Below are 61,392 nucleotides of genomic sequence, written 5' to 3' on the forward strand. Positions count from 1 at the left end.
TGACCTTGAAATTTGGGTATCACCCACTTCCGTCCAACATAGTGGTGATCTACATTTTTGCCCGTATAGAGCTTCATAAGGTGCTTCTTGTATACTACTGTGATAACTGTTATTGTAAGAGAATTCAATGAGCGGGAGGTGTTGATCCCAATTCCCTTTGAAGTCCAGTACACAAGCACGAAGTAAATCTTCTAAGGTTTGGATGGTTCGTTCGGATTAACCATCGGTTTGGGGATGGTAAGCCGTACTTAGGTCGATTCGGGTTCCCAAGGCTTCTTGTACTGCTTGCCAGAAATGTGAAGTAAAGTGACTGTCTCGATCTGAAATAATCGAAAGAGGTACTCAGTGTCGGGATACAATTTCATCGATGTAAATTTGAGCGAGTTTTTCGGTGGTGTAGTTCTTACGGATGGGGATAAAGTGTGCGGATTTGGTTAATCGGTCAACAATTACCCAGATAGCATTGTGTCCTCGGGAGGTTTTAGGAAGGTGCGTCACAAAGTACATGGTAATTTGTTCCCATTTCCATTGTGGTATTTCAGGTTGTTGTAACATTCCCGAAGGTTTTTGATATTCCGCCTTCACCCTTGCACATGTTGCACATTTACTTACATACACGGCTATATCCTTTTTCATGCCAGGCCACCAGTAAAATTCTTTAACATCTTTATACATCTTATCAGTACCTGGATGAATAGAATATTTGGATTTGTGTGCTTCATCAAGAATAAGCTCGCAGAGTTTATGAAGTGTAGGAATCCACACCCGGTTTTTATAATAGAATATTTCATCAATTTTCTTCTCAAAATTCTTTTCGTTCCCATGTAGTTCTTCCTTCTCTAACTGATCTGCTTTTAAGGCTTCGTCTTATGCAACACGAACTTGTTCGGTTAGGCTACTTTGAACAATCATTCCGAGTGCTCGTACCCTTAATGGTTTGACTCTGTCTTTTCGGCTTAAAGCATCAGCTACTACGTTGGCCTTACCCGGATGGTATTTAATCTCACAATCATAATCATTTAACAGTTCTACCCATCTCCTTTGTCTCATGTTTAGCTCTTTCTGATCAAATATGTGTTGTAGGCTTTTGTGATCCGTATAGATGGTACATTTGGTGCCATACAAGTAATGTCTCCAAATCTTCAATGCAAAAATAACTGCTCCCAATTCCAAATCATGGGTCGTATAATTCTTTTCATGTACTTTTAATTGTCGGGAAGCATATGCTATTACTTTCTTTCTTTGCATCCGTACGCATCCTAAACCTTTACGAGATGCGTCACAATATACCACCAATTCATCAGTTCCATCTGGAAGGCTTAATATTGGAGCCTCACATAACTTCTGTTTTAACGTTTGGAAGGCCATTTCTTGTTCTTCTCCCCATTCATACGCTCGATCTTTTTGAGTTAGGAGGTTTAGAGGTTGGGCAATACTTGAAAAGTTTTCAATGAATCTTCTATAATACCCGGCTAGTCCTAAGAATTGGCGAATTTCTCTTGGTGACTTAGGCACTTGCCAATTCTTAATGGCCTCAATTTTACCGGGGTCGACTTTGATTCCTTGTTGATTCACAATGTGTCCCAAAAACTGTACTTCTTGTAGCCAAAATTCACGTTTGGACAACTTTGCGTATAACTTCTCTTGCCTCAATAATTCTAAGATTTCCCGCAAATGTTGTTCGTGTTCCTCCTTACTTCTCGAATATATCAAAATGTCATCGATAAACACTATCACAAACTTGTCAAGGTAAGGTTTGCAAACTCGGTTCATGAGGTCCATAAACACTGCAGGTACATTTGTCAACCCAAACGGCATAACCAAAAATTCATAGTGACCATACCGAGTTCGGAAAGCTGTTTTTGGTACGTCTTCTTCCTGAATTCTTACTTGATGATAACCAGATCTAAAATCAATTTTTGAAAAATACTTCACACCCTGGAGCTGATCAAACAAGTCATCAATTCGAGGTAAGGGGTATCTATTCTTTGTAGTCACTTTATTCAATTCCCGGTAATCAATACACATTCGAAAACTCCCATCTTTCTTCTTTACAAATAATAATAGTGCTCCCCACGGTGAGTAACTAGGTCGGATAAAACCCCTGTCCAGTAATTCTTGTAACTGGTTGGACAGTTCTTGCATTTCAGAAGGTGCAAGTCGATAAGGTGCCTTAGCAATGGGTGCAGCTCCCGGTATCAAGTCAATACAGAATTCAACTTGTCGGGTCGGTGGTAAACCAGACAACTCATCGGGGAATATATCTAAATACTCGTGTACCACTGGGATGTCTTCCATTCGTTTTTCCTCGGGTTCCTTAATTGTTACGCTCGCCAAGTATAATGTACAACCTTGGCGCAAATACTTTAATGCCCTAAGTTGGGATACGAGAGGCAGTACCGTACCAGATTTCTCACCTTGAACAATCATCGCCTCATCATTCGGAAGAGGTATCCTAACGGTCTTATCCTTACAGACAATTTCAGCTTTATACTTAGATAGCCAGTCCATACCGACTATAACATCGAAACTTCCCAATTCCACTGGAAGTAAATCAATAAGGAATGGGTGGTCGTTTAGGATAAGGGAACAGTTTCGGACTATTCGGTTAACAAGTATAGACTTACCGTTAGCGAGTTCTATAGTATATGGTTTTGTTAGTTCACTAACCGGCATATTTTCTAAAGGTAAGAAGTTAACAGATACGAAACTTCTATCGGCGCCCGTATCAAACAAAACTGAAGCATACTGACCCGAAACTAAGAATGTACCTGTCACCACATTCGGATCATGACGCGCTTCACCCGGTCCTAATACAAACGCGCGTCCCCTAGCTGCGTTGGAGGTTGATGCTTGTGCTTGGTTTTGCCTTCTCGCTACACCCTGGTTCAGATTGGGGCAATATCTCCCAAAGTGTTCCGTACTGCCACATTCATAGCAGGCACGGAGGTTCGTGGTAGGTGGGGTTTGTTGGTTGAGTTGTGGGCGGGTTGGTTGAGGTCTAGATAGTTGAGTTGATTGCGGTGAACGGTTAACAGTATTGATGAGGGTTCTATAGTTGGGGGCATAGTGTCCCGTTCTTCCACACCTTTGACAAATGATCGGTTTGCAATCACCCACATGATGAAAGTTATATCTTCTGCACTTCGGTAACGTCCCTTTATAGGTCTCTTGTTTTACATTAGAACTGGTCATGGCATAACTTCGGGTATTCGGACGGGCCCGTTTGGTTTGAGGGTTTCCTTGCATTCTTGTCCCATAAACAGTTCGTTTTAAACTTGTTGTTTCACCTGGCATCCTTATCACTCCACTTCTCATCAGATCAAAAGTAACGACACCCGTTTGAGATACAACACTTTCTAATGTTGGGTGGGCTACTGAATTCACTATACTTCTCACAGCAGGGGTCAGTCCCCAGATATAAAGTTCAATTCGCTTCGCTTCCGGTGTAACTAACCACGGAACTAAGCGGGACAGTTCCTTAAAATGATTCGTGTATCCCACATGGTCCGCTCCTTTCATTTCCAGATTCCATAACTCGTGTTCCAACCTCTGAATCTCACTTTTAGGACAAAAATGCTCTAGCATGAGGGTTTTTAATTCAGTCCATGACATACGATTAATAGCATCTTGTCCCCTTATTTGGACTACCGTATTCCACCACATCAGCGCTTGGTCTAGAAACATACTGGTAGCAAATTTGACCACACGGTTCGGTGGACACTCACTGATATTAATTACTGATTCGGTCTTTTCTATCCATTTGACCAGCCCGCTAGGTCCTTCAATACCCTTAAACTCAATCGGTTTACATGATGTAAATTGTTTGTATGAGTACTCCTGACGTGGGGGTTCTCGGTTATTATTATTGTTATTATCGGTATTGGGCCGAGTATTATCATTATTAGTTGTGTTAACAACCGGTACAGGGTTTGGGTTCGGGATATTATCAGGGTGCACAACAGGTTCTGGGTTCCCAGTGACATTCATAGTTGGGCGAGTGTTATTATTATTTATGACATTATCAGTATTCACCGGGGTAGTAACACCCCGGGCTACATTAGTGTCCGACGGAGGTGTATTAACAGTGGTCGTGGTGGTGCTCGTAGGTTGATTAACATTATTGTTAACACGTATGCCTGCAGTGACTTGTGCTACAATTGTTGGTATCACTGCTTGTAGTTGACGAGCAATCATTGCGGCCACTTCCGCCTCAGACAAAGGGTTTGCTTTCTTCGGGGCCATTCTATAAAATAATCAATTATATAATAATCAATATCGTTTCACTGTGACCAGCACAACTTTACGATATTACAATTTCACAACACACAACTATGCCAAAGAAAACACATTTGTATTAATTATAATCATTACTGTACATATGCATCCAAAATTAGCGCATAGGCTTAACCAGGTATAGGCCAGCGCTTGTATATATGTATCAAAATTTGTCACTAAGTGACATGTATACTTAACCCGACAAGGGCCAGTGCTTGAAATAGTACTAAACCACAAACAACTCCCAAGTCAGCCCAACACGCTGTAACAAAATGCTGATTGGGATATCAAAAGACTATATACATAAGGTTATACTACTATATCCTATCCATTCTTTGTAACATGAAGCCACAACCAAACAACAACAGCCACTAGGGCTGCATTAACCGCTAAACATACTCCTAGTAGTATCATTGCCCGATCCTGACGCCTGTGGCTGTGAGCAATGGATCTTTGCACAATTTTGATTTCTTGCTGCATGTACCACATGTGATATTGCATATCATGTCTATGCTGGTTTAGGTTATTTATCGAATGTGATTGTCCTAAAAGCTGATCAGTCGCTAAACCCAACCATGCTGAATCAGAATGACGAGGTGGCTCGGGTACCGGGGCGGGTAAACCCCAAGTAGAAATAGGTATCTCAGTGACCTGGACACGTGATGTTTCTCCCCTATGATACGTAGATCGAGGTGGGGGAGAGGTGTGCTCAGGTGGGCGCACTGAAATACGAGCGGTCTGACGGTTTCTAATAGTGGGTGGGGGTACTGGTGTATGCTGTACGGGTGGAGTAGGGGATCTGGGTGCTTGTGTTTGTGGGGACTTGTCACCGGCACGAAGTTAATCACTTGTGTTTGTGGGGACTTGTCAAGTGTTAGTACTTAGATAATCCAGATCATCACACGTTTTCAAGTATATAAGTATATGTAAACATGTTTTTCACCCCAAAAGTTCGTAAAACAGTTTAGAAAGTGGGGTCGTGAAACTCACCTTAATGTTGTTCAAGCTGGAGGTACGTATCGGTAACTAGAATGTCTCGATTATAGCTTGACTCCTATAATCGGTATCGTACGGTTAATACTAGTACAGTGTTTAAACCAAATCGGGCTGTATAACTAGTCTGGGTATAGCTGTTAGGCCCAGAACATGATTATAGTCTTAGATTGTGACGTTGTATATTATGAAAAGATGAAAACTGGATTTGGCTCAGTTTCACCGTTTCCCGAGCCTAACCAAGTTGATCGTTTTGAGTTTCGGGATTAGGTAAGATCACATAAACATGAGTAAATATATTGATTGATAAAATGATTTGATTTATGAAAGAATTTTAAGGTTTCGGTATCTGGTTTGATCGCAGGGTTCGTTTCCGTTTTCACACGGGGTTGATTATACAAAACGCGTACAATCCACCCGAATTGTCCGGAATTCTCGTAAAAAGTTCGTTTTTATCAATTTCATTCAAAAATATGATATTTGACTACTTTTGACATACCAGTCAGTCCGTTAAACACAAAACTGCCGGTTTCGTTAAAACAATTATAATTTAAATCTTTGATTAATCATAACTAAATATGTACTTATATATACATTATGTAAATTTTTTTAAAAATACATTAAAATATGGAGAACTTTAAAAAAATATTTTGAGAAATTTTATGATTAATTACTTATTTATAAAAATTCATTTAATAGGTTATAATGGCCTGTTTATATCAAACGACCTCCAAAAAATCCGATAATTTTTACAAATGGCCTAAATGTTATTACATAGCCCCTGCAAAATCTCCAGAACCTAACTCTTTTGAAAAAATGCCTTTTTGTGCGTTTTTCGGCTGTTAAGATTCGGTTAAATCATAATTGCACAAACCATACTTAGGAATTTCCAATGATCCCAAAACTTTACCAGTGATCTTACCATCACATATTAATCTCCAAAACCAAATTTCAGAATTTTCCAATATGTTTAGTTATTTTTCCCAAATAAACGCTCATAAACGGAAATAAATTCACCAAATATTCTCCGTTTACCGAAAAATTACCAAATTTGAACAGGGACTCATTTATATGATCCCTAATGTCCCTGAAAATTTTCACAAGGTAAAAACAAGCACGTCACAACCTAATACTAAACAGCCCCTAAACGAGTGTTACGGGTTTACCTTGTCGGTTTTCGATGAGTTTTGCTAGCTTAAACGACTCTCCGGGTCTCGGGTTGCAAACTCAGTGTATCTACATATCATATAACATCAAACCAAGCATAAATAATCCATGTGACAGCCTTGATAATTAGGGTTTCGGTTTTGGGTTCAAACCGAACTTTCAAACCGTAAAAACGTTGTATTCATGTTCTAATCCGCGTTTTTGACCAAAAAAGTGTATGTTCCTGGTTTTTAAACATGTTTAACATCAAAACATGATTTTACTTTATTTTTATGATTTTTTATTGGTTAAACATGTTTAAAACTAATCAAGGATTAATTTTTTATGGTTAAACTATGTTAATCATGGTTAAAAATCAAGGAAAATCACTATTTACCTTAGGGTTTTGATGAAGCTTGATGAAGAAGAACAGCAAAGGTGTATTCTCTGGAAATTTTGGTACAAAATATCTCCAAATATATTTTTTATATAAAAGATACTAGAAGGGGGTGGGCTGTCCCCTTTTGCGGCCGCAAGGATATAAGGGCCCATTGGGCCTCTCTTTGGCCCAATGGTGCCTAGGTTTTCATGCCACGCGTAAAAGTCGGTCCAAAATTTAGTTCGGGTTCGGTTTTTCGCAAGAAAACTAGTTCGAGTGCGAACACCAGCGCGAAAACGAGTGTTTTTCAGCCTAGTTTTGTAAAATAAGAAAAACGTACTGACTCGTTGTAAAATTCCAAAATATTTTCACGGATTGCTTAGAACATGTCATATAAGTGTTTTATAAATTTTTTTCGGCTTAACGGATGCTACAATGCTCGTTTTGATATTAACGATTGCGTTTAAGCTTATAGCGTATCGATAAACGAAACCTTTTTCGTTTAAAGAGTTTTAAACGTACTGAGGCCTAAATATCAATATGTTAGCCTCTATAACATATATATATAACTCGTATATGACCCCTCAGTATGTATACAGGTCATAATTAGTATCGGTCGGTTACTCGTTTAAGCACTACGAATTAACCGATTTATCGTTTACTTGTTACGTAATGAATATAGCGTACCTCGTTTTGTCACGAATGTCACAATAACTCATATGTTTGATAACACATACTAAACTTATTCTAACAATATGATGGTACAACCGTATATGGCCAAAACTAAAGGACGTATCTAATCCTCAAATCATCGGATATCAAGCATGTCGTAATAACCTCATGACGTAACCAAGAATAGCAATATTTAAGTCGCCGCAATAACTTTATGACGTAACAAAGAATAACAATAATCAAGCCACGTTATACCGAACTATCCAGAGCCAATAACAATTAACATATAAAGAAACTCAAAGATACACGTGTAGCTACCTTTTACGTCAAATATTAGATTAATAGGATCAATCCACATGCCTGACGTAGTCAAACATACCCTCAAGCAGTAACCGCAAACATCGTGATCTCAACTCATTCCTTTAAACTAAGAAGTCTATCTTCATAAGCTGGTTACCAGATGGCCGACCCCTCTTCTCACGAGTGTCCACTCTCTCTTCTAGAGTACACGCCCGTCAAACCTTCTATTATCTCTGTTAAAACATAAGAAACATTAAAACAGTATAAAAACATCAATTCCAAACAAGCACATTTCATAAAACATCATTCTTTTCACAAGTCAATGCCGCCCTGTTTCTAGAAATAATGGTCTGAATTTGTGACTTAAAGTAGTAGTAGGTTAATTACTTGACAAAACACACATAAAGACACTACCCCTTTAAAACGCGTTTGTTACACATTTATTATTATGATATGATAGTCAAGTCAAACTCACCACCACCATACCATAATTCAACCACACACCGTCAAAGTCCAACACACAAACACCAATAATTTCAAACCTTTGCTGCTCGAATCTCTTCATTCCAATTTGTTCTTCTTCACCTAATCCATCACCATCGTAATTATCGAACCCATCTGTAATGATAGATTACCATCATTCTTCAATGGAAGACAAAACCAACGCTTTGACCACAACGCTCAAGAACTCTATTCAAGCACTCGGTCGTGGCTTTGAGTGACGTCACATCTGACATCAGGCTTCTCTACTGTAAAGGCGCACCTGGGTTTCGCTTGATTCACTTGGACGATCAACACACCAAGGACCTTGTGTTTTCCGACGATGTTACGATCCCTAATGTTTCGGTGGATATTGATTATTCTACTGGCGAAAGAAACACTGAAGCTACGCCGATTTTTAACTTCCATGAGGTCTGATTGAATGATTCTGTGTTAATTTGTTTGAATTTGGGTATTTGTTTGTTGTGGGTTTGGGTTATTTGAATTGGGTTTTTGGTAATTGAGGTGGGCAATTCGTCGAACAGCTTGTGGGCGTGTTACAAGTTGTTGAAATTTGGGGTTTTTTTAAAAAGTTTTGGTTTTTGGTGGATTAACTCATTAAATGTTGGTGTGTTGACAATGGTGGATGATCAGTTGAGCATTATGCTCCATTTGTCGGGTTTAGACTTTAGATTTTATAAAGAAATCGGTTTTTTTTATGTCGGTTAATTGTGTAACGTTTTCATAAGAAAGATTTAAGCCATGATCCTGGTTGAGGGATTGGTGTCATAACTTCATGAGCATCAAATCATTATCATTATTATTGTTTCCAAGCAAATTAATGAATAATTTGTTTAGAAAATGGCGTGTATGTGTTACCGTTTTGTTAATTCGGAAAGCGTAATATTGAATCACGTAAACGCAGTCTGTGTATACAATGCTACTTATTGATCATTTTTATTATTATTTTTGGGAAAGAAAAGATTTTTTCTTTAATGCTGATGAGTGGTTTATGTAACTGTAGATGTCAAAGTACTTCAATACGAAATCGAATCTAAGCGGTGACATTCCTCTTGGAAGCTTTAATGCCATGTTTAATTTTACCGGATCGAGGCAAGTTGATGCAGCGTCAACAAAATCCCTTGCAATGATTGGATACATAGTTCCGTTATACGAGGTTCATTTAGAACCTTCAGATTTTGTTTTGCTTGATGAAGTCAAACGTGCGGTTCCGTATTCCTGGGATCCTGCATCCTTAGCCAGGTAAGTTGTATGCACCGTATGGTTCAAACGTGTTGGGTTGAGTCGCAACACCTCGTGTCCGTATTTTCTTATTGTTGATAAATTAGTAGCTTGTTGAATATGATTATAAAGAGTATTTTATTTCAATGCTTATCCTTAATTTTGTTAGTCAAGTGCTCTCTTAAGCTTGTGTCAAAAAATGTCAAGTTGCTTTTGGCTATCTTTTTATAAAAAACACAAAAGAACCAATATTTGATACGGTTACGATAATTGATATCAAAACAGCAACCAAATCTTTTCTTAAAAGCAATTTTTAATTTGGTGGCTTTTTTAGGATTACCGATTTGACCAGTTATTATAAACATATATTATTATTGATGTAACATACATATAAATACACAGTTTAACTGATTCTATTACTTTGTATTTTAATTTTAATGAACATGCATTGCAAATTCAATTTTACGATTTTCTGAGTGTATTAGAAGCTGAAAACTTTATACAAGATTGTGTCAAAACTCCAATCCTATGACAGTATCGTATATTCTTATGATTATTATAATTTATAATAATAATTTTTGCAGCTTTATTGAAAATTATGGCACCCATATTGTCACCTCTATGACAGTCGGAGGGAGAGATGTAGTTTATATAAAGCAACATCAATCATCTCCTTTGTCAATATCAGAAATTGAAAATTATGTGAGAGACATTGGAGAACACAGATTTGTCGATTCAAAAAGCCAATCAAGTTCGGGTTCGTTAAAGTACAAGGACAAGGTTTGTTTGAATTTGCAATCTAAAAGTCATTACGTGATATTGAATAATAATCTAATTTTGTTCTTTGTTATTGTAGGATGTAACGGTTATTTTTAGGCGAAGAGGAGGGGACAATCTTGAGCAAAGTCATGCAAAATGGGCGGAAACTGCACCCGATGTGATCAATATGACTTTTACTCCCATTGTTTCTTTGCTTGACCAAAGCGTACCCGGAATAAAACATTTGACCCGTGCCATTGACCTATATTTGGAATGTAAGACCTTATCTCAAAAGTTATTTATTTGTATTAAAATTAAAAATGTATCACACATTCAATTAGTATTGAGATTTTTATACATTTGCTCTTTTTACCAGACAAGCCTCCTATAGAGGATTTACAATATTTTTTGGAGTTCCAAATATCTCGAGTCTGGGCTCCCGAACAAAGTACCATTCAAAGAAAGGAACCCGTTTGTCCATCACTTCAGTTTAGTTTGATGGGCCCGAAGCTTTACATAAGTCTGGAGCAGGTATTTTTAAAAATTTTATGATCCTGTTTACTGAGTGATTTCTTGAGGAAGCAATGTCTTCCCATTAACTTAATATTAGGCCGAATCAGATTAACATGTCAGGTCAAAAGGTTAAAGTAAAGAAAAATGGCAAAGTGTATATGTAATGCATACAAAGACCTACATTTCATTATGAACAAATACATACCAAAATGATTAGCATCCTTTACGTGTTTCCCTACAAAACTCCCTCAACAATTTTTTGCATATTAATGTCCCTCTACATGTTAAACTAGGTTATAAACCTATGCATTGCATGGGTTGAATAAAGGAAATATTAAATATTAGTAATGAAATTAGGAGTTATAAATGATATTTTGAGATAAGGTATATTGAAAATTGAAATTATGTATAAGTCAAATATCTCACATAGGTTACTAACTAATAAGTTAGTATATTGTGTTTTATCACTATTGCTTCTTTTTTAATTAACGTTTTGAAATTAATACTAAGATGTGAAATAAGAGACTTGGGCTCACAGAATTGTGACACGTGGCACAACCAGTTACTTATTTATTAGGTATAGATTTGAACGCAATTGTGAAAATAAATAAATATATAAATAAGTAAATAAAATATTTAAAAAAATACTTGAAACTGGTACATCCAGATTTTAAGATTTAACATGTACACGACTTTAATGTGCAAAAATTTGTTGAGTAGCTTTTGTAAGAAAAAACAGAGTGTGTTGGTTTTTAATGGTATTTTCTCTTTTGTTATTCAGAAAGTTAGATGTGTTTTAAATTAATATAAATTTTGTAAATTTGACACACTAATTATGTTTCAAAATATGAAATTTTTGGATAAAAGGTGTGTGTTGAGTGTTAAATAAACAAAATATTACCCGTTTTGACCTCCGCTCCACATGCCCTTTTGCAACCTTTGCTGATTTCAAATTATGACAATAGAAAGGAAACGCACATTCTTAACGTGCAGCGGACTGAGTGATTGTTCTGCTGGAATCCATTCTAAATGGCATAGATAGTTGGTATAATAATATGGCTGTAAAAACTGTTTATATCTAATTTTGTTAACTACAACAATTTAGGTAAACACTTGAATTATATTTTGTACTTTCGAACTGTTTCCTTGTATATATAAACAGGTTGAGATTGTTTCTCATAGTAGTCTTTTATTTTCATCCGTTAAATTTACAGGTGACAGTTGGGCGCAAGCCCGTCACGGGCCTAAGACTCAACTTAGAAGGAAGCAAGCAAAACAGGCTAGCAGTCCATTTACAACACTTGGTATCCCTTCCCAAAATCCTGCAACCGCATTGGGACGTACACATGGCCATTGGTGCACCCAAGTGGCAAGGACCCGAAGAGCAGGACAGTCGATGGTTCGAGCCCATCAAGTGGAAAAACTTCTCACATGTAAGCACCGCTCCCATAGAACACACCGAGACATACATTGGCGATCTATCTGGGGTCCACATTGTAACCGGGGCCCAGTTTGGGGTATGGGACTTTGGTGCTAGAAGTGTCCTACATCTCAAACTTCTCTTCTCCAAAGTACCAGGGTGTACCATACGTCGGTCTGTATGGGATCACAGCCCGTATAATCTTCAAAAGCTCAGCGATGATAAGGGAGGAGACGGGCCGAGTCAATCTGGGAAGCTTGCGAAGATTGTGGACATGACGGAAATGTCGAAGGGCCCGCAAGATGTGCCGGGCCATTGGTTGGTTACGGGGGCTAAACTTGGTGTAGATAAAGGGAAGATCGGGCTGCGGGTTAAATACTCGTTGCTGAACTACTAATGATGGCGGTTTTTTTGCACATGCAAATGAAGTATTATGTTTATGGATTTAGTGAAGGTAGAGGTTATTGTTTTGTTGGTTTATGTTCTAAATTTGTTTGTAGTTATGAAACAAAGGTAAAGTTACTTGTTTGAGTTCATACATGTATATGATATGATCTACACCAAAGTAGAAGTCTTGTAGGAATGTTGAACTGTTGATGTGGATGATTGACTATATGCATTAAACCCACAGCTAGCATCTGTCCCATCAAAGGCGCCTCTCTCTCCCATCTCAATTTAACAGTAATAAAATACAGAAACCCTAAAACTCAAAACTCACTTAAACCTCTGCAGCAATGGCGGAATCGAAAGCAGAGGTATCGTTAAAAGACCAAGGGAACCAGTTCTTCAAGGCTGGAAATTACCTAAAGGCAGCTGCTTTATACACTCAAGCCATCAAGAAAGATCCTTCCAATCCTACCCTTTACAGGTACTTACACACGCATCTCTTCCTTATTTATCTCCTAATTGATGTGGGATTATATGAATGGCTAGTGTTGTTGTGAGTTAGAAACTGTCTGATTCACTTCAAAATGGATATGATGGGAATATCCAATCTGTTATCATTTTTATATTATATACGAAGGGTGAGGATCAAGATAAAAAAAAGAGTCTATTTTGCCTAAAAAAGGATTTAGTTTGGCCTAGCTTTTTTAGTAAAGCTTATAGCTGTTTTAGCTTTTTTTTTATAAAATAAGCTTAACTTGGTGTTTGGTTTAGCTTTTTTAACTTATGCTTATAAGCTTATATAAGCTAATTTTGATAAGCTTATTTGAAGAAGCTTATTTGTTTAAGGGGGTAAATTACCATTTGCCTTCAAATGGTGATGGATTAATAATATTGAAGCAACTTATGACTAAAACAAATTAAAGAATAATGGATTTAACAACTTATTAAGACGTATAATCAACTTGTGGAATATAAGCTAATCCAAACACTTAAAAGAGCTTATCAAATAATAGAAAATAAGCTATAAGCAAGTTTAAAATATAAGCATAAGCTAGAAAATAAAAGCTAGGCCAAACACCCCCTTATATTTTGTTTGTAACCGGCTCAAACGAAACCCGATTGAGCTCATTGCTACGGTTCCAACTCTACCATCATAACTTTAGGGTTTAGTTTTAGAGTATATGGTTTAGCTTTTAGGGTTCGACAAGCCGGTTCCAATGCTGCAGAAATGAGTTCAATTGGAGTTCCTTTGAGTCGGTTTCGATCCAAAACAGAAATCTTTTTTAGACTGCTTAGGCAAAATAGACTTTCTTTTTATAGGAGATCCATTCCCTATATACAAAACCCTAAATCTATACGATGATCAGAAAAACAAGTAGAAATGGTTGACATGCTCTGTCTGAGTGCCCTTTGACCCGTTCCATGATGTTAATTGGTTTAATTGATGGTTTGAGAATTAACATAACTCAAATCTGTCTATTCTGTTTTTTTCCAGTAATCGCGCTGCAGCTTTTCTAAATCTTGTTAAGCTACAAAAAGCACTCAGTGATGCGGAAACAACCATATCTTTGAATCCCAGCTGGGATAAGGTAATAAAAGAAAACCTATAATCTGTTACATATTATTCAATGTGGATGTTAATTTGTTTCTGAAAAAAGTGTTAACTTTTTTTACACAGGGTTATTTCAGGAAAGGGTGTGTATTAGAGGCCATGGAGCGATACGATGATGTATGATAGCGGTTTTTCTAGATGTATTTTGTATATTTACTATTATTATTAGAATATTAATGTTTATGTTTATGTGTAATGTAGGCATTGGAAGCCTTTAGATTAGCCTCACAGTATAATCCACAAAGTACAGAGGTGACGAAAAAGATCAAGAGGATTACACAGTTGTCAAAGGATAAAAAACGGTCAGAAGAAGTGGATAATATGAGATCCAATGTTGACCTGGCAAAACACTTGGATGATTTGAAATCTGAACTGGTAATTTAGTTCTGTTTATTTTGTTTTCTTAATGTGAAAAATAAAGCGAGTAGATTTTAAAGTTGTTATATTTCAGGCACAAAAGTATGTAAGTGAGGAATCTTGGAAGGAGATTTTCTCGTTTGTGGTTGAAACAATGGAGACTGCGGTTAAATCATGGCATCAAACATCAAAAGTTGATGCGCGCGTTTATTTCCTGCTCGATAAGGAAAAAACCGACACTGAAAAATATGCACCTGTTGTCAACGTTGACAAGGTATGCTTTTTAGTCAACCTATTTGAGATAAAATTAAACATAACCTGATTGACCCGCTTCTAAAGATGTTGACTTTTTATTAAACAGGCATTTGAGTCACCACATACACATGGTGATTGTGTGTCCTTTTTAAGGCAATATGCAGTGGACTCGTTTTCTCATGCAGCATGCTTAATTGTACCCAAGAGTGCCATTTCATACCCACAGGTAATGTGGATATCTTTTATGTGTATTTTTATTTATTTATTGTGAATGTGTATTTTTGATTTGAATCATTTGACGTGTTTCTTGATTTGCAGGTGTGGAAAGGACAGGGACCGAGGAAATGGAAGCATGGACAAAGTGACGGGTTTTTTGTGGAGTTCGAATCGCCTCTCGTTAGAAAAGAATGGTTTGTTCCTAGTTCTTCAGAAAAAGGCCAAGTACTATGCAGGTTTGTACACTTCAATACATTATTACCATTCCTTTAAAATTTGCATTAGTTTGGAGTGTAACAAGATATAAAAGGGTATAATGGTCCATATTATAATATTTATTTGCAGGGACCCAGTGGCATTAGATATCAGTGCGCATGAAGTGATTCCGAAGATATTTAAAGATGCATAAATGGATGATATCTGCATTTGGATACACTTGTGATAGCAAACTTAAGTTTTTGTTCATTTTTTGGCTATCAAGATTTTGGTTTGATTTGGTGTTGGTTTGATTGGCATCCCGATTACTCGTTGCATATGTACTTAGTAAACAGTTTATTAAATCCTGAGTTTGTAGCTTTGAACCTTTTTCTTCGATAGCAGAAGCTTTATTGAATCCTGAGTTTGTAGCTTTGAACCTTTCTTCGATAGCAGGAGCTTTACTCTTCTTACAGTAGACATGCAAGCACTACATAATTGATACACAATCACATGTCCTTGTCTCCTGTTAACCACACAAACCTTTTAAGGTTACACGCGAAGAGTAGGTGGTAGATGTTTTCGACCTGCTATGGCTTTTCTTTAATCTATACGGATCTTATTATGAAAAACGTGTGCTCTAAATGATTTTTGCAAGCGGCATTGTATTGCAGTTAGTTATGCACAGTCGATATTGAGTTTAAAACACAAGACAAATATTTCACACACGACCGTGATGTTCAAATTTTCTAAATTCTTTTTGTTGCTTGCCATCAACGGTCATTGTTATGCCCATGAGAATGATGTCATGAGACTGTATCATCTCATATTTGATTATTGTGTATACATAGTGCATGTTCTAATAACCCTAGTATCATATATTTTTAATCATTATTTTATTCATATGGTATGTGATAATAATAATAATAATAATAATAATAATAATAATAATAATAATAATAATAATAATAATAATAATAATAATAATAATAATAATAATAATTGTGTTATATTTCATTTTGTTGTATAATAATATAACTTGTTTGTACTCAGTTGGTCAAGGAGATTAGGATTACCAGTTGACTATGTTCATTGCTTGTTTTATTATTAAAGGAGTGGTTGATATATTGATGTAGATGCTTTTGTAAAAGGGCTTCTATATATACATCAAAGTTGGGATGTCTCCCTTGTGGGCACTCACTCTCCGTCACATCAGTAGTTTTACCTTTTAAACCGTTGTTTAGGTTTTGGTTTTGACGATCCTATGTAAATAGCTCGTAAATATGGCTTACGACTCATAAACAAGTGTTTTATCACGGGGATTACTTGTCAATGGGCGTTTAACCATGACAGTTTATTTTTAAAAAGTGGTGTGTAGAAAACATAAAACATAGATTTTTTAAATACTCAAACCTCAGTTACACAAAAACCTAGCCAACATTTTATGATAACTTCACAATTTTATTTTATTTTATTTTATTTGATCGACTAATGCCATCAATAATTCTTAACTACTCTCTTGCCCAGGTTTGAACCCACAACCTTTCTTTTTAAGAAATCAAATGGTCTAGTGCTACAAGGTCAAGCCCCACATTGGCCTTCAATGATACTATTAACCATGCGACATCATATTCATCTTTTACTAAACTAAACTTCAAAACTTAAGAAAAAGCAAAAATTAGAATCTATTGGTACTAACTTTTTTAATTAGAAGAGCGAAATTTGATTAAGTTAAATACTTCATATAAAACATTGGGTAACCAATTTAATAAATATTTCATATCAAACTTTAATAACTTCCTTTTAAACCAACAAAGTATGCCCCTAAGAGAAATAACTAGAAAACAAAAAACAAAATTTGTAGGATAGAACATTGCCAAAAACCAATGAACATTGAACAAGAAGAAAGCCGTGCCTGGATGGCAACAAACAAAACCTACAAGTCTTGAATCGACTTCTTGAAACACAACCATCCAATGTATGCCACAATGTGAATATAGCGCAGAGTGTTAAACCCCATGTTTGCCTTTCTTCTTGGCTTCTCTCATAGCTTGTCTTTTCTCCTCCCTACAAATTACAAAGAAACATCATTGTGTTAATACGGTAAATTACAATCGTAAACTAAAAATGACCGGAACCCTGAACATGATGGTACCAACTACCAACCTGGCTTTTGAGATCTCTTCTCTTGGAGGAGGTTTGTATTTCTTCCTCTTCTCATGAGGCTTTTCTTCTTTCTTTCTCTTGAGAGAAACATTTTCATTATTTTTATCATTATCATTATTATCATTTCGTGGGCGCTTATTCTCCCCCTTTTTAGACACAACTTTATTTTGCTTCACAGAGACCTCTATGACGCTAGGTTCAATCTCCGCATCACCATCTTCCGCCACTTGTGCTGTTGCTGGAGCTGCCTTGGCATTACTCATTTTCTTCAACTGAAAAAATTGAATTAAAAGTAATATTAACACAACTAATTAGTTTTGACCACATAATATACCACCTGTAATAAACTTGCAATTTCATATTGAAACACACGCATACCTTTGCCACAAAAAAGCCATCCATGTTATGAACATGAGGATAAAAACGTCTAGTTGTTTCCAATGAAGGATGAAATCGGCCTTCTCTAAAACGTACAAACCTACATACATAAACAAAACATGCCTTTAATACATTTACAAAAATATTTTTTTTAAGTGTGAGAAAAGAATACTAGTTATGTACCCTGGGCGACCGAAGTCTAATCCGCATGGCACAAGTTTCACATCCCTCTTCTTGAGTGCATAGTCTATAACATCTTCATTCTGCAAAAGAAATTATTATAAATGATAATAAAAATAGTAGTAACAACAACAAAATAAACAATAATAATAACAATAATAACAATAATAATAATAATAATAATAATAATAATAAGCATCCTTACCTCAATAACCATCATAGAACAAGTAGAGTAAACCACATAACCACCTGATTTGGAGTTTGCATCCACCATGTCAATTGCTGCAAGTATTAGCTCCTGCAAATTAAAAGAAAATCCAAAACGGAGCCCGATTATAACTACTTCTATAACTCTATAATACAAGTCTAACCTGAAAACTAATAAATTTATTAAATAAAAAGATTGTAAGTACCTTTTGTAGACGTGAACAGTTCTGTACATCGACAGCACTTTTTGAGGTTTTCACAGACTCATCTTTAGATATAACCTGCAACATCAAAAACCTTTTTATCCAAGTGAAAATTAAAAACCAGGCACGAAATTAAAACAAAAAACAAAAAAATTCTCACCCCGGTACCACTGCAAGGAGCATCTAACAAAACCCTATCTACTGTGTTGTGTCCCAAAACTTTCGGCAGCTAAAGTAAAATTCCAGACAAATAAATCAGACCACCTAGAAGTTAAGGCTTTATAAATAAAGATCATATAACAATTATAAAGACTAACCTCTCTACCATCATAGCTGCATACTACAGTGTTTGTAACACCCAACCGTTGTAGATTCGATGTTAGTTTACTAAGCCTCTGCTCTTTCATCTCATTAGCATATATTATACCTAATAATAATATGTGCGTTACAATGTGTCAAATAAAGGAAAACGCTTAACTTGATAAAGCTGTATAGCAAGAACTTACCAGTGTTTTTCATAAGAGCGGCAATGTAAGTCGTTTTACCACCGGGTGACGCCCTACAAGTGAATAACAATCATTTAAAATTGGATATAGAGAAAATAGAATAATATTATAAAGTTCAAGACAGATATGAAGATGCAAATAAAAAGAGAGAGTAGATACATACGCCATGTCAACAATGCGTTCCTTCTCCTGAGGAGCAAGTGCCATGACAGGTAGAAAAGAGCTTGCACTTTGCACCTGTAAACAAAAACAGAAAGATAGAATGAATTAACAAAAACTTTAAAATAAAAAAGAAACAAAAAATAAAAATAACCTACCATGTAATGACCAGCCATATACTCTGGGGTTGCACCGTATGGAACTTGATGATCATAAACAACTAAACCAACCTGTGTTACATTGAAACAAACACAATTAATAAAACATCAAAGAACAATAGGTAAACTTAAATGAGTAGTCCTTACCTTTGACCACTTGCTTAACGGGTCCAAATTGATACCTCTGTTCAACAAAACACCAGCCAAGTCACGTCTTCGTGTCTACATCATCAGAGAAAGGTGATCCCGTGAGTACAATAACTCAAAAATCCAAAAAAAAAGGAAGCTAAAATAATACCAATAGTTATATCACCTTTAATGTGTTGGTACGAAGGGTAATTGGTCGAGGCTTTTCAAAAGCTTCAATTAATTCCATAAGTTCAACAGGCGGAAACATCTACACAAAACATATAATTAAAACCACAAAGATTCATAAATACGTACATACTCACATAGTACAACAATTTACCTCAACAAATGCAGAAATAAGAAACTCATTGTATCCATAATATGATCCCAAGTCCATCTTAAGTTGCTCTATGTATTGCTTTCGTGTTGCTCCCTCTTGCCTCAAAGATGTAAAATTCGAAAGAATCCGAACAACTGAACATTGTAATTTATAATTTTTTTAAAAAACATGAAAAATGAATACTGTATACATAACATGTGCACAAAATAAAACTCACTTTCTTTTATTCTTTGTTGGAGACCGGAAAGATCAGGGGGGCCACGAGCTTCCACCTCAAGTTCCTGAGTAATCGCAAACGCGAAAATACAAAACGTCAACACGCCAAGTCAACAATTATTAAACATGAATAGCTAATACAGCTAGCATCAATACCTCCTGTGTCGGCAATCTAAACTCATCGGGTGCTTCTTTAATATTAAGTTGCAGTTCATCTAAAGCCTCTTTCTGTTCTCTCTCTTTCGCTTCATCAATCTTCTTAGCTTTCCCCTCGATATCAGAATCATCCGAATCCAAATCCGATTGCGAACCGGACCCCATTTCTGTTAACAAACACAGCCAACCAAAAAACAGCTTTAAACTACAATACCAATATAATTATAATAATTCAATAATACAACAGTCAATGCAATATGCAGAACTACCTTCATCATCATCACTGCCTTGTAAAAAATCGCCTGCAAACGCATCGTCTCCATCGGACAACAAATCGGACCCGGACCCGGAATCTCCTCCTTCATCACCATCAACACTCTGCTGTTGTTCCAATTGTTCATCTTCTGAATCAGATTCACTCAAGACTTCAACTTTCTTCTTCTTGTTAACAGTAGGAAGCTCTTTGACTTTGACTTGCTCCTTTTTGGTTACTTTCTTCTGTGACTTCTTGCCTTTAATAGCCATTGAAGCTACAACAAAACAGAACCCTAATTAACGATAAAGGCAACCGAAAATTGAACATAAACAAAGTCATAAGTTCGAATTTAGTAATTAACATCATAAAACGAAAATAACTCGAAAGAATGAGGAATACACAAACCCTAATTTAGGGTTAGGGTACACATAGAGGAACAGTAACAGATTAGCACAAAACCTAAATATGAAATAAAAGAAGCAACCTGAGCTGCCGGAAAACGGCGGTGGCTGCGGTAACGAAATACGGGACAAGAAGAAGTGATGCTGCAAGAGGTTCAAGGGTTGGTTATATTAGGGTTTAAGGATCGTTTTATATTTTTCTTTTTTATAGATAAACATATATTTTTGTTTCAAACCAAAGTATTTTATTTTTATAAAAAGTTTCTTAGTTCTTACATGGGTTTACTTCTTTGAGAAAAAAGGTTTAATTTCTAATAAATATAGTATTAAAGTTTTCCATTTTAAAAATTACACTAAAAATAAATTATATTATTACTTTTTTACCATTTTTTTTTACAAAAACTTACAAAATTACATGGTTATACAGGGATTAATAAAGATTAAGGTGTTGTTTATTTTTTCAAAAGTACAGTCTGCGGACCACATCTGCAGACATATGTAGTTTAAGAGTTGGACCAAACCTCTGTAGTCTGCAAGAAGAAGACTGTTTGTTTTTTAAGGTTTGTAAATTGTTAAAATAAACTGGTGGTGGTATACGAAATTTGGTATTGAATGATGGTGGTGCTTAATGGTGATAATGGTAGTGGTGGCGGCGGTGGTGATAGAAGGCGATGGTGGGTGGTACGATGGTGGTAGACGGTGGTGGCAAACGGTTAAGTGGTTGACGATGGTGGTGGGTGGTGGACGGTGGTGGCAGCAGACGGTGGCGGACAGTGGGTGGTGGGGGTAGACAATGGTGGTGGTGATGGACGATGGTGGTGAAGGGTGGGTGGTGGTGGTGGTTTGTGGTGGATGGTGATGGTGGTGAACAGTGGGGCAGTGGTGGTGGTGGTGGTTGGGTGTGGTGTTTTAAACCTGTGAATACCTTATAAGATCTCATAAGTGAATGAGTCAAGTCTGCACCAACATTTTTTAATGAAACGTTTTCGAGAAAACAAACAGTTTGCAGATGGCAATGTCTGCGTGTGGTACGTGCGACGCAAAAAAAGAGGTTGCGCATGCATTTTTCAAAAAAAAAACAAACAACACCTAACTGATTGTTTTACGTTGTGGTAGGGACACGGGTCGGTATCGGTTCTTACCATGTTAAAAAATTTATAGAGTTGCCTATGTAACTTAATGGAACATGAGAGTTACCATATTAAAAAGGTTGAGTTAATTTTGTTAATAACCAAACTTGAGGGTTGCAAACTAACAAATTAATGTTGTAAGTAAATAAAAGTTGTGATGTATCATATGTAAATGTATGGATTAATATTGTAAATATTGAAACTAAAAGATGATCATATACAGATTTTGTATAGATAAATCGTATAAATAAATAGGGACACAGGATACAATATATAAAAAATGTAACATGTAAATATGTTTGCATTGATTTTAATATAATGCTTTTAACATATCATAGAAGCCATTCTAAAACATATTTCAAATTCAAAAGCCATTCTAAAACTTTTTGATTTCAATACTAAGTTTTTAATAGAAACTCAAGGTGTCAACATGGATTTTTATAAAGGCATCCATATATTTATAAAATATTTTTCTTGTTTGTTTAGTTAATTGATTTTAGATATTATTAAAACATAAGACTTTTATGCTGTAATCTTTAACCATGATCTCATAGCTTCATCTTTGGATGTGATCATTTGAGTGTAGTTTGTAAGAATTGTAACTTGTTAGGCTTAAGATAATCAGTATTGGATCATGTATCTGGTATATACTCATATATAATAAACAACTAACCATACAAGTTAAACAATCTTGATCATTATCAAAACAAGGAATTAATCAAACTTCTAATCATTGTTTATCCCAACAATTTATTTGATTGATTCATAAGTATTCTTGCATTAAAGAATAAAGATTAGTTTGTAGCCATAACAATGTTCGATTTATGATATCATTATGCTTTTCTTTTGTTATTGTCTTGTATATTAATTATAAACGATTAAATGTTCCATACATGAATCTGCTGCACCACTTGATGGTTTTCAAGCATACAAATATGAATATCTCGTGCCAAACAACATAAAAGAGTACGGATATGCCACACCTTGGCGCAAGAAAATGTTTATGGCCGAGCTAGGCATGACAAATGACGCATTCTCATTGAAATTGTGTTTTTTGTAACGCTTTTAGTAAGTTAATATGTTCAAATTGTCACTAAAGAGCCATTGATTTAGTGGTTTCAAGGTGTTGGTGGGGTCTTATCATTTTAAACGATTCAAGTCCCGTCGTTGTAAAAAAAATACGTGATAACTTAGAAGTATTGTTAGATATGTTGTTAAAAGAAAAATAAAACAAAACTCAATTACTAGAAAAATGCACTCTGAAGATAAATTTTACTGTTTGTGGTTTTAATGGGTAAACGAAACTTAAATTGTTTTAACATTTGCAAAGATTGGTCAACGAGTGTTCTAAAGTGGAGACTCATGGCATCTCCGAATTGAATATTGAATACATCCGGTAGTGTAGGACATCATAATACAAAATCAACTCACAAGAGAGTGTACGAGAATAGAATAACATCGACGAAGCCCATGTTGATTACGTGATAAAAAAACAAGAGATTATAGAGAGAAAACTAAGGTGTTGCTCCACCACTATTATTCTATTCTTTTACACTCTATTGTTGTTACAATGAAGTCGATCAAGCCTCTATATGAAATGCATTGGCGGTGACATCGCTAGTCCTACCGCCTCCCAAATTTACCCCCACCATCTATTTCGGCTTCTCTCGATGCTTTACGTTAGTCCACTCTACCGACGTTTGGTATGTCTTAACACATAGCATGTTTAAATTGTATATTTTCTTCTTACTTCATATAGTAACTTAATACAGTTAAGCTCGTGCTTCTTAACGAGTATTATTAAATATATTTATCTGTTTCAAGGCAAGATGCTAAATCATACTAGGTTGAATGCGATATCTATTTGATCATTGAATCTAATCTTTAAGTCTAGTTTTACTAAATCCATCCATAAAATTTGACAAATCACCATTTTTTTAATACAAAAAATATACTTTTTTATTATTGAAAAAATAATAAAAAACTGAACAACGTCCACTTGCAAACTGAACAACGTGATTGAAATTATGGCGGCATCTCACTCGCCGGATACAACTATCCATCAACCTCACATGTTGACTTTTTGTCGTCTAATCTTCATTTTCAATCAAATACGAACAACTGGCTAATTCTCAAAAGTCAAACTTCAATTCTTTTTGTTCACGAAGATGACCAAAGCAGAGTTATTGCTGTGTGTTTTAGGGTTGAACTTGTTCACGTTGTTAACATCTTCTCAATCTCTGGTGCCTCAACAGGAAGGTATATTTGTTCGTTTTGTAGTCATCAGTTTATGAGGTGCATATAAGGTGTTCGATGAAATGCCAATATGGGAATTTGGGAGTGTTATCTGCATGCAGTTATTTTAAATCAGCTTATCTAATGATGGATCAGTTTAAGTCATCATTAACGGGTCGAAAACCGGTCTTAAGTGTATTCAAATACTTACAACTTACAAGTTAAAACCTTGTAAGCATTTGTTTAGAAATTTAGTTTATTGTTTCTAGAGTATAGTTTACGGAATAATTTCTAATAGATTTTGATAGCTATTAATAATATTCTTAACTGTTTGGAACAAACAACCACTGTATGATGCAAACTTTGTACCATACGATTTTGTAGAACTCGCTAGGCGCTAGTCGGACGGTGAGGTTCTGACTAGCAATTAAAAGGGGTTTATCAGATTGGAATTTTATGTATGTTTTCTCAAAGTTACACACACACACATGTCCAATATTTTGTATATGTATTTTTAAACTTATTAATCTGATTCGAGTAATAAATATAAATTTTCAAACACTTCAAAGATTTTGACCAATTTTGACCAAAATCTGAGACATTTTGAACGATCTGGGTTGACTTTGACCGACTACCGGTTTGTTGGTCCGACTAGGTGAAATCGAATTGACCATGTACCAGTTAGCGATTAATCCCCGATTAATCGGTGACTAATCACGATTTTTTACAACACTGAACAATACTTACAAAATTATTCTTCATTTGATTTGATCCAGTGGTAACTGTTAATAATATTCTTACCACAATGGGTGCAACCAGTTGGAGGTTCAATGGTGACACTTGCAATCTTGATCTTATTTCTGAAGTACCAAAGTTAACTCAAGAAGTTAATGCCAGTACTGGATGTGATTGCAACATCAACAACAATACTGACTGTCATGTCGTAAGGATGTATAATACTTCTTTCCTGGTCTGTGTTACATATATATTGTTAATTATAGTTATTAATATTTTAAATCTATGCAGCACAATGAAGTTTTACAGTCTTCCTGGTGTTCTTTCACCTGAATTGGTGAAGCTTCCTTATCTCAAATCAATGTAAGCTCATAGTTTGTAATGATAATGCTGCATTATTAAAATCAAATTACTCTTAGCTCTTAAAATGTTTGATTTACAGTGACTTTGCTTACAATTACTTAAATGGCACAATTCCACCAGAACGGGGCATGACACAATTACAAGAAATGTGAGATTTTTATTATTATTTTTTTTCATAATTTTTTTCTGTATGAGTAACAATGCACTGACCATGATGCAGTTCTGTTCTTGGCAATCGATTAACCGGAAAAATCCCACCTGAATTAGGGAATATTACCACCCTCACAAAGCTGTATGTCATCTTGATTATATTGTATTTTTTAATGTGAAGCTATTTAGACAAATAAACAGTGGTTTACAGCAAACTTAATAATCAGGGATCTAGAAGCAAACTATCTTTCAGGAACCATTCCTTCTCAACTTGGGAGATTATTTAATTTGAAATCATTGTAAGATTTATTAATCTTTTGATGACATGTTTTCTCCATTATGTTTTCTTTTTCTTTCTAAATTCCTAACTAAGTTTGTTTATTCCAGGATCTTGTCATCAAACCAGTTCACGGGGACATTGCCTGCAGAGCTTGGTGAACTAAGAAACTTAACAAATTTGTAAATTGTTTACATTATAGCTTATATATTATTTTCTTATTTCAAGAAAGGATTCATTGTCTTTCTTTTGCAATACAGTAGGATAAATGATAACAACTTCAGTGGGCCCATACCCGATTTCATACAGAACTGGAGACAACTTTCTCGACTGTAATATTATTTTTCATTTATATTATCTAATTATGTTACAACCCTAATATAAACATTACGGCAGGCATTCAATCCATTGAGTTTATTCTTTGTTTTTTCTTTTTGAAGTGAAATGGTTGCAAGTGGACTTGAGGGCCCGATCCCTTCAAATATATCCCTTCTCGAGGGTCTAACTGACTTGTGAGTGAAGAATCTCTTTTAATATTCATAGCTAGTTAACCTTTACTTTTAATCTGTTTGTTTTATGGTCAAACTGATTCTGTAATCTGTTCATGTTTTGCAGGAGGATTAGTGACATGCCGGGACCAGCACAAAGATTTCCTCCACACAACAATGCTAGTGGATTAATAAGACTGTATGTACAAAGTTCATGTTATTATGAGTTTTATTTTTAGACATGCAAAATGATAAAATTTTGTTCTTTAATTTAGGGTTTTGAGAAATTGCAACATAACAGGTGAATTACCTGCTTACGTTTGGATGATCCGAGAACTGGAAACATTGTAAGTAACTAAGTATACAAACACCAGTTTTCTGTTTGTTGGAATATGCGATGACATCACTTTAACTGTAATTGGACAGGGATGTAAGTTTTAACAGATTAGTTGGTGGAATATCCCCAGACATTATCGGGAGGAGTTTGAAATTTGTGTAAGTGTGATTATTGATCCATTTTAATTGCTATTGGTTAGTTATGGATTGACTATATTGTGATGTTTCTTTAAATAGGTTTTTAACTAGTAACATGCTAAGTGGAGACATACCTGACTCACTTTTGCTAAATGGAGCTAGTATGTAAGTTTATTCATGAATCTTATATTTAAAGTTATGTAGTCATCGATAAAGTTTGTAGAAAATGGATAACAAATGCTGGTGGTTAACCAAATGTGACCCGTTTTGATACAGTGACCTGTCGTACAGCAACTTTACTTGGCAAGGACCTGACGACCCGCGTGCAAACAAAACACGTATGTATATTTTTCTTGTAACTTATATAATAATCAATACTAATACTAATTCTTTTTTCTAATATACTCAGGAATACATACATTAACTTGTTTAAAAGTTCATCAACAGGGAATCCATTGTAAGATAGTGTTTGTTTATTTTAAAATGTTAACGTCTCTAGTTTTAATTTTAGCTCTTATAAGGAAGATAATATCTATTTTAAATGTCGACTGCTTATAAATTAATGTTGTTAACAGACAGGACATACTGGCCTGCACCGAGCATATCAAGTGTCCAAGATGTAAGTATTTACATCTTTAAACGTACACTGATGTTATTTTTAAGTATTTACTTCTTTTTTTTTTGATACTTATGCTATGTATATATTGATTGTCCCAATTTCTTTTAAATGAACACGAACATGCTCTGTTCGTGTTCGTTCGGTTCGTTTGGGCCTACCCTGGTATTAGAGGAGGGAATTTAGACCCGTATACATATGAACAGGTATCTCAAAAGGGTCAAACGAATTTTTAACTAAAGACTGACCTGGTCAATAGATCAAATTAGTAGAAAGTCACCAAACTAATTTTAACGCATACAACTTCCTATGTTCCTATGTCTTCTTTATTAAAAGACTTAGACTATTAAAGTAAACTATTTTTAATGCATATTTTGATGTGCATGACAGATGGGTGTTCCATGCATATTAATAGTGGTGGAGATGACGTGAGCGTTAAAGAAAATAATAAGAATATTGTTTATGAAGGAGATGCACATGTCGATGGTGGTACATCTCGTTTATACATAAACAATAATAATAATTGGGGATTAAGTAGCACTGGGGACTTCATAGATGACAATATTTTCCAAAACACGCGATACATTACAACATCAACAAACTTACCATCTTCTATTTATGCAACCGCACGCTTATCTCCTCTTTCACTTGTTTACTTTGCCCATTGTTTGGAAAATGGTGAATATGCTGTTAAACTACACTTTGCTGAATTACAGTTCACTAATGATACTACTTATAGAAGTCTTGGCAGACGAATTTTTGATATAGTTATTCAGGTGATAAAGATATTTAAATAAAGGGTTAGTTGCATAAAATGTTGAATAAGCGTGTACATTGAATGCTAACTGATTTTGTATGTAACAGGGACGACTTGTTAAGAAGAATTTTAACATTGAAGATGAGTCTGGTGGAATGGGAAATTCAGTGGTAATTTCATTTAATGCAAGTGTGGCGAATAATATTTTAGAGATACGGTTTTATTGGGCTGGTAAAGGGACAACTCGGTTTCCTAAACGAGGAGTTTATGGGCCTCTCGTGTCTGCTGTTTCTGTCGAGCCTTGTAAGTATCTCATATTTTTATTTTAATATTTTTATGAAGTATTATTATATTTGACAAACTCTTCGTGGGCAGATTTCAAAACTTGTTCCGCTAGTGGAAAGAAGAAGAAATTTGGTTATATTGGCATTGCAGTTGGAGTATCATGTTTGGTTTTGTTAGTGTTGACGGTTATTTCGTGGAAACGCTCTTTGAAACATAATAAAAGAAAAGACAAAGGTATGAAAGGCTCCATTAATTTCTGTGCAACATTTGTGGGTGCTTTTACTGTTTTCGTCTTTGAAGCATAATAAATGGGTCATTGTTGGGCGCGGGTTGAAAAATGACAGGTCAGGTTGACCCGAAAACACTTATATAGAATAGCAAAGGTATAATATCTTGACTTTTGACCAGAGAGAGTTTGCATTTGACTTTTGCCCATTAAATATGTTCCTTTTTAACAAAACAGTTGATAAACAATTGTTTGATAGAAGATCAATTACTTTAGATCTATGTGATGGTGCATGCATTAATTGTATGTTTTATTTTGCACATGCTTTATGCTTTTGTCGAATAAATTTTCAAGGATTGGAGTTGAGAACAATCTCATTTTCGTTAAAGCAATTAAAATCTGCCACACGCAACTTCAGTGCTGCAAATAAAATAGGACAAGGAGGTTTCGGTCCTGTATACAAGGTAACATCTGTCAACAAATGATACTCATAAGACACAAGGAGACCCGTTTACTTATGAACGGATCAATTGGGGTTATATTTTGTAAAAGCCTAAAAGGTAATGGACTACATTGGGACCAAAATTGTGTTTTTGCAAAGGAGGGGGAACTCTCAATACATATTTAATATATTATATAAAATTTATAAACATAATAGGCTCGTTTAGGCTCGCGAGTCGCGAGCCAGCTTGGGCTCGTTTATTTAACAAGTGTAGCATTAGGATTGAACTCATTCAAGCTAGGTTCGAATCGAGCTTTTAGCGAGCCAATCTCGAGTAGTTCACGAGCGACTTGACTCATTTACACCCCTGCATGTATGGATTGTGAAGTTGTGTGATATTTGCTGCAGGGTACATTGAGTGATGGAACGGTTGTTGCAGTGAAGCAGCTTTCATCAGAGTCAAGACAAGGGAATCGTGAATTCTTGAATGAAGTTGGTGTAATATCTTGTTTACAACACCCAAATCTTGTGAAGCTTCATGGATGTTGCATCGAAGGAAACCAACTAATGCTCGTATACGAGTACCTAGAAAACAATAGCCTTTCCAATGCTTTGTTTGGTGAGTGTTTCAGTAACATGCTTGTATGCACCTTTTTATAAGGTTGTTACAATAAAGTTACATTATGTAGGTTCAAATAAAAGTGAAATGACGTTGGATTGGCCAACACGATTTAAGATATGTCTTGGCATTGCTAGAGGCTTAGCTTTTCTTCATGAAGAATCAAGGCTCAAAATTGTGCATAGAGACATCAAAGCTACTAATGTTCTTCTTGACAAAGACTTAAACCCGAAAATAGCAGATTTTGGATTGGCGAGGCTGAATGAGGATGACCAAACTCATATTAGCACTCGTGTTGCTGGCACAATGTAATATTTAATCTCTATAACATTTCAATCTGTTAGAATATATATTCAGGTTAGCTGCCAGGCCCATTAGCTCCTGATGGCTAACCCGAATATATATTCTAAGACAATCCATTTATATATAAATGAATTTTTTTATGCTCTAAATGTCATGTTGACAAAAGTTTATTGATTTGCAGTGGATATATGGCACCTGAGTACGCGCTATGGGGTTTCTTAAGTGATAAAGCGGATGTTTATAGCTTCGGGGTGTTGGCTTTGGAGATTGTGAGCGGAAAGAACAACATGAGTTACATTCCTTGGGACGATTGCACATGTCTTCTAGATTGGGTATCTGATAACTCTTTCTTATAAGCTAACTTAAGAAAGCAAGTATAATGATTTATATGCTCCCCTACATTAACTAAATGGATTCAGATATTTATTAAAACCTCACTAAATTTGAAATGAGCCTGGCGGGTTGACTTTGCGGTAGATTTAATAATATTCTTTTTTTAGTAAAGATGACTCTGGCCGGTTTTCTTTGAACTGATATAATTTAAATATACTCGTTTGAACTGATTTTCTTTCAACTGTTTTTATTAAATAAAGTTTACCCATTTGTCCCATCAGAATTTACATATAACTCGGATGAATATGCACATTTTGCAGGCTTGCCATTTGCAAAAAAGTAAAAACTACACCGAGCTATTCGATGAGAAATTGGGGTCAAATATCAACAAAGAAGAAGCAGAAATCATGGTCAAAGTAGCACTTTTGTGCACTAACGGTTCACCGTCTATACGACCAATCATGTCTGAGGTGGTGAGTATGCTTGAAGGTCGAATATGTGTCCCGGATATAGACCCAGAAGCAGGTGGCTACACGGATGATTTGAGATTTAAAGCCATGAGAGACTTACGTGAGGTCAAAGACCATAAAAATAGTCAAAGTCAATGCTCTACATCGGTTCAAACTGACCCGATGTTTTCATTTTCTTCTTATGATCATTCTGAGATCGAGCCTGTTGAGACAAGATGATGATTATTCAAAAGACGAGTTTAAACCGAACAAAAAGCACAAAGTGAGTTTTAGAGTTATTTTGTCACATTCGTTTTTTTTTTAACAGCACATTAGCTGTATACTGTTGTAGAGTTATGTAAATATATATGTTTGTTCCATGATAACAAAATAAACTGTTCTTCATACTTTTCCTAACTGTACATGTTTGAATAAAATGAGATTAAAACATGTTATTATATTCTCACGGCATGCAACCTTTACGTGGTGTTCTCGAGTTCACTTAAATAAGAAGAGAAAAGAAATGGAAAATTTTCATTTCTTTCTATTTATTTTCAAGGTGGATAATAATAATAGTAATAATAATAATTTGAGAGTTCAACTCAAGAAACATGACCTTCATTTACTGACAACCATAACAGACTTCCTTCTTCATCTTTCTCTGCTTGCTTCTTATTCTCCATCATTCAACTAACAAACCCTAACTTAACTCCACTTCTCATTTCAATTTCACAATGTCACAACACTCCGACTCCGAATTCACCGACGCCTTTCACCATCTCACCTTCTCCGACGACTCCGACCACCCGCCGGACCCACACTTCTCCACCGGCCTCCGCCGCCGCCGCCGGAGCTCAAAAAAACCCGACTCTAGGCCTCGTGTTACAGCAACCAGCTCGTTGACCGATCAGTCCGTCACAGTAAACTCCCCTAATTTAATATCCACTGTCAGTAGATTATTACACACGTGTGTCACATTTCCAATATGGTTCTTTACCGACCCCATTGGCATTACCACTCGTGCTGAACATTACATAATCATAACTATCATAAAGTTCTTGTTATTCTGTTGGCATAAGTTCAAATACATTATGATCACTTGCTTCTTAAGAAAGAAAGCAATATTATTATTCCTTTTGCATATTATTAAACAAGTTCTTTGCGACTGCATCGAACGAAAGAAGGCGATACTGAAATGCTGTTTGCATATTATTAAAAAGATCATGTGTGACTGCATTAAAACAGAGAAGTCTTTATTTAAGTTATGTTTACAACTAGGATGGGGGCTGCTGTGTTCGGCTTTTGTCGGTTTTATTTTGGTTGGTTTGTTGGTTTCTTCGTTTGTTGTTGGCGGTGTGGTAATGAAGTGTGTTGTCGAGGCGCCTGTGAGTAAGATGACAAGATTGAGTTTTGATTATACGAGAGAGAGTCCGGTCGCTTTTGTGCCTGTGATGTCTTGTTTCGAGCCCGTTTGTTTGGATTGTGTTGACAGGATTGGGTTTGGTAATGTTGGTCCGTCGCGGGTGTTTCCGCCTGATCATAAGTTGCAGGCTACTGTCGAGTTGACGTTGCCCGAATCGGATTATAATAGAAATCTTGGAAATTTTCAGGTATTTAATAGGGCCATTTTTATGACTATTATTTGTCTTAACTAGAGGTGCACAAAATGGGTTCCGGGCCCAGACCGGTTTGGGTTGGGTCAACAAAAGTCAACGACGTTTTATGGTCAAAGTTGGAACCGGTTTGGGTTGGGTCAACAAAAGTCAACCACGTTTTCTGGTCAAAGTTTGAACCAGTTTGGGTTGGGTCAAAAAAGTCAACGACTTTGTCTGGTTTGGGTCGGGTCAACAAAAGTCAACGGCGTTTTATGGTCAAAGTTGGAACCGGTTTGGGTTGGGTCAACAAAAGTCAACGACTTTGTCTGGTCAAAGTTGGAACTGGTTTTTGAAAGCAAAGGATTGGGTTTTAGGCGGTTTTAACTTGTTCGGTTTGGGTTTGACGTGGTTCAAACCGGTTATCATGACCAGTGTTAAGGCCCGAATTTCAATCCTACGGGTCAGGTCGGTTTGAAACCAGTTTTAATAACAGCTCAAGTTACATGTCCTGAACTGGGATTTTCGGGCACCTTTGGTCTCCACCGCCGCCACCAAATTGATACTCTTTTAAAATGGCCCATCTGACGACTATCCATTTTTCTTAGAACCAGTTAGACTTGAACCTGACCCGTTTTGCCAGGCTTAGATGCCACCAAACGTTAAGATTAGAGTGGGTCAATGTGTCATGCCAATTATAACTTTTTCTAATAAACTTAATGCGTATATTAATCTAAACTAAGCAGATTCGACCCGATCATGAAGAATCGGGTCAACTTTTCAACTTCAACTATATACTAGAATAACGGTTTGAATGAATGTTTTCCTGAAGGTTAGGGTAGACTTCCTCTCAAGCAATGGCAAATTCCTTGCAAGTGCAACTCAACCATGTACCATCCGATTCAAAAGAGGGCCTATCCGCCTTTTGATGATGGTTTTGAAGCTGGCCCCGCTAATCACCGACTACTCATCAGAATCCCAAACCTTGCACATCAAGTTCAACCAATACACTGAACGGGAAACTCCAACTAGTTGTGTGAGAGTGGCACTAGAACCACGGGCAGAGTTTGCAAAGGGTCGCGGTGTTCCTCAAATTTACACGGCTTATTTAATACTCGAGTCACAACTTCCATTTTTGAAGCGGACTCTATGGTCGTGGAAAGCTACTGTGTTTGTTTGGACTGGTCTTGTTATATTTATGTTGGGTTCGATTGTTATGATATTCTGTTGTGGTTCGTGGCTAGGTCTAAGAGGTAGCGCTCTTTTAAATAATATTGGTGATACTGATCTGACCAGTGAACTAGTAGAATAACCGGTCCGGTTTACATAAAATTGGTTTTCAAATAAAACAATATTTTTTTATAATAACTCACAACATGTGAATATGGTATGGACATGCTTGTCACTTGTCAATTTACCTATGATAACATTATCTTTATAATCACATTTACCGCATAAAAAGTAGTATAAAACTATAAATAAGTCATATGCAAGTACAAAGTACATACGCACAAAAGTTTTGTTAATCATTCGCGTTGGAGATAATCATTTGGATGCATTACGGCTGCTAGCAGACTTAAGGAAAGATGTGCTCTTGGTGATTTCACGCAAAGGCTTATCGGTGAACCTTATGATGTTGTAGACCCATGCACCAGATATAGCGCCTGCGGTTGGACCCAGCATGTAAATCCATATGCCCCGGTAGTGGTTCGACACAATGGCTGGACCCAAACTCCTTGCTGGATTCATTGATGCCCCTGATATTGGCCTGTGATCACCAAACACTTACACCCAAAATTAAAAAGGAAAAATAAAAATATGCATAGATGATTATTATATTGTCATAAGATGAGAAAACATACCCTGCAAACATAACATTGAGTAAGATTGTGGCTCCCACTGCAAGTCCAGCTAACTCTCCGATCTTAAAAAAAATGGTCATATTTTTTTAGCATTTGATTATTTTTAATATATTATTATAAATTGTTATCATATTTTACCAATGTTATTATTTAAACAAAACAAAATAAAATAAAGGACAGGATAGTAACTGCTCGGTTATCGGTTGCAACTCCTGAAATGACAAACATGAGGTAGAATGTGATAATAAACTCTAAAACCAAAGATTGGAGATGAGATCCAACTGGCAGTGTTCCAGCAAAATGATCTTCATGACCGTTAAATATTAGACGGAGAGTCCCACTCGCTAAGGTTGACCCAAGTACTTGAGCACCCACGTATGCCGGTACCTTACACGCATATAATATGCATTGTGTTAATATTTATATAAATATAAATTACAATAATAATATATATAATAATATTATCCGTATATATATAAGTAAAGTAATAAACTAATTAATAAAAACCAAACGAGTAAAACTTAAAGTTTAGAGATGTTAAGCTAAACAAGCCAAGTTCAAGCTTAGACTTAGACGTTCTCAAGCTTGGCTCGTCATGTTAACACTTTGTTTGATGATGGATTAGTATTTGGTCTCTAACATTAAGAGATCTTAAAATGGGAGTTCATGTGAAATGACTATGCCATTATTAATTGTCATAAATATAGTGAAATTATTTATGGATTTGGTTCTAACTATCTAATTAAGACAAACCGGCTTCTCATGCAATCATGCTTATTCTTACAAGTCTGATTGCATCGTTGAAGATGAGAAATCATGTAATAAGATGATATGAAAGTAGTGTCATAAATGAATCAGTTGTGTACTTAATTTATTTATTACTCCATTTAGATAGTTTGAACCAAATCCATAATTGATTTCACTGTATTTAAGCAGTTAACAAAAATTTATTTAAAAAAAAATCACTATAGTTATGACAAATTAATAATAGTATCACAAATGAATCATTGTGTACTTAATTATTTGTATAAACTTTAATACAGAAAAACTTATAACTAAAAACATAAAAAACCAATACTTTTTTGTAAATCCAAAAGATTATACATATTTTTAATTTCTTTTCTTCATTAAACAATTGAACATTTAAAAAAAAAATCAAAGAATATTTTATAAAATTTACCTGTTTCAAGGGAAACCTTCTACAAGAGGCAAAAGCAATGGTGACAGCAGGGTTAAAATGAGCACCGGAGATATGTCCAACAGAGTAAACCATGACCATCACCACCAACCCCCACACAATGGATATTCCGGGAAGACCTATCACCTTGTCCTGCCCGGAGTTCACCACCACCGCTGCACAGCCGGCGAATATCACGAAGTACGTTCCCAGAACCTCAGCTATCAACTGCATGTACATCATAATCAAATAAATATTATTATTATTGTTTTTCTAAACAATATGTTTTAACAAAATAATAATATATAGTTAGGAAAATGAGAACCTTTTGAAGGAAAGGAACAGTTGGAAAACATGAAGTTGGATGTGTTTGATCTTCAACATTAGCACCGCCGTCTATCTCCGCCATTGGACTTATCGGAAGTGGTTGTGGGTTGCCGGAATGTGGCTTGGCTTTATTTATGGTGACCTTGTTCACCTTTCTATATATTTTATAAACGGTTGGGAACTTATTATTATTGTTGTCATATGTTGGTATTTACTTTTCAAACGTAGATAACAACAAGTAGTTTGGATATATTATCTACTAGGAATTTTATATTTATTAATAAAATAGAAATACGTATGACTTGTGAGTACAATTGAGTGATTGACAATCAAGAATATTTTTTTTAAAAATAAGTTAGAGTTAGGAAAATAAATTGTATATACATTTATTTTGAACATTTAAAGTGTAACAAAATGTCCAAATGAGTTAACAAGACTCACAATGAATGCCTGTCTAATCACTTATTTGTTGTTGTCATCTTTGACAACATCGTCACCGCCAACACTGAAACCATCACCAACACGTACCACACATTCATCACCGCCTTCGTCTTCATCACTACAATCATCTCCACCGTCGCCATCCACAACCACTACCTCGTACTCATCATTACCGTCACCGACACCACCATCAAAACTAGTGAATATATACAAAATCGTCTCTATGTTGTTTAATAGAAATTACTGGGGGGCACTTTTCATCATTCTAGACCATTTATTTTTTTGTTTCCCCGTCTTCTATTCTATTAGATAAGAATGTTAGTTAATAATGATATTAAAAGAATATGTTTATATATAAATATTTAATATAAATTTAATATGAAATTAGTTATGAACCTTTATGAATAAAATATTTTTTTACTTAAAAGGCCTCTATATAAGTCTTCAAATATTATCAAGTTCAAATTTCTGTTTTGTTAAAATAGTTAAAAAATTGAATAATAAGGATAATACTTACTAAAGGCATAACTTCTTTTATTAGTATGTACATTATACATGAAATGCTAACCAAGTAAATTAATAAATTCAAACATATTTTAAGTGTACAAAAAAGATTGTGTTAAATTTAAAGGGAAATAAGAGTCTGTAATATATAATAAAAATATCAAAAAAGTTCATTATACATATAACATATATAAAGTTGGTATGAATAATTGTTTGATTAGATTATTTGTATCCCTTCTATTGTATATGCACATATACTGAACTGATAACTGAATCATAGTAGCCGAGCCATACTTTAATACATACAGATCCATAACTGTTTTAATTTGATTATAATAAAAGATAAAAGATAAAATATAAAATATATTAATTTATTTTATATAAAATGAATATAAGAAGGAAACTAAAAAGCTTGAATTTAGTAGTATATTTAATGAATACTTTAAAGTTGTAAGATATGGTTGGCATTAGTGCAACCACTGAACGACCCACCGGCAAGGCTTACGAATTTGTTTATTTAATGTTCATATTATATTTGACTTATCTTTATATTTTACATATTTTAACCAACTTTAAATTTCTCAGTAATATGATTAAAGATCTATCATCCAATATCGAAGGGCATCACGGTCATTAGTCATAACTTAAAACATTAGAGTGGGTTGTTATTCAGACATTAGACATACGAGAAAATTAAAAGAATGATTTGGTTTCTTGTTACTATGAGATAAAGTGCTAGATATGATAAGTGAGGGACTACATTGATAGATTATTTCTTGATCAATCATGAATGCTTCGATCATTTTCTTCAAATTCGACTTCATTTATACGTATGATCGTCAAAAAGTGGCGAGAGAGATAGATCCAAAATAGACGTTAAGGATATGAGAAAAGAAGTTGTAGATGTAGGGGTACCGTTCATAACTTTGAATCGGAATACAACACGTGTGGATAACGAAACACCACATTACACCTATCGGTGACGTAGAGCTGAAGCAAGGCAATGTAAACACGGAAATAATTCTCAAATAAGATGAGTTTTATTGAAAAGCAATTGACAATTGTAGAAATTGGGAAAAAACTATTAATTAGTGAAATCAAATCCCAAAATTGTGAAATTTTGATATGACAGCTAGGCTTTAGCAGTTTGTCCAATATGGATTGTAGAACATATTTTGTATATCTTTTTATGCACGTCGAAGAAAACACCACTAAAAAGTATAAACCAAGGAAACAAGCAAGTGCAATACCCCCAACAATGCATACTTGCCTTTTTTTTAGTTTAGTCACAAAAGGTTGAACGTATCATTTTTCTCAAACTAAAAGCCATCTCATGTAAGTATTTTAAGTAGAAAGAAGTAAATTATGTAACCTACAATCCACATGGAGACTCACAACTTTGTAAAGTTAAACAGCCCAAAAGGTATGGAAACCACCCACTCTTTGTACTTGGCAAAGGCTAGAACAAACAAAAGATGAGAGATGTGTAGTGGGATAGTAAACCTTTGGATAATGATGTTAACTCAAATCTTCATTTAACCATTTAGATATTATGTATAAAGCTTGCAACTTATATATAAACCAATATATAAGTCATATGGTGTATAAATATCAAATGTAATTTGAAACTTTAATTATTTAATAGCAAGCAAAAAATGCAAGAAATATACAACACTTATTTCATACTTCACAACTTCACGTAATCGTAATGCTTGCTTCAAATCATTACTCATTAATATATAAATAAACATTTATATTTTAGATTGTTATGTTACTTTATAAATATATTATGAAATGGTTTGTTTCATATTATTAATTTATACTTAATAATAAGTTGTTTAGCATATATTTGGGTTGTAAATGTTAAAATCCGAATTTAGACACTCATTTAAATTAATTGCTTTAGTATGAAACCTTTTGAGATTTAGATTTAAGTTGTGAGAAGAACTAGATAAATGACATGTAAACGAACAATAAGCGTTGCCGCAAGTCCGCAACCCTTTTTGAATATCAAACTCGTTCTTACTAAAAATGAAACTTTGGGTCTTAGGGACCGAAAAGTAACTATTCACGATCCGTTGAATCCTGATAAGGAAATCCACAGCCTCTGGGCCAGAAAACTAATGACACGTTTTTATATTGTTGCTTCAGCATATAAACATGCACAAACAGTTTTTTGACTTTTTCTTTATGTACTACTAGTCAGCAATATAAATTTTCTAGCATTAATATGCAGTTGTCACAATTATATTCTTTTTATGTTTATTTTAGACTAACTATTAAAAACAACATACTTTCTCATTTTTCATGTAAAATGTCACAACCATCTTTTATCTTCCATGCAAATAATGTTATATGTTATGTTATATACACCTTTTGACACAACTCTATTCAACTTCAAAACTTTAAACGACCAACACTTTCCTCGTCGTTAAATCCGTAACAATTTTAACCGATTAAAAACAAAAACAGTTAAAATAACCAACACATAACAAACTCTCACCTTATACTCGACAGCCTTCTCCTCTTACGACTCTTCTTACGAACATTAACACTCTTCGAAGATGAGCCGACACACGGTCTAACCGCCGCCTGCCTACATGACAGCGTCCGGTTTCTCTTCTCGCCCCACTTCAACGGAAGCTTGTTGACCACCATACCAATATCCGCTGACCGGCTTAATTCCACCAGTTTCTCAATTTGCTTGTTAATCTGATGCAGCCACGCTACCGACAAATCCAGTTCCATCGAATCGTCTGGCGGTTTCTTAAACATGTTTATAAGTATATCCTGATATGACTGAAATGAAGTCGAGCTTTGATACCCGTGTTGACCCTCACATATGATGTTGACTTTGACCACATGCTTGCATAGATTCCCACGCAACGACCACTCACAATCACAAAAGGCAAACTCAGACCCGGGATTCCAAACCAGATGGACCTTGGTTGGGTCACGTTGGCTAACTACTTTAGCAAAGTGGTTGTTTAAAGTGACATCTGTGTCGGGGATTTGAACTGCACGGTGCCATGATGTGGAATTGATGTATTCTTCCTTAACGGTTTGGAAGGAATCGCATTCGTCTGCATATCGGTCAAGCCAGTAGCTTGAGTGTAACTCAGTTGTTAGTTTGTGAACCAGCCAATCGACTCGTTGGAGTGCACCGAGATGTGAGTCATCAAAAAGTTTTAGTTTTAACTTCACGTGATAAGCTTCAATTGCACCGGATGTTTCTTGACTTGCAAGCGGGAGGGTTTTCATTACAGTTAACCACATTTCTGAATCAGAAATTGTTAAGGAATCAGAGAAGTATATGAAACTGAAATATTTTATATAAAATAAATAAAAAAACACAAACCCATTTGACTTTGCTTCCTTTTATGCTATTTTTTATGTTAATTTTGACCCGTTAAAAAAACATAAACAATATAGACTCATTTATAAACAAATGGGTCCAAATCGCCACCCCTAAAATTTAAAGTGTGCACTAAACCGAAATAACCGAATCATAAACAAGAACTAATGATGTCACTGAACCGAAATGACCAAACCAAATTTAAAAACTGACAGTTTGGTTTGATGTTTTTTAAAATCAATTTTTTCGGTTCTGTTTCGGTTTTTCATCAACCAAAAACCAAACCTAACTGGAAAAACCGACTTTTAAGTAATTTAATAGACCAACTTTCAAAATCCAAATTTTTGGTTATTGGTTCAGTTTGAGCCTAAACCGACCCATGCACACTGGCATGTAAACGAACCGAACATTTAATGAATAATTGGTGAATCATTCGACGAGAAGTTCGTTTATTTATTAATCAACAAACATGAACTAAAAAAACTGTTCCTTTAACACATGTCTCGCTTGTTCATTTAAATTAGTTTATGTTCGCCCATTTACATTCATTTATGTCCGTTAGTTTATGTTAAAGCTAAACGAATGGACACAAACATGCTCCGTGAGTGTTCGTTCGGTTCGTATACCCCTATCTAGAATAAAAACTCCAACAGATAAACACAGAAGCAAAAGAAGAGTGGGCTAACCAATCTTAGGCACCCATGTGGCGGTGAAATATTGCATGAAGTCGGTTTGGTCAACATAGTCAATGGAGAATTTCTCTAAAACCGCAAAAGGATCTACTCCTGCCCAAATGCTATAAACTATTTCTCCTAACCGTTTGAATATTTCTCTTTGAACTTCAATATTCCTACAGTTCTTGACAATATGTCGCAGCCACGATCGACGAACCCGCCACAAAGAAAATAATATAGGACACGAAAACGTCTCCCTAAAAGGAAATACAAACTTGTCAGAGTCAAAAAGTTAACGGGTCAAAAATGCACGTTGACATTTTGACAGTCAAAAACTAGGTTTGAGGTAAAGAGTAGCGTACCTTATAGGATCAGTCTCGGCAGCTGCATCATCAATAACAACCCCATTGACCTTCCAGGTCGGGTCAACAGCACGAACACGACCAAGTAAAGCTTTCATCCATTTGCTGATGTCAGCACTAGAAACGCTACGTGTAATGACCCATGCTACGGGAAGTGCATGTTGTCTTGAATCAAACACTAGAAGCGTGCACAGAGGATACTGCCAGATATAATAACAACAACAACAACAATAATAATAATAATAATAATAATAATAATAATAATTAGCCCGACCCGTTTTGACTCATACCAGTTTAACCCATTTTGACCCGTATCAGTTTCAACTCATTTAGACCTGTACCACTTTCAACCCATTTTTCACCTCTAGTTATAGGTTTGAGTGGTTAAAGAAATATTCAGTGGCTACTAACAAGTACAAACCGGTGTGCATGGGTCGCTTTGGGGTTAGTTTTGGGCTCAAACCAAACCAAAAGAATAAAAAATCGCTTTTTGAGTTTTTGAAAGACCATTCAGTTTTGGTCTTTTTGGGTTTAACATCAGGGGTTGAAATTTTTGGGCTAAAAAAAAACTGCCCTAGAATATGAATCTGGCCTCAAAACCTTTTTTGTGAATTAATACGCTAATTAATTAGTACACATTTGGCTTTAAACAATTTATTAAATTCTTATAAATTATTTAAAATTCAAAAATAAATAACAAAAACTCATAAATTCAGTTCAGTTCGTTTTTTCGGTTTTAATTACATGCAAGTTTTATAAAAAAAACATAAAGCCAAAGAGTTGGTTTTTGTTTTCTTAGGTTTGTTTTTACGATTTCATCCTACCTTTAGTCTCTTGATTCCAAATGTTGAGTCAACTGCTATAATACTGTGATGTCCAAACCGAAGCATTTGTTGTAACTGCCACTCGGTTTGAACCCCGAGAACAAACGGGTCCGTGTTTTCCTGATAATAAAAAATAAACTTCTTATTCCGACTCGCCCACATCCGTACACTCGCTTCATCATCTAAATCCAGTTCATGTGTAGACCGTTTAATAATCATCCCGAGTTTATGCACATACTGAGAAGCAAGGGAGTTGACTATCACGTCTGACCCGCAATACCGTTGAATCCCTTCTATATGTTTCTCTAGAACATTCTCTTCGGGTATTCCAAGATAAATCATTGACATAGTTTGCTGTTGAATCTCATTCCCGACATACGGAATCTTCTTGGCTCCCGGGCCGATAGCATCTCGATCAAGTGGGCCATGGCAGATAAGGCCCTTCTCGTTCACGTGTCTTCTGTCATTATATATGATGAGTGCAAGAGACGGGCGCGCGTATAAACGTTTGACCACAAAATGACACATGCACCCTCGCATTGACTGAGGCAGAGCTGCACGGTTTCGTGTGTTGAGTCGGTATTTTCGGCTCGGTAATTCTACTCCGTCTTCCCCGTAGTTTTCGGGACCGAATGAGCACCAGTACCTTTAAACAAAACATTTAAAAAAAAAAATAACTGAAATATAAAATTATGTTTAAAAAGTTTTATTTACTTACAGCCGGAAGTGTAAATATTCATCGCTTTTGTATTCATGTAAGCTGCCTTTTAAACGTTTTCTTCCTCTCTCGATGTGGAAACGGGTTGGGGATTCTACATTTGAACATTCTCCAAAAATGAACTCATCAACTCGAGTGTAAGGAATTAGTGCCACGTCATCATGATGCTCGGGAGTGCCAAATTTGAACCATTTTAAATCAGCAGCACAGAAGTCATCAACTGACGGGTTTTGCACCGGGATTTCATGGATTGATTCAACCAGGTCCATAAGTTATAGACTAAAAAAAGACAGTAGAAAATGTAATATTAGAAAAGAAAATATTAAAGCAGAAAATCTCATGAGTTCAAGAACTGAAACTTGCATACCAACAAAAACATAAAAATTTCTTAACACAAATATTGTGTAAAATTGCATGCATAAAATCAATCCATTTGTATGTTTTTCCATATAGCCATAACAAATCATATTCTTGCAAACTCTTTAAGGTTTTAACAGACACTGGTTCGAAAGATGAGTGTTGAATAGTGAATACTAACTAATTACAGTTTTTCGGTTTTATCTATCCCAAAAAAAAACAATCTTAATATGTTACTGATTCTCCAAAACAGTTTTAAAACTAGTACAATTAGACGTAACAAAAAAACTTAATACTTCATACAACTTAAAGCATCAAGTTCACAGCAGGGATACGCATGGAAGTCGTAGAAAGAATGTATATATTAGTTGAAAACAAATTACTACTCAATAAACTATAAAACTTTGGTATACATAAAAATTAAAAGCAAGTTGTGAATGAGCCAACCTAATTGTAGAGCTTGATTGTCCTATTTTAAACTTACACACAAGAACTAAAACATAAATTCCATTTTAAACATAATCCTTTTCTTTTGAGTTTCAAATTCAGTCCCTTAACATGTATTGCAACAGGGCCATAATATTATCTGATTTCAAAGTTGACTTAAAAAAAGTTGAAAACAGAGTACAAGATTTTGCATACTCTTTTGAAAACTTTAACGAGTTCCTAATCCTGCCACCGCCATATGAGCACGGTGGTTTACTCCAGAGTGCCTTAAAGTTGTTATTTTCCAACCTTAAACCCACCACACCACACCTAAATAAATTAACAGGCACTAGCAATTAGTAAAGTCTATAAGAACATACAATACTTCATGAAATTAAACATGTCTGCGGCCCTGTTTTTTTGCGCATAAGTGTAAATTTACCTGTTTTGCAACTGAAAATCTGAGCCCGCCCCCCCGCTGGTTTATTATTATTTTTTTAATAAATAAATTTTTGCTTCATTTCCATTCAATCTATCGATTTAATCTTATTACAACCAATGCCGGCTTTGAGATGGCAGGAAAGGCGAACATCCTCACCCGATCACTCAACTAGGCCCGAATTTTTTTTTTAATAAATACACACACACACACACACACACACACTTTTTTGAAAAAAAAAATATGTATTCTTAGTGGTTAAACCAAATTACTCAATTCATTTAACCCCATTTTTATTAAAGAAAAATAAATATCCACAACCGAAATCATAATCCAATTAGCCCATTTAAAAAATTAAATTGTTTAAATCCAACAAAAAACCCTTTCACTTAAGACCTAATTCTTTTCTCGGCTTCGGCCTAAATGATTCTCGGGGGTGGCCCTGATTATAACTAGGGTTTTAATTTAAATGAAACAGAGTTGGGCGCTCAGCTATAATCAAACAAATTAATTAACAAATTCCGGCGCAAAAGCAAGTTTATGACATAAATTAGATTGAAATACATCCTGACAAAGATCAAAAGTAATCAACAATGGCATAAAACCTAATGAATTTAAACAGTACATATGGTAAAGAAACATGAATAAAGAGAAGTAAGACACAAATACAAAAAAATTGTTTGTGTAGATAAGAAATAAGAGTACCGGTAGAACGAACCCGAATAGTATAAATACGAGGTTGGTTTTGACGGCCGTCGGAAGTTAATCGTGACGGTGGCAGAAGTAGGGGTTTTTGATAGGGCTTTTAGTTTAGTTTTTCCTACAAAATGGGTGAAGGTGGTATTATTATTAGTAACTGATGTAAGGTCTCGAAAATGTTTGCATTTTTTACTCAGGATTCGTTGGAATTACATAAATATGTGTTATGTCTTATTGTCGGGGAGAAAGGCAAAGAAGTTACACATGATGTGTTTAACAACAATTTGATGCCTTTGGTATGCAAGAAATCGTTGGGTGATTGAGAGAAACCCGCATAGTTTAAAGAGTGTGATCGTTAAAATCAAGGGTTTAAGCTATTTGTGAGTAAAAAAAGTCAATAATGACCGGATTTAACGTGGGAAAGGTGGTTGTGTTTAGTGTATGATCATAATTACGAGAGTAATCGGGTGGAACTTGGGGGTATGTGGTTGTAATTTCTTTATTGTTTGGGTGGTTTTGGTGTTTGCTAGTATCTTGCTAGTGCATTGAATAATTTTTTGTTGCTCGTAAAAAAAAGAAATGAATAAAAACATTTTAAATCATAGTTTTGTTTTGTTTGTTTGTTTTTTATAAGAATGGCGACTTTCTTTTATTTCAGGCTACCGCATTTTTCAAATATGAAGATCTTTCATGTATCCCCTCTCGCAAGACTATGTTGTCTTAAACGGGATCTGGTAAGACTATGTTGTCTTAACCGGGACCACGTTGGCTTTAAAGTTTGGCTTGGGCGTTCAACCGACTGCCAATTGACAGTTGTAGTTCTGCCACAAGAGCAAAAACTCTTTGGCGTAATACACACTGAGACGAAATACCAGGTGGGCTCGAAACCTAAACAGGCAATATTGTACAAGATCTAACTCAAATTATTCATTGTCAATATTCACCCAAAATAACACAAGTGGAGATTGAACTAACCCAAATATGCTACATCTCAATGGTTTATAACTCTTAATGGTTAAGAGGCGGTCTTAAGTATGAATGGTTAAAAGGTAACATCGTAATGGTCACCTCTTAATCATTCAGACTTAATGATACATATTAAGTTATTAACCATTAAAAGGCTACCAAACAGAGACATGTTGTATAATGACGATTTTATTTTTCATATTTTTGGTTGTGTTTGTGAGGTGATGTTTTTACGATTATATATATGTTTTCATTTTTATTTTAAAGTTTGCATCAATTTCTCGACTCAATTTACATTTAATTTTTATGTATTTATATCTCTATTTCATGTAATAAACTAATAATATATTAATTTCATATATTTATACTAACTTCATATTGTTATATCTTTATTCCCTAATTAAGTATTTATTTTATATATTTTTAATTAAAAATTTAATCCAAATATTATTAACCGAACTGATACCGAATCGAACCAAGCTGTGAACACTTGATATTAACTTCTACCATTAGTCTTATCCTATGAACAAAAAAACATGCTCCCTTCCCACCACCTAATCCAAATATTATTAACCGAACTGATACCGAATCGAACCAAGCTGTGAACACTTGATATTAACTTCTACCATTAGTCTTATCCTATGAACAAAAAAACATGCTCCCTTCCCACCACCACCACCACCACCACCACCACCACCACCTCCACCTCCACCTCCACCTCCACTTCCCAATCCCCACCGCCATCGTCTTCACCCGCCGCCACCCACCACCCATATCCGCATCCCATCATGAACCACCCACCACTTCAACTTCAACCACCAATCAAGACAACAAAATCCTCCGACCCACAACGCAAAATCCACATCCATTCTCTTCCAAACCCACGAAACCCCACAAACCCTAAACGGGTACGAACACGATGAAATCTTGAAGCTTTTAGAACTCTCAATGGCTAGAAAACGAACCCCTCAATTTCCCGGCTCAATCTACGTCCAATTACCAACAGACACCGGTGTTGACTCGTCTTTACCGCCAATTAAAGACGTAGTCTTTACCCATGATTCTGATTATGATTATGAAGTGATTATGAGGGCACTTGAGATTAGAAGAGAAGTGACACTGGAGATTTTTAAAGAAGCTATGAGGAATGGGAGATTTGGGATCACTTATTCTACTAATTTGGCTTCAAGATTGTTTCCTCAGTTTATTGATTATGTTATGATTCGAGCTGCTTCGATGAAACAGCTGTCCGAGTATGCGAATTCGACGTTTAATGTTCGGGCTAAAGCTTTCTTGGAAGAATCCAATGTGGTTCCTTTAATAAGGTAGAACATATAATTATAAACTTGTATTTTGTCAAGAAAGTGATGCATTTTGATTTTAGGAAGTTAAGTTTTAATCTTTTTTTTGTTTTGTTTTTGATTTTATATTTTTTTTCAGTGTTAGTGTTAGGGTGTGTTTGGGATTCCTTATTTAGAGGGAAAAGGTCTTTTTGTGATAAGGTAAAAAGGTCTTATGGTTTTTCAATAAGGAGTTTCTAAAAAAGTGTTTGGATTAAGATAAGGCAATAAGTTATTTTTTAAAAAGTGTTTGGCTTAACTTATTGATGTAAAATGACTAAAAAGGACATTTATGTATTGAAGCAACAACTAAACTCATCTGGCCTCTCTATGAATTGAAGCAACAAAATAAAAAAAATATAATGATTAATATAGTTGATTAGCTAATGCTCATACAGAGGTATAATGATATGAATTGGATAAAATAAATTTCCAGAATGTATGAAATCAATGGACATAGACCTCAAAAGCCAACAAATAAAGTCCTAAATACATTACAACAATCAAAGATACACTTGATAGAAAACCCCAATCGGATCTCTAAAATTAGAAACAACTGGAACTAAAATCAACAAGCATACCTAACATCCAAGCGAGCTGTAGAGAGAGTGCAGATATGAGAGGTTTTGGGGTTCTGAATCGTAGAGGCAGCAAGCAAACCAATAGATACATGTGTGATAGAGCAGTAGGGGCGTTGCAGATGGAGCTGGGTTGAATGGTGGGATGAGGCTGTAATGGGAAGTATGATATTGATAAGGAGATAAGTTGGGAAATCCTAACTTAATGAAAGCTTATATTTTAGCCTAGGAGATAAGGAGAAATGGAAAAGGACTTTTGTATTCCCAAACACTATTTTAACACAAAAACAACTTATTCTATCACAATAAGTTATAAGAAGAAGAAAATAAGGAATCCCAAACACACCCTTAATATACAATAGCTGCATTTTGACTTTTGGAAGTCAAGTTTCAATTTTTTTTTGGTTTGTTTTTACATTGTTTTTCAGTGTTAGTGTTAATATACAATAGCTGCATTTTGACTGTTGGAAGTCAAGTTTCAATCTTTTTTTGTTTTTTGTTTTTTTTTTACATTGTTTTTCAGTGTTAGTGTTAATATACAATAGCTATTGTAAGCTATCTATCTAAAAATAATGAAATTTACTATCTTGTTTATCAAAAACTTATGATCACATCAAATTGTTAAATAGAGTACTTATTTGCCTATATAATACATAGATAAAGCTCATATCTTGCCAAGAAAGTGGTGCATTTTGATTTTCGAAAGTCAATTATTTATTTAATTATTTTTGTTTTTATGTTGTTTTTCAATCTCAATGTTAATAAGGGATTTGTGATTTCTAGGTGGCTAAAACACAACGGGTTATCATATCCCCAAATCGGGAAGCTAATTTGCATTGCAAAAGGGAATCTTGAGTCAATCAGGACCACTGCTGACTGGCTCAAGTCGATTCATGTCAGCGGGCGGTTTATCGGGGTCGCGTTAATTAGAGCTGGAGAGTGTGTACTAGAACGCAGCGTTGAAGAATTGGATGAAATTGTTTGGTATTTGGAGAAAAATGGAGTTAAAAGGGAGTGGATGGGTTATATTGTTAGCAGGTGCCCTGAGTTGCTGACTTTTAGCATGGAAGAACTTGAGGCACGCATGAAGTTTTACTTTGATTTGGGTATGAATGACAGAGATTTTGGGACTATGGTTTTTGACTTCCCCAAAGTGCTTGGGTTCTATTCGTTTGAGGAAATGAACCAAAAGGTATTCAAAGTTTGTTTATTCTTAGGGGGTTATAACATATCAAAAAGGGTCCGGGTCAAGACTATATTAAGTCTAACAAAAAGATAAAGCATAACCTTATCGAAGCATTTTTAGGGAGACAAGCGGGGCGCGGGGGGGGGGGGGGGTAAGTACGCTTAAAAGGGGTTTGGCTTAAAACTCTATTAAGTCAAGTTTAATGCTCAGCATGTTAAAGCTAAAACACAACCCATATTGACCTAGTTGTATTTACTCTCTATGCCATTGCAAGCTACAAGATTCATATGCATTTATATTAAGTCGTGTGTTTAAGCAAAGTAATTGATTTAGGGCGTTTGGCAAAAACAAATGAAGAAACATACGTGTTGTTTAGGTTGCTTATTTAAAGGAGTTTGGCCTCGGTAATGAAGACGTGGGGAGATTACTAGCATTTAGACCACAATTAATGGGATGCAGCATTGAGGAAAGATGGAAGCCTCTCGTTAAGTACCTTTATTATCTCGGTATTTCACGAGATGGTATGAGGAGAATTCTTACCGTTAAACCCATGGTTTTTTGTTTCGACTTGGAGGCCAATATTGTCCAAAAGGTACCTTCTTTTGTACTTGTTCTTAATATAGATTAGTCTCCACACTTATGATAAACAGTCAAAAGTTGACTTTTTGGTCAAAGTCACAAGGTTTCTGCTTCAGTAGTTACATTGACATTATAAACTTCGTACTTGAAGGTACAATTCTTTCGTGACATTGGCGTTCAAGAAAAGGGAATCGCAAGTATGCTTGTTCGGTTTCCATCTTTACTAACATACAGCCTACACAAGAAGATAAGGCCCGTGGTATATTTCGAACAGAACCCATATATCTTTTTTATAAAAATTATATTTTTATTACTAAAATAATAAAATTTTGAAATTATTGTAGGTAATATTTTTGTTGACAAAAGCAGGAGTTTCACGGACCGATATTGGAAAGGTGATAGGGTTGGGTCCCGAGCTATTGGGGTGTAGTATATCAAAGAAACTAGACCCTAATGTTAAATACTTTATGTCTCTTGGCATTGACCTTAAAACTTTGGGTGAAATGATTGCTGATTTCCCGATGCTGCTTCGGTACAATATTGAAATTCTTCGCCCAAAATATAGGTATTTAAGGAGAACCATGGTCCGCCCTCTAGACGACCTCATCGAGTTCCCACGGTATAATTTAAATCATAATAATGTTTTAGCCCCCTAGTTATATTGTTTTGTAAATGTGAGAATTTCAAACCATTATTAAATTTGCAGTTTCTTTAGTTATTCACTTGAAGAAAGAATCATACCGCGCCACAAGATTATGATGGATAATCGTGTAAATTTCAAGCTTCGGTATATGCTATCGAGCACGGATAATGAGTTTCGACAAAGGGTAGAGGCTGCTGTTCAAAGAAGACAGATGTTTGAATCTGGGATATCAAACATAGGATTAGAATCATTAGATTCTTCAACTGATGAGGATGAAACTAATGATGTGGATGTTGATGTTCTTTAACATTCAGTACATACATATATATTTGTAAATAGTTGTTTCAGAGATGTAATTTTGGTACAAATGGTTCTAAGAGCTAAGAAAAATCGTAACTTGAAAACACTATCATGTTTTCTTAGGGCACGAAAGGGTGTGCTATATATATTAGTGGAAAACAATTGTTACATGTCACAGCTTCCACTCAGAATATCAACATCATCTAGAAGCTGAAGCTGTTGCAGTATCACAAATCATATATTTGAAATAAAGACATGAAAATATACACAGTTTTTCGATCATGAAACTAGAAACAAAACAAGGGTCCGTTCGTATCTTCTTGGCTCTAAACTTCAACGAACCAGATTTGTGGGGTCACTCAGGACATACTTTGGCAACTCGTATTTTGCACCTGGGACGTGAGGTCATTGGTAAGAAAGGGTAAACATGTAATTTAAATGATGAAAATGTAAACTGAATGCACCTCTTTCATCATAACAAACGGTTAAATCCGCTTTCTGAACAATAATACCAGCACTGTCGACTATTGTTTGTGCAAGTGACAGGTCAGCTTCAGCAGCCGCCCGGAGTGCATCCCAGATCTCTGATTACACAAAGAAGTTGGGTTTGACCCGCTTGAGAGAAGACATTAAAGTTTATTATTTTAATAACAAGATTCACCTTTTCGGCCACCATAATGTGGAGCCGTGTCCCAAAACTCCTCACGCATCTGCTTAAGTTGCTCCCCGGTTACCGGTTCAGAATGCTTCCATGCTTTCGGTTTGGTTATTTTCTTAACAGGTTCTGCAACATAAAAGATCATTATTATTGTTATTATTACTTATTAGTGTTTACTATATTAGTGAATTATAAGAGATTTAGACAATTTCCGGTAATAAATTTCATTTTCATATATGCATCTACATATTAAACACAAACAACTTCAATTTCCTGCAATTTTCCTTAGATCCTTAGACAATCTCCAGTAAAGTCAACACTTTTTATAAACAGAAAAAAAAATCACTCAGGTTTCACTATGGTATCAAGTTTCATGATTGTTCCATTAAGTCAGCTTGAAACTTGAAAAAAATAAGCACTATTTACTAGCCAAAGTTGATGCATCTTTTATTTAAGTCACTTAATTTTGTAAAGAAGTTAACACTATTAAAACTTGAGTGATATTTGTTATTAGAAAAAAGTGTTAAGTGAATCCCAGTTATTATTTCATGAATTTATCCCATGTTTAAATGATAATCATATAAATCAGATAACATTTTAATTCAGGCGCTACTAACCGAACCCTTTTGTGCAACTAAAATTCGATTCAACATAAAACACCTCAAATACATTAAACTTCTCTTCAGTTTCTGAGGTCCTTAATATCATTCACGTCCCCTCCAGTGCTGTCACACATGCCTCGTGACATGACGTGGACAGCAAACTTCGCTTTTTGCCCTTTGAAGTAAGCGTTCGTGAGGTGGGGCATGATCATTCTCGCCTGTGGTATAGCTTCTTGTTTGTTCAGCAATATGTCTTCCTGCCTGAACTGTTGGAACAACACAGGCCAGGTGAAGTTGACAGGGTCAGGTGCTACCCATGTTGACTGCCCTGCTGTCTGGCCTAGGAATCGACCGGTGACAGCATAGTTCGCCCATCGATACACAGCGACAATAAGCCAAGCAGTGTGTGACTTGACCCTCAAGCCACGAGCCTCAACAATGCCACTTTGGTTGTTCACTTGCCCTTGGAGTGACAAGGGAGAGTTGTATGGAAACGGGTTAATCGGCATTATCAAAGTTGGCATGCCGGCAAACCTTGTCCACGGCACCATTAGCTTATGTGCCTTGACACATTTCTTCTTGGTGGTCCCGTCTTTGCTGCCAGGCCTGAAAACCCCCTTTTCCACGTCACAGACCTTCTTGACGGTGTGGTAGTCTATGTCACCAGAGAGTTCAATGTACCTGTCATGGTGGATGCGATCAAAATCAACATCAAGATCAACAAAGACGCCACTCATCTGGTGCAGCGATGCTGGGCATTGCAAAGCTTCAGCAGCAGCGGCGTTGATTTTATCATTTGGCTTGTGAAAGTGAGATGTAACGTAAAGGTCTTCTGGCGATGTCTCCAGCCCATGACAGACTGAACGAACAGCCATTCCTGTCTGGACTGCTTGTATCCAGACAACAGCCATGAGGTTTAGTTTCTCAAGCTTGTTTGTCACACCCTCAAAATCCACTAACGGAGTTTTACCGTCAGAGGGTGTGAACTAACAGGATCGGAATCATCAGTTATAATCAAACTATAAAATAAAGTTTCAAAACCATGAAAACGTTTACGAGTAATTAAATGCGGAAGCGTAAAAACCTTTAACCAAAAGTTGCGTCACGCAGGACGACTTAAAACCAATGATAACCGTTAAAAATAAGTTTGCATAACAAAAGCGTTTTCAAGCAATGCATGTTCCTAAACCGCGCGCCCGCCTCGGCTACCTGAGAATAACATACTAAAAGTGTCAACACAAGGTTGGTGAGTTCACAAGTTATATAAAAATAAATGTTTAGCGTTTGCGTTCAGCGTTTTGCGTTACAGCGTTTTGCGTTACCAGATAGTGTTATGTCAATTATATATCTATAGGTAGCTAGCCTATAAAGCAAGTATTACTAAGTGTTCGACACCGAAGCTGACTGTTTATCAATTTGCCTTGCCACCAGGTCATCCAGACCATGGTATGTGTTAGCCAAGATTACACCCGCTCGACCTCCAGTCGAGTTTAGCGTTGGGTGGGGTTTGTCAAACCCAGTAGTACTACTCAACAATGACTCGCTATTCCAAATATTAACCGGTTCGATGTTATGAATGACTTTTGTTATTGCGTTTGCCACTTAGTCTTTACAAGTGATATATAATCTATATTAACAAAATCTCAAATGCGTTTCGGAGTATGTTATCTCCCCCAAGTGAAAAGCGTTTAAAAACAGTTTAAAAAGGGGAAAGTGAAACTCACTGTTTGCGAAGAAATTCCCAAATTAAATCACCAAGATGCGCGTCACAGAAAAACTCTCTCTAGCGTTCTAAAACAACAAAGAGATTTTTTTCTAAGTGTCGGAATATTATCGAGTCTCTAGACCCGGCACATATTACCTATGCACATAACATGTTTCGTGTTTCGTTTGTGAATCGTGTGTGACTTTAACAAATGTATTTGTGATACATTACATGTGTAAGCAATCATATACGTGTCATGTATTCATAAAGCACATCACTAGCAATTACTCCCCGTAAGGGCATTTTGGTCAAATTATGACAATCAATTAGCAATTATTCCCCGCAAGGGTAATTTGGTCAAAACATAACAATTATATAGCAAGTATCATGTTTCATGCATTTTCACAAAACTCAGCAGCTAGTTTCACCGAGACAGAAATTCTACTTGAAAGATTGTACTATCTCACAGATCATAGCATCACAATTAATTTACCAAAAATCATCACAAAAGCATATATGTCTTAGGTTTCTAGAACATATTTTATTATATTTTTATTCCACATAGGTTTCTCACAATCATCAAATCATTACAGCAAACTCATAACAGTCAAATTCATGCGCAACAGAATTTTATTTGCAATTCCCATTAAACGAAAAATCCAATAAATGCAAGACCACTTGGGTTAGGTTCCTAACTCAATAAGTCAACTTCCAGAAGTGGAACCAACCCAATTGGTCTCGTAGTTCATGAGATATAACATTTACAAAACAACCTAACAGCATGTCTAACAGCTCAGCTTTGCACAACGTTTTTGTAAAATCATAAAAGTTAACTTCTACACGTCCAAAAATTGCAAATTTATATTCCTTAGAAACTAGACTCAACCTAGTTTACTGTAGTATCAATAATCTCAACTAATTTTCACACTTACACTTCGTTACAGTCAGTTAAACATCAATAACACAATCTGTCCAGAAACTGTTTGCATCCAAACTCAACATATTAACTACCTATGGACCATCATGCATTCATATAACACTCTAGACTCCATAAACACTATCCATGCACATCAATTACGCATTACATACATGATTAGGGTTTTTGTTTGAACTCAAATCAAAGACACAAGTAATTAACATGTAACAATATCCATTCTAGTTATCATATCATCATCAAATCAACAACAATCATATAAACTACATACACACATGAAATCGGCCATCTAGGGTTTTCAATTAACCCATTAAACATCATAATCAAGTATAAAGGATGCATAGGATAGTCGTTTATACCTTCCTAGCACCTTAATCTTCGATCAAAAGTTGAAATTGATGGTTGTATGTGTGTGTATAGGTGACGGCAGCCAAGGAGCCAAGGGTTTGGGGTTCCGATCGGGATGTGTGGGAAAAGAAAAGAATAGTTAGGGTTTATTATTATTATTATTATTTATAATAATACTATGTTACACTTTGGCCCCTCCACTTCTAAGTATTACTTTTCCTAGCTTAAACTAACTTGTTTACATCTTGAGTTAGTGTTTATAACGATGTTATCACATAACACATAAGTCTAACACATAATTATCACATAATTACTGTTTTAACGTTTTTCGTTTATTCACCAATCGTTTGTGTCAACTCGTTTGCGTTTCGGTGCAATTCCCGAAAGACTACACACGTAGTAAGTGTTAAGCGTCATTTAAACCCTAGTTTAAATGTAATGAAGTGTGCGTTATAGATTCAATGATCTTAAGTTTGAATTGACGGAGTTGAGTTAACGGAGTTAACGGAGTTAACCTGAAATTGACGATTGTCACATCATTCCCATGTTAAAGAATTTTCGTCCTGAAAATTTGAGTCAAGTCGTGATGAGTGTCTGAAAAGTAAAAAAAAAATTTCAGTTTGTCATATCATCCCCTAGTAGAAAGAAATTTCGTCCCGAAATTTAATTCATACCTCCGGTGATTTCTGACGGTTTGCCGGGTTTCGCGGTTTTCTGTGTTTGGTTAGCCCTTCAAAAAGGTGAGGATACTTTTTCATCATTTGATCCTCGCGTTCCCACGTGAACTCCGGTCCACGTCTCGAGTTCCAACGAACTTTAACGATTGGAATTTTGCTGTGTTTTAGCGTTTTGGTTTCCCAATCCAAAACCTCGACTGGTTCCTCAATGAAACGTAACTGTTCATCAACTTGCAGTTCCTCCAAAGGGACTACTTGGGTTTCATCAGATAGGCATTTCTTCAAATTGGATACGTGGAATACATTGTGTACGGCACTGAGTTCCGTTGGTAGGTCCAGTCGGTACGCCACCGGACCAATGCGCTCCGTTATCCGGTAGGGACCAACATATCGTGGGTTGAGTTTGTTTCGCTTACCAAAGCGAATCACACCTTTCCAAGGTGAGACTTTAAGTAACACTTGGTCATTCACTTGAAATTCGAGAGGTTTCCGACGCTTGTCGGCGTAACTCTTTTGGCGATCTCGTGCGGTTGCCATGCGATTTCGGATTTGAACAATCTTTTCCGAAGTTTCGAGTACCAGTTCTGGACCAGTGATTTGGCTGTCACCCACCTCTGCCCAGCAGAGTGGTGATCGACACTTCCGTCCGTACAGCGCTTCAAACGGCACTGCCTTAATACTTGCGTGGTAGCTGTTATTATACGAAAACTCCACCAAAGGTAAGTGAGGTTCCCAACTTTTTCCAAAATCCAATACGCATGCACGCAACATATCCTCCAGGGTCTGAATAGTTCGTTCACTTTGCCCATCCGTCTGAGGATGGTATGCTGTGCTCATATCAAGACGGGTGCCTAGTGCGCTTTGCAGCGACTTCCAAAAGTGCGAAGTGAAACGAGAATCTCGATCAGAAATGATTGAGACAGGCACTCCGTGTCTAGACATTACTTCCTTCATGTAAACACGAGTCAGTCTTTCCATTTTGTCCGATTCCTTAATCGCTAAGAAGTGTGCAGACTTAGTCAACCGGTCAACGATCACCCAGATGGTATCGCATCCCGTCGGTGTCTTAGGTAAACCCGTAATAAAATCCATTGAGATGTGTTCCCATTTCCACATTGGGAGTTTCGGTTGTTGTAGTAGGCTAGATGGTTTCTGGTATTCTATTTTGACTCGGGCGCAAGTCAAGCATTTGCTCACGTAGGTGGCAATGTCAGCTTTCATGTTCGGCCACCAGTAAAGTGCCTTTAAATCATGATACATTTTATCTGAGCCAGGGTGGATAGAATATCGGGACTTGTGAGCTTCGCCCATCACCAGAGTTCTCAACTCTCCGTACCGTGGAACCCAAATCTGGTTCTCAAAATATCGGACCCCGTCCGATCTGGTTTCAAGTTGCTTGTTCATGCCCCGCATGAGTTCCGATGGGAGATTATCATCTTTCTAAGCTTCGAGTTGGGCATCGCGAATCTGGTCAGGTAAGTTTGCATGAATCGTGAGTTGCAATGCTCGCACTCGTCTGGGTTTATCTGTTTCTTTTCTGCTGAGGGCGTCGGCCACTACATTGGCCTTGCCAGGGTGATACTTGATGGCACAATCGTAATCTTTAAGCAGCTTGACCCAACGACGCTGTCGCATGTTCAGCTCCTTTTGATCGTAGATATGCTGGAGACTCTTGTGGTCGGTGTAAATGGTAAACTTGGTACCGTACAAGTAATGCCTCCATATCTTAAGGGCAAACACCACAGCTCCGAGTTCCAAATCATGGGTCGTGTAGCTCTTCTCGTGAACCCGCAGAGGGTGTGAACTAACAGGATCGGAATCATCAGTTATAATCAAACCATAAAATAAAGTTTCAAAACCATGAAAACGTTTACGAGTAATTAAATGCGGAAGCGTAAAAACCTTTAACCAAAAGTTGCGTCACGCAGGACGACTTAAAACCAATGATAACCGTTAAAAATAAGTTTGCATAACAAAAGCGTTTTCAAGCAATGCATGTTCCTAAACCGCGCGCCCGCCTCGGCTACCTGAGAATAACATACTAAAAGTGTCAACACAAGGTTGGTGAGTTCACAAGTTATATAAAAATAAATGTTTAGCGTTTGCGTTCAGCGTTTTGCGTTACAGCGTTTTGCGTTACCAGATAGTGTTATGTCAATTATATATCTATAGGTAGCTAGCCTATAAAGCAAGTATTACTAAGTGTTCGACACCGAAGCTGACTGTTTATTAATTTGCCTTGCCACCAGGTCATCCAGACCATGGTATGTGTTAGCCAAGATTACACCCGCTCGACCTCCAGTCGAGTTTAGCGTTGGGTGGGGTTTGTCAAACCCAGTAGTACTACTCAACAATGACTCGCTATTCCAAATATTAACCGGTTCGATGTTATGAATGACTTTTGTTATTGCGTTTGCCACTTAGTCTTTACAAGTGATATATAATCTATATTAACAAAATCTCAAATGCGTTTCGGAGTATGTTATCTCCCCCAAGTGAAAAGCGTTTAAAAACAGTTTAAAAAGGGGAAAGTGAAACTCACTGTTTGCGAAGAAATTCCCAAATTAAATCACCAAGATGCGCGTCACAGAAAAACTCTCTCTAGCGTTCTAAAACAACAAAGAGATTTTTTTCTAAGTGTCGGAATATTATCGAGTCTCTAGACCCGTCACATATTACCTATGCACATAACATGTTTCGTGTTTCGTTTGTGAATCGTGTGTGACTTTAACAAATGTATTTGTGATACATTACATGTGTAAGCAATCATATACGTGTCATGTATTCATAAAGCACATCACTAGCAATTACTCCCAGTAAGGGCATTTTGGTCAAATTATGACAATCAATTAGCAATTATTCCCCGCAAGGGTAATTTGGTCAAAACATAACAATTATATAGCAAGTATCATGTTTCATGCATTTTCACAAAACTCAGCAGCTAGTTTCACCGAGACAGAAATTCTACTTGAAAGATTGTACTATCTCACCGATCATAGCATCACAATTAATTTACCAAAAATCATCACAAAAGCATATATGTCTTAGGTTTCTAGAACATATTTTATTATATTTTTATTCCACATAGGTTTCTCACAATCATCAAATCATTACAGCAAACTCATAACAGTCAAATTCATGCGCAACAGAATGTTATTTGCAATTCCCATTAAACGAAAAATCCAATAAATGCAAGACCACTTGGGTTAGGTTCCTAACTCAATAAGTCAACTTCCAGAAGTGGAACCAACCCAATTGGTCTCGTAGTTCATGAGATATAACATTTACAAAACAACTTAACAGCAGGTCTAACAGCTCAGCTTTGTACAACGTTTTTGTAAAATCATAAAAGTTAACTTCTACACGTCCAAAAATTGCAAATTTATATTGCTTAGAAACTAGACTCAACCTAGTTTACTGTAGTATAAATAATCACAACCAATTTTCACACTTACACTTCGTTACAGTCAGTTAAACATCAATAACACAATCTGTCCAGAAACTGTTTGCATCCAAACTCAACATATTAACTACCTATGGACCATCATGCATTCATATAACACTCTAGACTCCATAAACACTATCCATGCACATCAATTACGCATTACATACATGATTAGGGTTTTTGTTTGAACTCAAATCAAAGACACAAGTAATTAACATGTAACAATATCCATTCTAGTTATCATATCATCATCAAATCAACAACAATCATATAAACTACATACACACATGAAATCGGCCATCTAGGGTTTTCAATTAACCCATTAAACATCATAATCAAGTATAAAGGATGCATAGGATAGTCGTTTATACCTTCCTAGCACCTTAATCTTCGATCAAAAGTTGAAATTGATGGTTGTATGTGTGTGTATAGGTGACGGCAGCCAAGGAGCCAAGGGTTTGGGGTTCCGATCGGGATGTGTGGGAAAAGAAAAGAATAGTTAGGGTTTATTATTATTATTATTTATAATAATACTATGTTACACTTTGGCCCCTCCACTTCTAAGTATTACTTTTCCTAGCTTAAACTAACTTGTTTACATCTTGAGTTAGTGTTTATAACGATGTTATCACATAACACATAAGTCTAACACATAATTATCACATAATTACTGTTTTAACGTTTTTCGTTTATTCACCAATCGTTTGTGTCAACTCGTTTGCGTTTCGGTGCAATTCCCGAAAGACTACACACGTAGTAAGTGTTAAGCGTCATTTAAACCCTAGTTTAAATGTAATGAAGTGTGCGTTATAGATTCAATGATCTTAAGTTTGAATTGACGGAGTTGAGTTAACGGAGTTAATGGAGTTAACCTGAAATTGACGATTGTCACATTGTTGCCAAGAAACTTCCACTCCTCAAGGGCCTTCTGACTCACAAAGGCGGGGTCGCCTTCGTTAAAGAAAGTGCAGCGCCCTCTAATTGACGCAAAGGCTGGTAAATTGGCCATCCAATTAAACGAAAGCCAGATCTGCCCGTCTGCTGTGACAAGCAGAAATTGGTGTGTAAGGGTGCATATAATACGTAATGCAGCAGAAAACTGATTGTACAAACTGTTCACAGTTACATATCTCAACAGCGCGCTCCAAGCCAACTCTGAAGTCGGTGCAGCCGGTGCATCGGCGTCAGGCACCGCCTCATATTTCTTCCCCTTAGCTATCCACCCAGTCAGCCCCGAAATAGCTGTATCAGACCTGTAGTAAACAGCGCCAGCAAGCTTGGTTAGCTCAAAGTCTAGACGCATGCGGGAACGTCTGTCCCATTTACCCAGCATGTGGAGCATGAAGCAGGCTTCATCACCAGTTAGACCCCGAAGATCAAGTGCCGGTATATCCCGGCTGGGGTGAGAGTCTGTAAGTTCTTCTACCGTAGGATATCCGGCCTTGTCAAGGCCTCCGGGCCACGTGTTAGCCTCCCATGTGCTAGTAGCCGGGTAGTCACCCCACCATTGGTTGGGGTCAATGGTGATGCCATTCTCCGAAAACATAGGAAGGTCAGACTCCGGAACTCCTCCAACCTCAACCACTTTGGTGATCAGCGTGTAGGGCAGGGCGTTGACGAGCAGCGAGACATGATTGTCTGCCCAAGAAGACCACCGCATCCTATCTGCAGTGAAAGGCTTAAGAGTCTCCATGATGGTGGACGGTTGAAGTAGGCCATCGTTAGTGAGAAAAGTCTTGCTGATCCCATCGTAGCTTGACGGGGCTGAGGTGATCTCTCCGGTGGAGAGACCGAGCATAGTCATGGGCTGAGCCATCAGGATTGGGGAAATTTGAGGTGCCTTATTCACATTTAGTTCAAGGTTGCCTTCCAAAAAGGTATGACGAACCATACCTGTTTCAAAGTCACCAAACTTGATGCCTGGAGAGTCAAACTCACTGAAACATTTTTGAACAACTGTGTGCATGATGAGACAGGAAGAGGGAGCAGCTAGAAGATGGCTTGAAGGCAGAAGAGGAAGAGATTAAATTTATAAGGGTTTGAATTATGTGCCATAAACCCTTCATATTCCAATACTTATGTTTCAGTTCTCAAAAATATGGAAAAATTTGGGTTTTTTTACTGATAATAGAACAGTTTATTATTATTATTTAACAATTTTTTTCATCTAAAACTAAAATCCCTCAAACCTTGCACTTACAAAGATTTGGACTCATCACCATTCACCTCATTTTCGTAAGGAGGGACACCTTACAACTAAACCATAGATTCATATACTAAAACTGGTTTTTGTTCAAATGGTCAAAACCAGTTTTTTGCCAATAACCAGCTAAGGTTTGTAACCAGTTTCTATGTCTAAAGTTCAAACTATATATTCATCAAACTGGTTAGGTTATTAACAGAACCAGTTAACCTATAAATGGTTAAATTAACCGGCTTTTAATAAAAAACTTAAAAAGAATAGGAAAAAATGAATTACCTGATAAAAATGTCACATATACTCAATAAATACGTTTTTTAATCTAGCTTTAAAGTTTTAAAACTAACAAAACATAATCTCCTAACAGTAATTCAACTAAACTATAATAAAGCGATTTGGTCGCGTTTGTTCTTGGATCCTTTGTTTGCTATTTGAGAGTGTTTATGCGTGTTTTGAGCATAAGAAGGGGTTTTGAGATCGCTTTAGAAGTTATGTAATCAAACCTTAACACCCATAACTATTTATACTAACATATAGGGGTTAAAAGGGTCAAAAACGACTATATGATCGTTCCTTTTAAACGGTAATAACCGGTTATTAACCATATTAAAAAAACCAGTTTCCGTTAACAGGTTACAAATCGATTTGTCTCAAAAGTCCATACTAAAGAATGTTTTGGCTAATTGGATTACTCATTGTTCTTGTTTGTGTATGTTGTTAAATACCCATGATTATTTTTGCATAATTCCCCAAATTGTATTTAGGGTTTCTGCTATATTTCCCATTTGTTTTGAGTGTTTGACCAAACAGGTTTATGTAGTTTTCTGATTATTTAAGAACTATGATGTGTTATACGGGCGCATGACAGGCGAAAACTGGTTGTATAGGTCGTATGACGTGTTATACTATACTGACATATCATACGGGCCATAA

At 36.0% G+C, this 61,392-nt stretch overlaps 7 protein-coding genes and 2 pseudogenes across 12 annotated transcripts; 5 read left to right on the forward strand and 4 right to left on the reverse strand.

Annotated features, from left to right (window-relative positions):
• Window positions 1-8,070: 8,070 nt before the first annotated feature.
• On the forward strand, window positions 8,071-12,781 carry LOC143570958 (MACPF domain-containing protein CAD1-like; annotated as a pseudogene). The gene is made up of 6 exons (XR_013142027.1): window positions 8,071-8,680; window positions 9,273-9,511; window positions 10,075-10,270; window positions 10,347-10,524; window positions 10,626-10,780; window positions 11,977-12,781. The product of XR_013142027.1 is annotated as an MACPF domain-containing protein CAD1-like (transcript).
• A 36-nt stretch (window positions 12,782-12,817) lies between these two features.
• LOC143570936 (uncharacterized) lies at window positions 12,818-15,728 on the forward strand. 2 transcript variants are annotated; one of them, XR_013142023.1, is made up of 9 exons: window positions 12,818-13,050; window positions 14,065-14,158; window positions 14,248-14,298; window positions 14,383-14,556; window positions 14,633-14,812; window positions 14,900-15,019; window positions 15,112-15,245; window positions 15,355-15,559; window positions 15,613-15,728. XR_013142023.1 is itself a non-coding variant. In XM_077056448.1 (8 exons), exons 1-8 carry the CDS (start codon window positions 12,917-12,919, stop codon window positions 15,416-15,418), a joined length of 951 nt encoding a protein of 316 aa, XP_076912563.1. In that variant the 5' UTR covers window positions 12,818-12,916; the 3' UTR covers window positions 15,419-15,591. The 2 variants fall into 2 exon arrangements, 1 of the variants encoding a protein (XP_076912563.1); XM_077056448.1 differs by lacking the exon at window positions 15,613-15,728 and having other exon boundaries at window positions 15,355-15,591.
• Window positions 15,729-16,966: 1,238 nt separating this feature from the next.
• On the reverse strand, window positions 16,967-20,809 carry LOC143570959 (26S rRNA (cytosine-C(5))-methyltransferase NOP2B-like). Of its 3 annotated transcripts, none has more exons than XM_077056476.1 (18): window positions 20,760-20,809; window positions 20,269-20,550; window positions 20,003-20,169; window positions 19,848-19,911; window positions 19,631-19,764; window positions 19,475-19,558; window positions 19,309-19,383; window positions 19,162-19,233; window positions 19,008-19,081; window positions 18,845-18,897; window positions 18,656-18,765; window positions 18,499-18,567; window positions 18,342-18,416; window positions 18,134-18,226; window positions 17,932-18,011; window positions 17,749-17,848; window positions 17,371-17,642; window positions 16,967-17,271 (listed from the first exon to the last, which is right to left on the reverse strand). In XM_077056476.1, the coding sequence occupies exons 2-18, from the start codon at window positions 20,525-20,527 to the stop codon at window positions 17,214-17,216; spliced, it is 1,839 nt and encodes a 612-aa protein (XP_076912591.1). In that variant the 5' UTR covers window positions 20,528-20,550; window positions 20,760-20,809; the 3' UTR covers window positions 16,967-17,213. The 3 variants fall into 3 exon arrangements, with proteins under 3 accessions (XP_076912591.1, XP_076912592.1, XP_076912593.1); XM_077056477.1 differs by having other exon boundaries at window positions 20,269-20,532; window positions 20,743-20,806; XM_077056478.1 differs by having other exon boundaries at window positions 16,968-17,271; window positions 20,272-20,550; window positions 20,760-20,808.
• Window positions 20,810-23,919: 3,110 nt separating this feature from the next.
• On the forward strand, window positions 23,920-31,052 carry LOC143570960 (putative leucine-rich repeat receptor-like serine/threonine-protein kinase At3g14840; annotated as a pseudogene). The gene is made up of 24 exons (XR_013142028.1): window positions 23,920-24,048; window positions 24,801-24,975; window positions 25,051-25,122; window positions 25,202-25,270; window positions 25,343-25,414; window positions 25,500-25,571; window positions 25,660-25,731; window positions 25,810-25,881; window positions 25,990-26,061; window positions 26,165-26,236; window positions 26,313-26,384; window positions 26,464-26,532; window positions 26,611-26,676; window positions 26,788-26,849; window positions 26,921-26,968; window positions 27,087-27,130; window positions 27,518-27,903; window positions 27,992-28,187; window positions 28,260-28,403; window positions 28,741-28,859; window positions 29,246-29,456; window positions 29,527-29,764; window positions 29,941-30,091; window positions 30,413-31,052. The product of XR_013142028.1 is annotated as a putative leucine-rich repeat receptor-like serine/threonine-protein kinase At3g14840 (transcript).
• A 203-nt stretch (window positions 31,053-31,255) lies between these two features.
• LOC143570938 (seipin-2-like) lies at window positions 31,256-33,454 on the forward strand. Its single transcript, XM_077056449.1, has 2 exons — window positions 31,256-32,151; window positions 32,966-33,454. The coding sequence occupies exons 1-2, from the start codon at window positions 31,276-31,278 to the stop codon at window positions 33,443-33,445; spliced, it is 1,356 nt and encodes a 451-aa protein (XP_076912564.1). The 5' UTR covers window positions 31,256-31,275; the 3' UTR covers window positions 33,446-33,454.
• Window positions 33,455-33,531: 77 nt separating this feature from the next.
• LOC143570939 (aquaporin NIP1-1-like) lies at window positions 33,532-35,617 on the reverse strand. Its single transcript, XM_077056450.1, has 5 exons — window positions 35,498-35,617; window positions 35,176-35,400; window positions 34,185-34,382; window positions 33,996-34,057; window positions 33,532-33,901 (listed from the first exon to the last, which is right to left on the reverse strand). The coding sequence occupies exons 1-5, from the start codon at window positions 35,579-35,581 to the stop codon at window positions 33,679-33,681; spliced, it is 792 nt and encodes a 263-aa protein (XP_076912565.1). The 5' UTR covers window positions 35,582-35,617; the 3' UTR covers window positions 33,532-33,678.
• Window positions 35,618-38,739: 3,122 nt separating this feature from the next.
• LOC143570961 (uncharacterized) lies at window positions 38,740-44,399 on the reverse strand. The gene is made up of 6 exons (XM_077056479.1): window positions 44,305-44,399; window positions 42,378-42,656; window positions 41,660-42,305; window positions 40,836-41,035; window positions 40,486-40,730; window positions 38,740-39,722 (listed from the first exon to the last, which is right to left on the reverse strand). The coding sequence occupies exons 2-6, from the start codon at window positions 42,644-42,646 to the stop codon at window positions 38,944-38,946; spliced, it is 2,139 nt and encodes a 712-aa protein (XP_076912594.1). The 5' UTR covers window positions 42,647-42,656; window positions 44,305-44,399; the 3' UTR covers window positions 38,740-38,943.
• A 1,584-nt stretch (window positions 44,400-45,983) lies between these two features.
• LOC143570962 (transcription termination factor MTERF2, chloroplastic-like) lies at window positions 45,984-50,010 on the forward strand. The gene is made up of 6 exons (XM_077056480.1): window positions 45,984-46,589; window positions 47,966-48,374; window positions 48,745-48,960; window positions 49,099-49,206; window positions 49,292-49,566; window positions 49,654-50,010. The coding sequence occupies exons 1-6, from the start codon at window positions 46,213-46,215 to the stop codon at window positions 49,895-49,897; spliced, it is 1,629 nt and encodes a 542-aa protein (XP_076912595.1). The 5' UTR covers window positions 45,984-46,212; the 3' UTR covers window positions 49,898-50,010.
• A 5-nt stretch (window positions 50,011-50,015) lies between these two features.
• Window positions 50,016-50,716, reverse strand: LOC143570963 (uncharacterized). The gene is made up of 3 exons (XM_077056481.1): window positions 50,552-50,716; window positions 50,355-50,474; window positions 50,016-50,282 (listed from the first exon to the last, which is right to left on the reverse strand). The coding sequence occupies exons 1-3, from the start codon at window positions 50,691-50,693 to the stop codon at window positions 50,224-50,226; spliced, it is 321 nt and encodes a 106-aa protein (XP_076912596.1). The 5' UTR covers window positions 50,694-50,716; the 3' UTR covers window positions 50,016-50,223.
• Window positions 50,717-61,392: the final 10,676 nt, after the last annotated feature.

The sequence above is a fragment of the Bidens hawaiensis genome, unplaced genomic scaffold (genome assembly GCF_021521415.1).
Source record: "Bidens hawaiensis isolate Kalapana, Puna unplaced genomic scaffold, B.hawaiensis_p1.1 tig00025176_1, whole genome shotgun sequence".
Lineage (NCBI taxonomy): Eukaryota > Viridiplantae > Streptophyta > Magnoliopsida > Asterales > Asteraceae > Bidens > Bidens hawaiensis.

Bases quoted from the DNA above. Each gene is read 5' to 3' on its own strand.
- LOC143570963 (XM_077056481.1), bottom strand. From the start codon at position 50,693: ATGATCTTTTATGTTGCAGAACCTGTTAAGAAAATAACCAAACCGAAA. The intron at 50,475-50,551 runs GTGAATCTTGTT...TTGTGTAATCAG, and splicing joins ACATTATGGTGGCCGAAAAG to AGATCTGGGATGCACTCCGG. The intron at 50,283-50,354 runs GTGCATTCAGTT...CTCACGTCCCAG, and splicing joins CGTTTGTTATGATGAAAGAG to GTGCAAAATACGAGTTGCCA.
- LOC143570938 (XM_077056449.1), top strand. From the start codon at position 31,276: ATGTCACAACACTCCGACTCCGAATTCACCGACGCCTTTCACCATCTC. The intron at 32,152-32,965 runs GTATTTAATAGG...GTTTTCCTGAAG, and splicing joins GAAATCTTGGAAATTTTCAG to GTTAGGGTAGACTTCCTCTC.
- LOC143570936 (XM_077056448.1), top strand. From the start codon at position 12,917: ATGGCGGAATCGAAAGCAGAGGTATCGTTAAAAGACCAAGGGAACCAG. The intron at 14,557-14,632 runs GTAATTTAGTTC...GTTATATTTCAG, and splicing joins ATGATTTGAAATCTGAACTG to GCACAAAAGTATGTAAGTGA. The intron at 15,246-15,354 runs GTTTGTACACTT...ATTTATTTGCAG, and splicing joins AAAGGCCAAGTACTATGCAG to GGACCCAGTGGCATTAGATA.
- LOC143570961 (XM_077056479.1), bottom strand. From the start codon at position 42,646: ATGGACCTGGTTGAATCAATCCATGAAATCCCGGTGCAAAACCCGTCA. The intron at 41,036-41,659 runs GTAGGATGAAAT...TATATCTGGCAG, and splicing joins TTGGAATCAAGAGACTAAAG to TATCCTCTGTGCACGCTTCT. The intron at 39,723-40,485 runs GTTAGCCCACTC...TTTCTGATTCAG, and splicing joins CACATGGGTGCCTAAGATTG to AAATGTGGTTAACTGTAATG.
- LOC143570959 (XM_077056476.1), bottom strand. From the start codon at position 20,527: ATGGCTATTAAAGGCAAGAAGTCACAGAAGAAAGTAACCAAAAAGGAG. The intron at 19,082-19,161 runs GTAGGTTATTTT...TTTTGTTTACAG, and splicing joins ATATGGCTGGTCATTACATG to GTGCAAAGTGCAAGCTCTTT. The intron at 18,568-18,655 runs GTTAGTCTTTAT...ATTTTACTTTAG, and splicing joins GCAGCTATGATGGTAGAGAG to CTGCCGAAAGTTTTGGGACA.
- LOC143570939 (XM_077056450.1), bottom strand. From the start codon at position 35,581: ATGGCGGAGATAGACGGCGGTGCTAATGTTGAAGATCAAACACATCCA. The intron at 35,401-35,497 runs GTTCTCATTTTC...ATGTACATGCAG, and splicing joins CTGTTCCTTTCCTTCAAAAG to TTGATAGCTGAGGTTCTGGG. The intron at 34,058-34,184 runs GTTACTATCCTG...ATTTTTTTTAAG, and splicing joins TTGCAACCGATAACCGAGCA to ATCGGAGAGTTAGCTGGACT.
- LOC143570962 (XM_077056480.1), top strand. From the start codon at position 46,213: ATGGCTAGAAAACGAACCCCTCAATTTCCCGGCTCAATCTACGTCCAA. The intron at 46,590-47,965 runs GTAGAACATATA...TGTGATTTCTAG, and splicing joins AATGTGGTTCCTTTAATAAG to GTGGCTAAAACACAACGGGT. The intron at 48,961-49,098 runs GTACCTTCTTTT...TCGTACTTGAAG, and splicing joins AGGCCAATATTGTCCAAAAG to GTACAATTCTTTCGTGACAT.